The sequence below is a fragment of the Rosa chinensis genome, chromosome 5 (genome assembly GCF_002994745.2).
Source record: "Rosa chinensis cultivar Old Blush chromosome 5, RchiOBHm-V2, whole genome shotgun sequence".
Classification (NCBI taxonomy): Eukaryota; Viridiplantae; Streptophyta; class Magnoliopsida; order Rosales; family Rosaceae; genus Rosa; species Rosa chinensis.
In genome coordinates, this window is record NC_037092.1 from 30,066,935 (window position 1) to 30,139,023 (window position 72,089).

At 38.0% G+C, this 72,089-nt stretch overlaps 4 protein-coding genes and 1 non-coding gene across 6 annotated transcripts in view; 1 reads left to right on the top strand and 4 right to left on the bottom strand.

The window, feature by feature from the left end:
* The window catches only part of LOC112203612, a 1,369-nt gene extending 1,049 nt beyond the window's left edge, over positions 1-320 (bottom strand). Inside the window, exon 1 of the mRNA XM_024344549.1 lies at positions 1-320. This exon is cut by the window's left edge and continues 700 nt beyond it. Within this exon, the coding sequence (XP_024200317.1) occupies positions 1-320 (320 nt within the window).
* A 13,471-nt stretch (positions 321-13,791) lies between these two features.
* On the top strand, positions 13,792-13,928 carry LOC112168548. Its single transcript, XR_002924309.1, has one exon. It is a non-coding gene; the product is annotated as a small nucleolar RNA Z247 (small nucleolar RNA).
* Positions 13,929-28,628: 14,700 nt separating this feature from the next.
* On the bottom strand, positions 28,629-37,584 carry LOC112167861. Of its 2 annotated transcripts, XM_040519523.1 has the most exons (12): positions 37,445-37,584; positions 37,256-37,322; positions 36,347-36,631; positions 31,123-31,358; positions 30,817-30,916; positions 30,020-30,085; positions 29,785-29,850; positions 29,570-29,635; positions 29,377-29,442; positions 29,147-29,219; positions 28,921-28,965; positions 28,629-28,764 (listed from the first exon to the last, which is right to left on the bottom strand). In XM_040519523.1, exons 3-10 carry the CDS (start codon positions 36,350-36,352, stop codon positions 29,172-29,174), a joined length of 654 nt encoding a protein of 217 aa, XP_040375457.1. In that variant the 5' UTR covers positions 36,353-36,631; positions 37,256-37,322; positions 37,445-37,584; the 3' UTR covers positions 28,629-28,764; positions 28,921-28,965; positions 29,147-29,171. The 2 variants fall into 2 exon arrangements, 1 of the variants encoding a protein (XP_040375457.1); XR_002923972.2 differs by lacking the exons at positions 28,629-28,764; positions 28,921-28,965; positions 29,147-29,219; ... (4 more) ...; positions 30,817-30,916; positions 31,123-31,358 and adding exons at positions 32,846-33,321; positions 33,494-33,575 and having other exon boundaries at positions 37,256-37,319.
* A 4,094-nt stretch (positions 37,585-41,678) lies between these two features.
* Positions 41,679-43,380, bottom strand: LOC112166367. The gene is made up of 3 exons (XM_024303206.2): positions 43,248-43,380; positions 43,080-43,134; positions 41,679-42,123 (listed from the first exon to the last, which is right to left on the bottom strand). The coding sequence occupies exons 1-3, from the start codon at positions 43,330-43,332 to the stop codon at positions 41,967-41,969; spliced, it is 297 nt and encodes a 98-aa protein (XP_024158974.1). The 5' UTR covers positions 43,333-43,380; the 3' UTR covers positions 41,679-41,966.
* A 1,412-nt stretch (positions 43,381-44,792) lies between these two features.
* LOC112165847 (cytochrome P450 89A2) lies at positions 44,793-47,474 on the bottom strand. The gene is made up of 2 exons (XM_024302540.2): positions 46,362-47,474; positions 44,793-45,705 (listed from the first exon to the last, which is right to left on the bottom strand). The coding sequence occupies exons 1-2, from the start codon at positions 47,157-47,159 to the stop codon at positions 44,941-44,943; spliced, it is 1,563 nt and encodes a 520-aa protein (XP_024158308.1). The 5' UTR covers positions 47,160-47,474; the 3' UTR covers positions 44,793-44,940.
* Positions 47,475-72,089: the final 24,615 nt, after the last annotated feature.

A 72,089-nucleotide genomic window follows, 5' to 3' on the forward strand; every position in this document is an offset into this window, starting at 1 on the left:
CACTGCTTTGCCTCATCCTGGAGGAGAAATGTAGCTACTATCCACCTCTCAACGTCAGTACAGATAATCATCTTAAAATAGGTCTGCATGTTCTCAATCCAACATTCAGCTAACATGTAGTCTGTACCACCATGAAATGCGACTGCTCCCAATCTAGTAACTTCCCCAGTCAACCATGATAGGCGAGTAGTATTAATGCCCTCAAAAACAGGCAGAACAGGCTGCATCAAAAGCGGTGCTTGCACTTCATCTTTCCGGTAAGACTCCTTCAGAGGGAAAAATCTGCCTCTACCCTTAGCACTGTCTCCCTGAAGATCCATTACCTAAAGAACATAGCGTAACCATAAGGTATTCTCCCAATCACAAGTATAAGTCAACGTTATGACTGAATCAACCGCAACACTACGTCAGAAGATACAATTCTACCCCCTATGTAAACAAGAGTTAAATCTAAAGGCCCTCATTCCTCAAAAGACTATAACTCCTAGAAGCTACCTTAAGCTCCTACACTTCGTTCACTGAACCAACACTACCCTAAAGACTCACATTCCAACGCTCATTGCATACCCAATGACTATATCAATACCGAAGAGCATCAGATGGGGATCCGCTGCAGACGGGCCATCACTCGAGGAGTATTGATTGTCACCAAATATGCACCTTACGCTCTGATACCAAACTGTCACGCCCCTGATTTTACACACATGAAAATCGATATATATAACCCTATAATTATATATGCGTGAACGTCCAGTCATCAATACAAAATACCTGAAATCTTTTTCCCTTAAACATACACACATATTGATGTCCTGAACCCTCAAAGTTAATATACACTCGCATCCAAAGAGTTATATATTACACAAGCTTACGAATTAAATTGCCAACAACAAAATAAAACGTAAAGGCTGCTCAGAGTGACTATATAACGGAAGTCCTTATCAAAGGTAAAGTCACAAAGATGGCTTCCTACCGTAAAGCTGCTAGCTCGCTGCCTCAATCTCGATTTTCCTAACCTGCAGGATTAACCCCTACACCGTTTGAATAGTGTACCGGGTTGCCACACAACAAACCCGGTAAGCTTTTGCAAGCCCGTATGAGTAACTCAAAACACACATGCACAACTCACGCCAAAAAAACGAGGAAAACCTTTCAACTCGTACATAAAGAAAACATACCATGCTTCCAAAATCAATACTCTTTTCCCAAAAGAAACAACGGAAGTCACACCGTGACAAAATCATATAAATCGTTAACCTAACAATTCAAATATGATAAATCGATCCAACCTGGATAAAACAATAATTAGGTCCAACCTAGACAAAACAGCAAATAGGTCCAACCTGGACAAAGCATCAACACAAATAAATCATACCTATTGTTAACCTAACAAGTAGAATATGATAAATCGATCCAACCTGGATAAAACAATAATTAGGTCTAACCTGGACAAAACAGCAAATAGGTCCAACCTGGACAAAATATGTACCCAGGAGTCTTAAGTAACCTACTTAGATCCCTAAAGTACGATGGCAGACAGACTAGAGCTCTAACTGAATCGTAACCTGTCACCCGGCCAAGGTTCAATCTTACGATATAATATTGCCATGAGGATGCAACCTGCAACCCCGGATCCTTAGGCCAACCTGACCCTCAGATCAAAACGTCAAATCAATCAAAAGGAGAAATCACAACCTGTGACTCTCAAATCCTCAGACCACCGATCGTCAGATCAAAACGTTAAATCAATTCAAAAGGAGAAATCACAACCTGTGACTCTCAAATCCTCAAACACTTTTCAAAACAATAGAAATACCATTTCCCACCAATTGTTTTCCAAAAGCCACAACCCAAAACAATAAAAAGCATCGTTTCATGCATATTGTTTCACAAATCCACAACTAATACATGAATACGTATGTATATATATACACACACATAGTCATCTACTCAGAAATGTCACTAATACCATCTATAGTTTGCAGTTAACTAAATAACTCTCAAAACAATAAGGGTATTCCCGTTCGTGAAATGAACTTCGTGAGATTACTCACCTCAGAATCCCGCTGCGTCTTCAATACAGAACCGAACTAACACTATCACCAACAACTCGTCCAATTCACCTTTTAGAAGCACCTATTCACCAATGATCTCAAATCAGTAACAATTCACAAACGATTTAAGTCCGAAACCTTTGTTTTGAACTAAAATCCCCAAAGTGGCGCCAATCGAGGCAAAACCACATCCGAGACCTCCCAAAGTCTCTGGAATACGTCCACGATCGATGTGACCAAACCACAAGTCGATCAGACGCTCAAATCCTCACGGATAGCATAAATTGGTCGGTATGAAACTGCAAAAATCATAACAATTCCAAACGAACTCCAAAACTTGCATATTATATATTGAAACGCTTGCATCAACGAGTAGAACATATATAATAACAGAAACAGTTCCTTAAGTGGCCGGAACACCGCCGGAATGCCACCACAGACGGAGGCGCACCGCCGCCGGCCAAAACTCAATATTTCACAAAACTCCCAACATCAAAGTTCTTCATCTAAGCATGCTTGTGGATACTCATAACTAGCTCGAAGTAAGAAAACAAGCATAAAGGGTCGAAAACTACCTCACAAGCCGTGAACAGTAATCCCAACTGAGTTGAACCGATTTCCACGTCAACCGATCAAAACAAACACCATGGATCGATCAGCGAGCTTGTTCTGAACTCAACTAAGGAAGCCTGAAGCCATGAAGTCGCCGGAGTTGAGTTTTCCGGCCGGGTCCGAAAACACTAGGCTGCACCGCCTTGCAGCGCCGCCGTGGAAGAGAATCGGCGATAGAGGGCACCACAGGGACGACCAGACGGAGGAGGCGATCCTATTTGGAAAGTTTCGTCGCCGGAGACCGCCGCAGTTCGCCCGAAAAGTCGGGTCGGATAGATCGGGTCCGGGTCGGGTCAGTCGAAGATTTTCGTTTCTGAAGGCGCAGACGAGAGAGAAGAGAGAGAGAGTATGGTTTCCGGAAAAGGAAAGTGGAAAATGAATATATTTTTCTGATTTTTCCTATATATACCAAAATGGAAACTTCTTTCCATAGCCATAACTTCCTCATACGAACTCCGATTCTCGTGTTCCACATGTCCACGAACTCGTATCGACGCGCTCTACAACTTTCGTGAAGGAAGTTTTCGGAGAATCCCAACGAATAAAAAGTCAACCTTTGGCAACCCCCTAAAACCATATTCTTCAATTAATTATTCGCCCGAAACACTTCCGCTCCATCCACGAGCCACGAAACCGTCCAACAACCATAAATTAGATTCCGGAAAATCCTCAGAAAATAATTACGAATTTCCGGGGCATCACATTTCTGCTTTCATATATTGCCGCTTTGGCATTTTCTGGAGGTTTCTTTGGACCAAATAATTTCCATTCAATAGGAAAGGCTACTTCATTCCAAGTAACCTTGTGGATCTGTTGTGAATGGTTCTTCTGACTGGTGAGGAATCCAGTAGTAAGAACTGGGATATTAGATATCCTTGTCTTAGGTTCTGCTGTGGTACTCATCAGTTTATAGTATATTCTATATACTATTGCAAGCTCTTGCATATCCTTTTTCATTGATATGCCATATGTCTTGACTCTCAGTCTTAAATAGTGGGCTGCATCTTTCAGGCTGGTTGAGAAGTTTTGGAAGCAATTGAAATATGCTACTTGATTGCATAGGGATGCTTCAAGTGTTCCTAACAGGCTAGCTTGAAAATCTGTTAGTCTATTGTCTTGTAGGACACATAAAACTGAAAAGTTTATGCCTTCTCGGGCAAGAAGTTTTATGCCAACTTGAACTGCTCCAATATGCATAAATTGATAATTCTTTGTTCTTGCTCTGGCAACTTCTTCAGGAGTGATCATCAAGAGATATGTTTCTCCTGTTGTAGAGGGGGTTGTAAATTCCAATAGTTTGAAATGTTGGCTATCCAGCTGTTCAAACTTTCCCCTTTTGTAGATTTGTTTAAAATCTAACTTTGGAATTGCGGGTTTTTTACCTCCTGTTTAATTTCATTGTATTTGAATTATTCAGCATTTAGGAGTTGTACTCTCCTTTCTTTTTCCCGAAGATGCTTATCATTTTGACATCTCTTGCTACTAAGTGCTTTGGTTTCTCATACCTGATACTAGTCAGACTAGTAAAAGGTTCTAGAAAAATCATGCTTGGCGTAGGATTCTTCTCAGACTTCTGTAACGGTTTGAATCCATTAGCTTTCTTTGATTTTACTGGAGACTTTTTCTTATCCTTTAGTATATTTTTCATAGAATCCAGCATTTCTTGCTATTCATTGATTTTTCTACCAACACTTGTTAGCTGCTCTTCTTCCCTTTTAGGAAGTTCTTTGATATAATCTATTTTGTGCTCCAATTTTTCTAATTGGGTGATTATATCTGGTACTTTTTCTAGATGATTTTGACATCTAGATACTTTTTGTATCAGATTCTGATATTTCTCATCAGAAGATTTCAGTAGAGAATTCAACTTCTGTAATATTAATTCAGACATTGTCCCTATTGGGGATTCCCCTTTTGAGCTCTTTGCAAGCTCTGATTACAGTCATTTGTGGATCTAACCAATGCTCAAATAATCAAGAGGTTTTTGTTCCTAGCGGAGAATATATTTGAGATCTCCGATTGATTTTTCAAATTTATAGATTCTTTTCTGGACTATAAAGATAATATCCCAATAATCGGGAGTTTCTCTTTTTAGCCTTGACCTGTAAGCTTTTAACTTTCTCAGCTTCTCTTTTTCTTCAGCTAACTCTTTACTTGTATTTTTGCAAATAGCAATCAATTCTAATCTGTCTATGATCGAAATTATAAATAGTTAAAACTAACTGTTTTCCTTCGAATAGAGGATGAATTTTAACTGCAATTATAGTCCAAAACAAATAAATTCAAAATGGGCTCACCACGTTTCATCAAAAGAAAAAAAAGAGGGAAAAGAATAGTAATCAAATAAAGATCGGAGAGAGAGAGAGGAAAAAGGGGTAGTAAAGGTATAAAAGTAGATAAGATGGGTAGGTGAGAAGAAAAAGAGAAAAAGGTTGTGTGAAAGGGAATAAAAATAAGTTGTTGGGGTGTATGGGAAGTATATTGATGGATTTGGTGTGTATGAGAATTTTCCCTTAGGTTTATGCTATGTGCCCCATATAAGGCACCTCTTCTTAGATTGTAATTTTCATTGAAGTTATCAATAAAAAACCAAATATTAGAGAAGTTTCTCTATGTTTCTTAAGGCTGTGCTAATGGATTCTAGCTCATCTCATATGGCTTTCGACGCTTGACGGAGCCTCTTACTATCGTGTTCATGCTTCCCACATCATTTGGTATCAGCGCAGGTATTGCCCACTTCTTAGCAGACGACGATCCAAGGGAGCAGTTCACTACCACCAACCTCAACAACGCTAGTCGTAGAGTATCTATCAAAGAAAGTTTCGTTGAAGAGGAACATACCAAGGGATTCGCCTTAGGACAACCTCATTAATCCAAAAAAAAAAAAAATCAGAGACAAAAAAAGAAGAAACATGGAATGTTAGATATTCACAACGCCAGATTACGACGACTTCCAAACTACATGTATTGATCATCAAAGACAAGGTATGCTCTATAATAAATGACAGTGGCCTACGAGAGAACTTTGTAGCAAACAAAGTTGTGGATTATTTTCAATTATTGACAGTGAAGCTGAGGGATTCATATTGCACTAGGCCAATAACCTTAACATACAACACTTTTTACACAACGAAAAAAAAAAATTGTTGTGTGATGAGGGAAAGTGAATCATACAACACGTTTACAAAACTTACGTTGTATAAGGCTGTTAAAATTATGAAGTTTTTAGCTAGAAGATCATTGCATAACACTTACAAGAATAATTCGTTGTGTGAATGAAAAAACAAATAGCGGCAGATTTTCCTCCTAGCTTGACTCAAATTTAGCTTTAAATTGATACTACATAGTACAACAGAATAGTTATATCTGTTGTATGAGAGTAGCGTGCAAAATATCATACAACAGTTTTTGACTTTGTGTTGTACGATCAAGAGGGAAAGGTTTGGACGTGCCTATATTTGCCCTAAGATAGCACTCATTCCCCCTCAAGACCTATAAATTTTGATTGAAATATATCTGGTAATTGATGATTCCACAACCAAATGACTTATTTGTGTTGTATGAATGAGTAATGTCTAACTTAGTTGCAAGAAAGAAATATGTCCACCAACATTTCCCCCCAAACTATTCCCCCCCCAACCTCTCCCCCAATTCATTTCCCTCCACCCAGACAACAATAGGCGGCAAAGTGAAAATTTAAAGTGGCATTCAGACAACATTTATGTGGAAAACCATTGTCTGATTGCTTGTTCATGTATCAAGTGATGACTTCTCCATATATCAAAATCAACCCATTTGGACCATAGTATACTTGAGCAAAAAAAAAAAAAAAAAAAAAAAGAGAAAGAGCCTTGGAAGAGACATTCACTCCACTATCACTTGGCCAAGGCATTCGTGCTATGGACCCCTCACAAACGCCCTTTCGTCGACAGACCCCGACGCATTATTTTCTTTGACAAAGCTCTCTATCTTCTTGAAAAACTTCGACAAACCCTTTCTCGACAGACCCCGACCTAGTTTTTCTCTGACAAGCCCCAACAAAAGCTCTCCTTCTTCGACAAACCCTGACCAAAACCATCTCTGCCTCTAGCTAGGTTATTCGATTTGGGAAATAGGGAAGGGAAAAAACTTGATGGGTAGCCTCTAGGAAGTCTCAGAGCACCAAAGAGAGAGAAAGTAGCGATTTTTCGTTTCTAGGGTTTACTCTGCGCGATCAATCCGAGTTCCAAAGATCTAGAAGCTAGGGTTTCCGAGCATGAGGAGCTTGGATCAGTTCAAGTCCCTATCCAAATCGGTCTCAGAAGGGCCTCTGAGGACGTTCGCTTACTCTTCACGTCTGCCGGAGTCGACTTTGTTGGGAAGCTTGGAGAATTTGAAGCTCACCGCAGGTTCTGATTGATTAGAATTTCTCAGTTTTCTAGTTGATTTCATTGGTGATTTTGAATTTCCAAGATGATTTCTTGTTCGTTCTCTTCGTTTGCAGAGAAATTGGTGAAGGAGCAAGCTTCTGTGAAAACAGATCTGGAAATGGCAGTACTCTCTCTCTCTCTCTCTCTCTCTCTCTCTCTCTCTCTCTCTCTCTCTCTCTCTCTCTCTCTCTCTCTCTCTCTCTCTCTCTCTCTCTCTCTCTCTTCTGTATGATGAGCCTGTGATTGTGCGAGTGTGAATTGTTAGGGTTTGGTTCAATTTCATGTCAATGTAGATGTTTGTTGTCTCTTACTTGAAGTTCAAAGGCATGTGAACGAGTAATTTACTGATAAATGCAGAACACTAAGCTGAAAAAATTGATTTAATTAGTTAGATTCATAGTTAAATTTATGGATTAACTCTGATATACTTACTGTTGATTCGACCTGAATTATCCTGTAGGCTTTGATTTGGTTTACTTAACTAAGGATAATGGCTATTGGGATGTGAATTTCTGTCTCAAAGGTAGAAGGTTTGTAGGTTTCTTAAAAAATGGTGGGGGATCATATTTTCTTTGCTACTTATCAGAATTAAAACTAAAAGTCTAGAACATGTGATATGTTCTTTGCTATGAAGCATTTGCTTTCTTTGTTTTCAGTTGTAGAAATTTAGTTCATATGTGATCTTTCTAAGGGCAATATGAGCTTTCAAATGATTTAGCTAGTTGTATTGTTTAATAAAATTGTGTGATATGTATCTTGAAAGCTTCCTCTCAATTTCCCCTGCGTCTTTTTTTATGCTACAGACTAATAGTGGGCCAAATTTTCAAGTGCATTTAGTGTGTTTGCTAATATCTTTTAAGATTATAGTGCTTATGGTTGTCATTGTTAAATTTTGTTAGCTCCGGCTTGGCATCCTTTTCATGAAGAATATTTTGTCAGTGGGAGTTCTGATGGATCCATTTTCCATTAGCTTGTTGGGTAAATTCGATTCCTGATCCATAGTTTCTGTGTGTCAATTTTCTTTAATCAGTGTTATAGAGTAGTTTGATCTATTCATTTCTTAGATCTTTACTTATCATGAATGTCATGGTCTAATTAAATAACAATTAAGCCAGCAATAAATAATTAAATATTGTGACAGCCAAGTGAGCAAACATTGACAAATAGTACTTGCTGCATGATCCTGCATCCTGTTATTTTACATACTGTATGGCTTCTGTAAAAATATATTTGGCACCTAGAATTTATTAAAATTTTTGGAATAGCACCTAAGTTATTTGTGTTCCAAGTTTCTTAAGGTGGGGACTCAGGCAGCCGACCTATAGTTTGCCAAATTTATTGTTCATTTCAGGAGAAATTTGGATTTAGTAGTTTGGTTCTGGTTCTTAAGCTTTTTGCGATGGTTATGGATGGAAGTTGACTATGAGTGTAGTAGGGTATTACTAATGCAAGGTGTGCGGGTTGTGAAGTAGGGTTGCGTCATTTGGAAGCAATACGTTAATAAATTATGATATCTCTAGTGGAAAGCTGAATTACATTCTCCATGGTCTATTTGATGACTGGAGAAAAATGACTGAGGCCTCATACACAACTTATGGTTCCCTTTTGTTCGAGTTATTTTATTCTGCTAGATTGGAAGGCAACTGTATTCCAATCTGATGCACAGGCATGAGACTCCCCAGGTTGAAATTGCTAATGCACACGATGACAGTGTGTGGGATCTCCAATGGCACCCTATTGGCTATATTCTTTGCAGGTATGCATATCTAGTCATTTTGTTTATGATTGTGCTCTGCTTAGTGTGTTCGTTCTTTTATCCAAAATAAAAGTCTATAAATGGGGAAATGCTCTCTCTATATCATTATGAATTTCATTTTCTACTCTATATATAATTATATATTCTTAGTCTGCATCATGTTATACTCCATTTATATAACTAAATGGTGAAATGTTGTCAAAATGGAAGTCTATAAAATCTAAGCAAAATTACCATCCAGGTCAATTTTTATAGCAACTTAGTTTTGCAAAGTTCTGTTGATAACTTATGTGAAGTAGTTTTGCAAAGTTCTATTGTTCCAATATTGAAGAATGAAAAACAATATTGTTCCGTAAACTGATCCACAACTAATGTTGTGCTTGTCTCAGTAAACAAGATAGTTTTCAATCTTCTTTGCAATATTGTTTTTTGTGTTATCATCTGGGTGTAAAAGGTCAAACTGTTAATTTATGTTTAAATCTCTGCATTGTCAACTGTGTGTTTATATTTTGGATATATTGAATGGAAAATGACTGAATTTTGAAATCAATTGATGCATGCACCAAAAGTTGTTACTGTGAGATAAGATTAATCATTGTAGGAATTGTAGAGGAAGGATGAGAACAAGAATCATGAACAATTGCGAGCCATGTAACTCTCGTGTAGGGATGGTGTGGTTTTAGGTATACAAGTGCATCAATTTTGAAAATAACGTAGCTTCATTTTTGTCCCTTCCTGAGCTCTCCTCTCAACTCAGGTTTGAACAACCAACCCCTGCAAACTTCATTATATTGCAGGGGTTTGCTACGGGATTAAGGTCAAGACCAAATATACCTCTAATTAACAATTCAATGGTTAATAGGGCTTGTTTGCATCATGTCAGTTGCTTTTCCATGTTGCTTCAGTGATCAATTCTTGTGTTTTAACTTTGGTACCCAAATAACCTATTATTTCTTATTTTATCATATTTATGAATTATCAATCTTGTGGTTTTTTTATTATATTTGAAACCTTGTTAGCCTGTGCAATAGGAGTTTGGGAATTGGCTTGTTTGTCATTACACGTAGAGAATCTTTCCCTAAAGGGAATTCCATACTGGATGGTTCCAAAGGTAACCGTAAATTTATTTTAAAATCATAACTCTGAGTCTTAGGTGCAGTCTCATGCCCTATCTACTCAAAGTCCATTTATGATATGTCCAACTTATGGAAAAAGCTTGATGAATTGGAACATACTAGATGATCTTTTTTCTTTTCCAATATGATTATGAGTATAACCTGAAAACTTGCTTCATATTCTAATTTTGCTTAATGAAAATTGTAATGCAGGTTGACTTAACTACTGTAAATAATGTCCATTTTACTTTTGGATGGGTACTATGCTGTTTGCTAAACATTGTTAGCTATAGGAGTAAGTGATTTGATTGTTTGTGAACTCTTAAATTTATCTTTGGCGTGATTTTGGCTGATGATTTTGATTTGCAGGTCTCTCTCTCAAAACTGACTAGCCTGGAATTAAGGCCACATGCTGTTGAGAGTTGTTATCTGTCAAAATATCAGGTTGTTTATATCTGCTGATTTCATGTTATGCGTGTTTGTTTGTTTGATCAATTGAAACTTTTAGCTATGATAGAGTAAGTGGGTTGTTTACATCTGCTGATTTCATGTTATATATGCTTATTTGTTTGTTTGATCAAATTGTATTATTTGTTTGTTATGCTTACACATATATTATAGCTCTGCTTCTCTTAGTGTACAAGGCTTGGTAATGTTACCTTGCAATGTTTTCTTCTATTTTAGCTTTAATTAGTTTGAATCATTCCTTCATAACCTTGAATTTTGCTTATTCTGTTTGCAGGTTTGGGAATATCTAGTGAAATGTTGCCTAAAGAGTCATTAAGTGATCAAGCATGGAATACCAAGCTATGAAGCAAAATATATTTTCTTTCATCATGTAAATTCAGCTAGCTAGGAAACTTTATAGCAATGACATGTTACTTGGATTCAATATTTGGTGGATATATTGGAATTTTATTGATGTATCACATTGCTTTTGACGTAAATATTAATCATTGTTCATTGGATAATGATTTCAAGCACTAATATAGTAAACTTCACACAATTAGTCACTGTTCATTAGGTAAAATGAGCATTATTATCAATGCACAAAATCCAGAAAAGATGATTATCACACAACAGAATTTCTAATGTTAATAATGTTGTCTGAAGTAACAATTTGGATGTTCACACAATGAATCCTTATATAACATGCAACGGTTCTAACAAACATACGTTGTCTGATTTACAATCACACAACTGTAATAACTAAAATACGTTATCTAAAACTAACACACAATAATAAAATTTCCAAAAGTGAAGTGTGAGGATAACTCGTACAATAGAGAAAATAAAATGTTGTTGTCTGATTCGCCTTTCATACAACGGCTCGAAAACAACTTTCGTTGTGTGAATGATGCCAATGACATGTGCAGCATGACTACGCGGAAACTGTGGCTGCCATATGCCAAGAGAAGGCACAACAGTTTTAACCAAATAAGTGTTGACTGTTTGTGATTCACACAACGGGTTTCCACCGTTATGCCATTTTTCATCACACAACGGAGATCGTCCAAATCACACAACGAATTTGGTCCGTTGTCTGTTCGCTTTTTTGGCCTAGTGTTGGATTCCATTTGGAGAGGATGAATATGCAAAAGTAATAAAGGTTTGTAAAGTTCCTATCTCTATGGGAAAATTTTATAAAGAAGAGATTACTTGTCATGTGATTGACATGGACGACACTGATGTGCTTTTTGGAAGACCATGGCATGAAAGGGTCAAAGGTGGTTATTGCAAAGACAACACATATTTATTTAGGTGGGAGTCGCACAAAATTAAAATCAAGCCTGGAAGGAAGAACATCAAGAATGACCATCCTGAAGTGTGTGAAAAGGAACATGAAGAAGCCACTTTGAAGATTGAAGAGAAACTCATCGAGGACAAGGAAGTTGATTCATTCATCACATCGATATCCATGTCATGCATACCTAATTGTGTTCAATATCAACCCAAGGAGAAGTCAATGCCCATTCCTTTTCAAGTGGATGAGTTCAAGTTTCAAGATGCTTATTCTAAACTTGTCTACGGTATTGGATTCATGGTGATACCTTTTAATTTCGAGAATATTGAAGTTGATGGCTTATCATGTTTTATTCCTACTAATGATCGAGTTACATACAAGTGGAACTCAAGGTCGAGTTCTTTTCAAGTGGAGGAGACTGATGTAGGATGAGATTTTAGCCAATTTCAACAAAAAAAATCTTGAAAAGAAAGAAACTTCTTCACATTAAGAAAAATAATTTGAATATTAGAAATTGGTATTCAAATAGGCTTCTTAATGATGGAATTAATCATAAATTACTTTTTTGGATATATCAGGATTCTCGAGCAAAATCTTGATTGGGATTCCAAGCGTAATATTCTTTAGTATATAGGATTCTATTTCCGATTTTTATTTAATCAGGTTTAATTAGGTTTCCTAGTTTTATTCTACAATAAATTGTTCTTTATGTTTTCTAGTTGTATTAGGTTTATGATATGTGCCCTATATAAGGCACCTCTTATGGATTGTAATTTTCATTGAAGTTATCAATAAAAAACCAAATATTAGAGAAGTTTCTCTATGTTTATTACGACTGTGCCCGTAATTGCTAGTGGATTCTAGCTCATCTCATATGGCTTTCGATGCATGACGGAGCCTCTTACTATCATGTTAACGCTTCCCGCATTAGCAAGAAATTCAATCGTCCCCAGATGAAAAACATTCGAGGTTTCTCAACACTCGGAAGGAGTCCATAAGAAGGAGAAATCAATAAGCAGCTTAGCTTTAGGTCTTTCCATTTACATGGAATATCGTGTAATTGTAAGATTTTCAATAGTTCTAGGTTGGAACTCTTATTTTCAATCATTCCCTATGACCTACTATCATTCCGCGATTCAAACACTATTTCCCATTGGTCGTTCCGGAATAATAACACTATACTCTAACATCAAGATGATCACCACAGCAGCCTCAGCAATGAGGATGCACATAGGCAATCCTTACCCAAAGGAATTATCTAGAATTCTTCCCCACAAGAGGAGACAACTCGTGCACTGTCTCAATAGTACAAGAAACCAGTTCTTTGTTGTTATATGTTAGCTCCAGACTTCACCCAAACCACACACTTCAATTGTACAACAGATAACTCCTTCAGATAGCATATGTGATCTATTGTCTACTAGTAGCTAGGTCTTCATCAATTGTTGTATAAATAGCATCCTACTGTACATGAACACAGGAAGAAAATACACAAGAGTTATTACCTTTATCTTCTCTGTTTTTCAAAGTCTTTCTCCTGTCAATTTCTTTCTTGGTATCAAAGCTTCAAGCTTAAAAGCCCCAAATCCTCATCATGGTTAATCCTCTCGAAACCAACTCTTCTGTTCCTCCTTCTTCCCCTGGGCCTTCTCTTCTTTCTCCAGAAATTGCTCCCAATCATGTTGCTAGCCTCATCCATCTCAAACTCACCAAAGACAATTACCTTCTTTGGAAGGATATCACCACCTTGGTTTTTCAACACTACGGCATATATAGCCATATGGATGGATCTAAAGCTTCTCCTCCAGTTTTCATTGGCACTCAAGCCAATCCAGCCTACCCTATTTGGTTGAAAAAGGATCGTACCTGCAGACTTTGGCTCACAGCTTCCCTCTCCGAACCCATCCTTCCTTTCATGGTTGGTGCCACCACTGGCCGCTCTCTCTAGCTGATTCTTGAACGCCAGTTTACTGCTATGACGCGCTCTCATGTACTTCAACTCAAGCGCCGGATCCAAACAATTTGCAAGGGCTCTTTATCCATCTCTGAATTTCTTCAACAAATCAAAGCTGTTTCTGACACTCTTGTTGCTGCCGGCGAACCCTTGGAGGATGCTGATCTCATTACTCATATCCTTCATGGACTCACACCTAATTATGAGTCAGTCACAACCTCTATTCGCATCAGATCAGAGCCAGTCACTCCTGATGAGCTTTATGGACTTTTACTAAGTCAAGAAATAGAGCTGGAACACCAGGCGGCCTAACAACCTCTTGTCCAACCCCTACCACAGGCTCAATCTTTTGCTGTCACCACCAATAGACCCAGAAATCAGACTCGTGGTCCTTTTAGCCGTGCTCGCTCAAAAACTCGTCCTCGATTCCCAAATCCATCTCCCTTTTGTCATCCTCTCCCCAACTCCAACCTTCCACTTCTTCCTAACCTACCCCTTCCCCACAATGCCACTCTCCACCACAACCCAAGGCCTTTCTGCCAAATTTGCGGCATGCTCAACCATACTTCTTTGGATTGCTACAACCGCTGGAATCACTCATATCAAGGTCGTGTCCCACCAGCTCGACTAGCTGCCATGGCCACACCATCTCGTCATCCACGACCTACTACACCATCTCACTTCTATCCTACTTTTACTGACTCCCTCCACACTGAAGATCCCACTGAATCCCTTTGTTACATCGACAGTGGTGCTACAAACCATATTACCTCTAATCTTGCAAATCTCAACATTCACAATGAGTACTCAGGTACTGATCAAGTTTCAGTTGCTAATGGCCAAGGTTTGCCGATTCTTCATGCCAGTTCCTCTATTGTCTCTCCTCTTATGTCTACATCTCAATTTCGTCTAAATAATATCTTACATGTTGAAATTACATAATGGATATATGTATTTCTCAACTAAAACCACTAATCAATATGTCAACAACTTTAGAAATAAGTCTTAAGAGTGCAGGCCTGTTCGCATCCTAATACAGGATTGCAGTAGAACTTGAGTCCTAATCGAAGATGCAGATCTCTGATGATATTATGATTTATTCAATTTTCCAAACCATCCAAAGTAAAATCATCATACATAACACAAGATCTGTTAACGCAGTAAAACCCTCTAAAGAGGTAAAAAACTGCGGGCACTATGCCGGTGAACAATCCACTATATGAATATGAAAGTACATAAAGATCTTACACAACTCATCTACTAGAACCAATCTAGTGGGCAGCGGTGTCTCCTCGTCTTTGCTACTTCCAAATCAGCGACCTTGTTCTCCTTTGTCAATCTTGAGATGGCACAACTCTCACCTCAGTTGTCAATCACCTCAAGGCACAAATCATGCATGAACTACCAACACACATGAAGCATAAAACTAGAAAAAATTTTGATAGAAAAAGTTTGAGATTTGATAATCCTTCAAGAGCTAAACAAGGAACGGCTCATGAAGAATTCTTAACAACAATATTAGCTCAATACTTTCTGAGGATGAAAGATCGCTTTTTATAAACGTAGCAGTGATATCTTTTCTGTTCTGGTGTACAACCCCTAACAACGTGAAAAAAAAAAAAAAAAAAAAAACGCACACACACACACACACACAATATATATATATATATATATATATATATATATATATATATATATATAAGATATGAATGAACTAGGGTCTCCTAGGGTTTCTACTACGGAAAGGCTTTTCAAAAGAGGTTTTTATCCATGGATTAAAATCAGACCTTTGAAAGGAAAAGCTCATAAACCAATTTAAGAAAGTTTGAATGCTTTGGATAAAACCTTCTGAAAATTTGCAGATTAGTACATGAGGATAGGGGTCGTCAACGGGCCGGGCCGGGCCTTGCTATATTTTTAAATAATTGCGGGCCGGGCCGGGCTTTATTAAAAATCAAAGGATCCAAGCCAGTCCATATAAAGCGGGCCATGCGGGCTTTTTCGGGCCTGGCCGGGCTTAGCCTTGCGGGCTTTTTTGGGCCGGGCCTTGTGGGCTTTATTTATAAATAAATATTTAAAGACACAAGTTTTTTTCAATCAAGCTTTGGAAATTCAATGGATAATGATCAAATACAACCAAAGATAACAATCTATATAACTATATTGTACCAAAAAAAATCTATATTTATATATAGATACTAATTTGTTGATAAATAAATTTTTAAAGACACTAATTTTTTATAAATCTTTATTTATACATCATACACTCCAAAGAGCTACATATAGCAATTCAAAGAAAATGAGAAACCGACCGTTTGATGAGTTTATTACAATAAATTATGAGTGTGGTAAAAATTTAGCCAATTTCACCATATTTTTGAATCCGATCGGATTGGTCAACCGTAGTCACTTATATGTTTTATTGGTTGACCGATGGCGTGGCAACCGCGAAACGTGCTTATTTTTTCACATCACGTTTGTATATATTCCATCGATGGATGTGCGTGGACATAAAATAAATAAAAAATTAATTTTAATTACAAACACATTGGACTATACCAATTTTATTCCTAAAGTTATATGACTTATACATTGCATTTAAATTGTTTAAGTTCATTCTAAAGCAACCATGAAGTGGAAAATGAATTCGGAGAAACCAACCGCTTGATGGAGAGATTGTAATGTTTTATGGGGGTTGTAGAAAATCCAGCCAATTTGGTTCACGTTTCGAATTCGATCAACTAGGTCAAACGTAGTTACTCATATAAATCTATATTTATATATCATACACTCCAAAGAGCAACCCCTATCAATTCAAAGAAAATGGAAAAACCAACCGTTGGATGAGTTTATTACAATAAATTATGAGTGTGGTAAAAAATTAAGCCAATTTCACCATATTTTCGAATCCGATAGGATTGGTCAACCGTAGTCACTTATATGTTTTATTGGTTGACCGATGCCGTGACAACCGCGAAACGTGCTTATTTTTTCACATCACGTTTGTATATATTTCATCAATGGATGTGCATGGACATAAGATAAAAAAAATTAATTTTAATTACAAACACATTGGTCTATACCAATTTTATTCCTAAAGTTGTATGACTTACACATTGCATTTAAATTGTTTATGTTCATTCTAAAGCAACCATGAAGTAGAAAATCAATTTGGAGAAACCAACCGCTCGATGGAGAGATTGTAATGTTTTATGGTGATTATAGAAAATCCAGCCAATTTGGTTATCGTTTCGAATTCGATCAACTAGATCAAACGTAGTTACCGATATAAATCTATATTTATATATCATACACTCCAAAGAGCAACCCCTATCAATTCAAAGAAAATGGAAAAACCGACCGTTGGATGAGTTTATTACAATAAATTATGAGTGTGGTAAAAATTTAGCCAATTTCACCATATTTTCGAATCCGATCGGATTGGTCAACCGTAGTCACTTATATGTTTTATTGGTTGACCGATGCCGTGACAACTGCGAAACGTGCTTATTTTTTCACATCACGTTTGTATATATTCCATCAATGGATGTGCGTGGATATAAGATAAAAAAAATTAATTTTAATTACAAACACATTGGTTTATACCAATTTTATTCCTATAGTTGTATGACTTATACATTGCATTTAAATTGTTTAGGTTCATTCTAAAGCAACCATGAAGTAGAAAATGAATTCGGAGAAACCAACCGCTCGATGGAGAGATTGTAATGTTTTATGGTGATTGTAGAAAATCCAGCCAATTTGGTTATCGTTTCGAATTCGATCAACTAGGTCAAACGTAGTTACTCATATAAATCTATATTTATATATCATACACTCCAAAGAGCAACTCCTATCAATTCAAAGAAAATGGAAAAACCGACCATTGGATGAGTTTATTACAATAAATTATGAGTATGGTAAAAAATTTAGCCAATTTCACCATATTTTCAAATCAGATCGGATTGGTCAACCGATATGTAGAATATATATATGCACATATTTTATATAGAAGTATAATAGTATAAGAACTTCCACACACACACACACGCACATGTATATATATATATATATATAAAATCTCTCTCTCTCTCTCTATATATATATATATATATATAAACACAAACACACATATATATTAATATATATATATATGTATATATATATATAAACACACACACATATATGATATATTGATATATATATATATATATATATCTATATCTCTCTCTCTCTATATATATATATATATAAACACACACACACACACACACACATATATATATATATATATATATATATCTATATAAACACACACACAAATATATATCTATATGTGTCTATATATATATATATATATATATATATATATGTATGTATGTATTTATAAACACACACACATATAGATATATTTATATATAACACACACACACACACATATATATATATATATAATATTTTGCGGGCTTTTACGGGCCGGGCCTAGCAGGCTTTTGGCGGGCCAGGCCGAGTTTTTGCTGGCTTTTTTGAGGGCCTTCATCGGCCCACCAAGGCGGGCTTTTGCGGGTTTTTTGACGGGTCGGGCCGGGCCAAAAGCCCTGCGGGCCGGCGGGCCTCCATCGGCCCACTTGATCCGCGGGCTTTTTGATGAGGCCTACATGAGGATTGAAAAGATTTTCGCATCGATCCTAAAATAGGATTTAAAGACAAGTTCAGTCCTAACCACTTGACAAGCATGCACATGTATGCAAAACATACCTAATTGATGAGAGTTGTGCATGAAGCTTGAAGCATTCCATTCTTCTAAGGATCCAAGAGTAGAAAGCTATTACATGAAAATATGACTCTTGGTTGTTGCGCTTAGGAAATGCCAATCAAATAAACATTGCACTAACACATGTTCCTCAAATTTTTCACAATCTATTGTCAGCTCATCATTTTCTTTCTGATAATGATTGCAAACTAATGCTAACTCCTACTTCTTGTACTGTCAAGGATCTTCCGTTGAGGAAAGTTCTTTTTCACGGGCCATGTAATGGTAGTCTCTTCCCCATCCACCTCAAGAAGTCTTTACCTCAGTCGTCAACTCCGTCGTCCACTCCATCAGTTTTCTTCACGTTTGCATCCTCCACCACTTGGCACAAACGTCTCAGTCATCCCTCCCCTTAAGCTCTTCGTCATCTCATCTCTCATCATCAGTTAAATGTTTTAGGTTCTAGTAGTCCTCCACTTTTATGTTCAGATTGTCAATTAGGCAGGCGCACCAAACTTCCTTTTGTGAAATCATCTTGTACTACAACTGCACCTTTGCAGATCATCCATTCTGATGTTTGGGGTCCGGCCTCCATTTTATCTGTTAGTGGATTTAAGTATTATGTCATCTTTGTTGACGACTTGTATTACCTTTATCTTCTCTGTTTTCCAAAGTCTTTCCCTTGTCAATTTCTTTCTCGGAAATCCTACCCCATGGGATTCAGCCATTCGGACTGGTTTTTCCATTGGTCGACCAGGGCTCGCAACTATAGTACTAAGTTTTTAAAGGCGTCGCCAAGGCTCAGGCATTCCGATGAGTCGTCTATGAAGCTTGTGGATTCCCGTGGGTCTTTGAAGCTTGTGGATGGCCATGGGTCTCTAGAGCTAGCTTCATAGCACATACTGCTCTTTCGTCTAGAATCAGCCAATTCGAACTCTTCGTCCCATAGGTTTTTGAAGCTTGTATCCTCCCATTTTTCCTTGAAGCTTCAGTATTCCAATGAGTCGCCTCTGTAGTTTGGCCCTTCTGATGAGTCTATCTGGGTGGGTACTTGTGCTTTCAGTATGGTTTCTGTCGTCTTCGAAGCTTGGGCTTTCCCATGAGCTTTCAAAGCTTATGGATTCCCATGGGTATTGCTGGCAATTTTGGAAGCTTGTGGATTCCCAGGGATCTCTGGAGCTTGTGGATGGACCATCGGAAGTCATTGAAAGTTTAGGACATCAGGTGGCCCGGAAGCGTCGAAACTCAGCATAGAAAAATAATTTCAGATGATTTGCTGCAAACTTAATATATAGGAAATTGAATTGACAACATCAAAGCATGGTTCCAATTTCTCTCAATTGATTACAAAATTCGTTTGTTGTTGAAGGATGTCGACATAATGTGTGCCTCCACAAACTAGGGTTCAGAGTTGTAATAGAAAAGTGTTCTAAGTATTCAATTGTATTCGGATTCTATTACCTTTTGGGTACCTTGTAACTCCCTATTTAAAGGGCTCCTATTATTAATAATACACATAATTCCAATTCTCCCACAACACGTTATCAACACGAGTTCTAACCCTAGCCCAAAAGAAAAAGAAAAAACCCTAAAACTACTGCAACCTCTAACCCTAGCCGAAAACACCTAAAACCACCACAGCTTCCTGCCGTAATTTTTCCAACCCTAGCCGCAGCCTGCTACCCCAGCCCACTGCCGCAAATCCCCACAGCCTCCCTGCTGTTCCTGCTGCAAATCTGCAGCCCTTGCTGCTCCTATGGCAAGTCTGCAGCCCTCACAGCCTCCCTACTCCTGCTACAAGCCTGCAGCCCCCGCTGCCTCCATGCTGCTCTTGCCGCAACTTGCTGCCCCCCTTGTTGCAGTTTGCTGCCTCACAAAACCTCCACCACTGCTGTAGTTTGCTACCGCACAAAATCGTTGCCGCTGCCACCTCTAGTTCCTCCCTGCTACTGCCACTTATTGCTGCGGCCCCAAAACACGCCTGCTCCAACACGCGCGTGTCCTCAAGCTAAGAACCATCACGTAAGTTTTTGTGAATTAAACTTGTTGTTTTCATGTATTTTAAATTCTTTTATTTTCTGCAGAATATTGGAATATATGTTGCTAAATGGTTTTGAGTATTTAACAAAGCGGAATTGTGGGGATTCACGCTTAACGAACTAAAAGTGTTCGTATGAACTAAGAGTGTTCGTAATTAAACGAACTAAGAATGTTCATAATTAAACGAACTAAGAGCGTTGATATGAACTAAGAGTGTTCATAATGCTTGGACTAAGAGCGTCCGTAAGCATCAAATTGTGACCATATTAAAAACATCATTGTTTGGTCTAATCCAAAAGAGATTCTTGGAAATTGATTTCTTGGTAGCATAGCTCGGAAATCTTACTATTTTAGCTTTTGTGGAAGTTTAACTCCGAAACTAATATATCTTCTCTTCTTATTTTCAGGATGTCGAATGAACCTAGACTCGACTTTCCCATGCTTGACTCAACAGGCTCGGAATACCATAGCTGGGTAACCGATGTTGAGAACCATCTCACTTCAAAGGGAATATTACCCATAATCCAGGCACCTAACCCGGATCTTGTGTTCGTCTGAACACCTGCAAAGCATGCTCAAGCAGTTATCTTGATGCAACGTCATATGGACAAAGCACTCAGATTGGAGTATATGTCGATCAAGGATGCAAGAGAGCTATGGGTAGTGCTAGAAGAGCGCTTTGGTAATGTCCAAGATTCCCTCCTCCCTAACTTAAAGGTTCAATGGAACAATCTGCGCTTTGCTGACTTCAAGTCTGTTGCTGAATATAATTTAGAAGCACTTCGCATACAATCCATGTTGAGATTTTGTGGACAACCTATCACAGAGCAAGAGCTAATTGAGAAGACTCTCTCCACCTTCCCCGTTTCAGCTATTGTGATATCAAAGCAATATCCTACTGAGGTCAATGCTGGACAGATCACGAGGTTTCATCAGCTTATCAATATCATATCTGTAGCTGAGAAACATGATAACATACTCATGAGGAATTATAATTCAAGGCCCATTGGAACTAAAAGCGTTCATGAGGCAAATTATAATGCACCCAAAGGAAGGCGCAAGGAGCAAAACCCTAGGAATAAGGGACATGAGGGACGTATGGGTCCATATAACCGCCCTAATCAGGAAGGAAACCGCAAGTTTGGAGCGGATACACGTGGTGGCAATGCCACATGTGGGAGAGGGGGTCTTGGAAACCCTAGCCATGGTGGTGGAGCCATAGCTCGTAGTGGTGGAGCCATAGGTCGTGGTGGTGGCGCCATGGGTCGTGGTGGTGGCGCCAACCCCCCTAGGGAACGACCACAACGTGCACCTCAATTGAAGGGAGGCAACCACAATGATATGTGTCATCGATGTGGATCAAGTGAGCATTGGTTCAAGCAATGCAAGGCAAGCGAGCAACTAGCTGCAAGATACAGGCCATACAGGGACCTGAGAGAGCAAGAAGTGTACCTTGCAGAAGAAGAAGAAGACTATGGTGGAGACGTTAATCTCACCATAGAGGACTTCAAAGCTGAAGATGAAGTGCACAAGGATGCTGCAGACTTTGATTAGAATAGTCCTTTTTATTTTCCAAGAATTATGTAATAGTCAATAGATGACAATTGTATTAACTCTTTCTTATGTGGCGCACCCAATAAAATATGATGTCTAGGAAAGTCATTGAGATACTTGGTACTTAAGCGAGCCTCGCTCCACTAACATCTCTCTCTACTTTCCTGGTCATATTTGATTAGAGTTACCAAATGGATAGAGTGACTACAATGTGTCTCAGTTTGATTTTCTTTATTTTGGATTAGACTTTTTGGAACCTTTGATGTAATCATTGGCTATATTTATTAATAAAGCATCGTATTATTATTCAATGTCATGGACATGTTTTTAATTTTGAACTTTATTATTTTTCAGTATGTTTCCTGGAGAGTTGGAATGCCTTGTTGATAGTGGCACCACACATACTATATTGCGACATAGGCAACTGTTTTTATGGATGACGCGTAGTCGATCTTCTGTGACTACGATGGCTAGACCATCACAATTGATTCATGGTCGAGGACCAGCTCAATTTATGTTGCCAAATGGCACAAGTATTAATGTCACCGAAGCATATGATCCTAGGGCTGGAAGAACCCTATTGAGCTTTAAAGATATAAGAGCCAATGGTTTTCATGTGGAAACACATTGTGAGAATGGACAAGAGTTCCTTTGCATCACCTCTAATGACTACGGACATAAACGAGTATTAGAAAAACTTATGTGTCGCTCTAGTGGGTTGTATGCAACCACTATTCGAGTTATTGAATCCAACCATGTCATGAGAGATGACTTATGGGATTCTGACACATATAGGCTTTGGCACAATCATTTGGGACACCCAGGTCGTGATATGATGATCCGTATACTAAAGACTTCACACGGACATCCATTTTTCAAAGCGAAGAGAAGTCAGAACCAAAATTCAGTCCAAGGTAGGGCTAGATTCGCCTACCCCCTGCAGCCCAAAAGTGGTATTGACACCACCAATGCCTCCTTGGTTCCTTTTTCTACTTCTAAAGTCAATTGTGACTTCCTGGTACAACCAAATTCTTCCTTGGTTGCTTCCAAAGCTCATCATTCCTTTTGTAAAGCCTACACTTTAGCAAAGTTAGGATCTAAACCATCCTATGCAAAGGACACTAAAGAAATCATACCATTCTTACAAAGAATCCAAGGTGATATTTTTGGACCTATTCAACCAACTTGCGGACCATTTAGATATTTTATGGTGTTGGTCGACGCATCGACATGCTGGTCACATGTCATGCTCTTGTCCACAAGAAATGCTACATTTGCTAAACTCCTAGCACAAATCATTAAATTAAGGGCTCACCACCCTGATCATCCTATTAAGTCAATTCGTCTTGACAATGCTGGAGAGTTTACATCAAAAACGTTTGATGACTATTGCATGTCCATTGGGATTCAGGTTGAACACCCTGTTCCTCATGTTCACACCCAAAATGGTCTCGCAGAAGTTGCCATTAAAAGACTTCAAATGGTTGCTAGAGCATTGATTATGCGCACCAATCTCCCCGTTTCTGCTTGGGGCTATGCAATATTGCATGCAGCTGTGCTTATTCGTCTGAGGCCTACTGCACTCAACCCTTTTCTGCGTCCCAGTTGGTTACTGGATATGAGCCTGACGTCTCACACTTACGCATATTTGGGTGTGCAGTTTATGTGCCAATTGCACCGCCACTGCGCACCAAAATGGGTCCTCAAAGACGATTAGGCATTTATGTTGGATATGCCTCCAACTATTATCCTCTACTTAGAACCCTTGACAGGCGATCTATTTACCGCTAGATTTGCGGATTATCACTTTGATGAGATAATCTTCCCGTCGTTAGAGGGAGATAAGAACAAAAATGTTCAACAGGAACGACAGGAATTGTCGTGATCTGTCCCCACTTTGTCTCATCTTGATCCCCGAACCACACAATTCGAAATTGAGGTGCGGAAAATTCTCGATCTTCAGAACATAGCAGACTCTATGCCTGATGCATTTTCTGATATCGCTAAAGTGACAAGATCACATATCCTGCTGCAAACGTGCCTGCAAGGATTGATGGCCCTAAAAATAATGGACATAGGCCAACCCTAGGGGTGTTGGGCATGGCACCGCCACCACTAATCGTGATGGCAATGTGGCTCAGGCCGGGCTCCCAGCAAGGAAACGTGGGAGGCCCAAAGGTTCGAAGGATTCTCACCCAAGAAAGAAAGCGAGTTTGGCACAAAAAGATCCATTAATCATCGACATAAATAACCCGTCTCATGAAGATATTCCGGATTATGGTTATGTCCAAGAGACATCATTGGGGAACGCTCCAATGTTAGAACCAATTTCAGGGAATAGAGAGATCTCCATGAATTACACTAGTCTACATGAGACGTTGAGTCGAGATTCTATTATTCTTGATGATGTGTTTGCATATTCTATCGCTCAAGGAATTATAGAACATGATGATATCGAACCTCGCTCCGTTGAAGAATGTCAACGAAGAGCAGACTGGCCTAAATGGAAAAATTCGATCCAGGTTGAATTGTATTCACTAACAAAGAGACAGGTATTCGGGCCTATAACGCTGACACCTCCAAATATAAAACCTGTTGGCCATAAATAGGTCTTTGTTAGAAAGCGTAATGAGAAAAATGAGGTTGTTAGATATAATGCCCGCCTCGTGACGCATGGTTTCTCACAACACCCTGGAAACGACTACGAGGAGACATACTCTCCCGTAATGGACGTTATAACATTCCGCTACCTTGTCAGTTTGGTAGTTTCCAAAAAACTTGACATGCAGCTTATGGATGTGGTTACAGCATATCTCTATGAGGATCTAGATTCAAAGATATATATATATATATATATATATATATATATATATATATATGAAGGTTCCAGATGGACTTCAATTACCCAAGTCAAGTTGCTCTAAACCACGGAGCGCATTTTCAATAAGATTGAGACGCTCACTATATGGATTGAAACAATCCGGATGGATGTGGTATAACCGTCTAAGTGACTACTTGATTGGGAAGGGATATGAGAACAATGAAATATGCCCATGCATGTTTATAAAAAGGACAAGTTTCGGATTTGCAATTGTAGCAGGTTAGGTCGACGACATGAACCTAATTGGAACTCTAGATGAGTTAAAGGAAACTGCTAAGTACTTGAAATCCGAATTTGAGATGAAAGATCTTGGGAAAACACGGTTTTGCCTCGGATTAGAACTCGAGCACCGTAGTGATGGGATTATGATCCACCAGTCAGCATATACTCAAAAATTACTAAGGTGCTTTAATGAAGATAAAGCGAAGCCTCTGAGTACTCCCATGATCGGTCGTAGTCTTGAGCCTGAAAAAGATCCGTTTCGTCCAAGGGATAAGGACGAAGACTTATTAGAGGCTGAAGTGCCCTATCTAAGTGCAATAGGCGCATTATTGTACTTAGCTTAATGCACAAGACCAGACATCTCATTCGCAGTAAACTTGTTAGCTCGACATAGTTCTGCGCCAACACGCAGCCATTGGATTGGTATAAAGACAATCTTTCGATAGTTAAGAGGTACGATCGATATGGGTTTATTCTATCCCTACAGAGAGAAAAAAAATGACGGAACTGTGGGATCAGACCCCACAAGGCAAAATGCCACCTTCCATGCTCCTCCTCCCCTCCATCAAAATGACAACGATGTCTTGATGGGCTTTGCTGATACAAGTTATCTCTCTGACCCTCACAAAGGTCGCTCCCAAATGGGTTATGTCTTTACCATAGGAAGCACTGCGATATCTTGGAGGTCTACAAAGCAGACCCTTGTTGCCACTTCCTCAAATCATGTAGAGATTATGGCTCTACATGAAGCCCTGCGAGAATGCATATGGCTAAGGTCTGTAGTTAGACACATTCAAGGAACTTGTGGTTTGAAGTCTACCACAGATGAACCTACATGCATTTATGAAGATAATGCAGCTTGTATTGAGCAAATGAAATTAGGTTTCATCAAGGGCGACAACACCAAGCATATATCACCTAAGTTCTTTTACAATCAGCAACAACAAACACTTCTAAAATATTAAAGTGAATCAAATCCGTTCAGAGGATAATGTAGCGGACTTGTTTACCAAGTCGTTACCTAAATCCACCTTTGAGAAACATTTGAAGAGCATCAGATTAAGAAAGTTATCCAAACTCCTATGATTGTAGCAATCAGGGGGAGATATTGACATCAGGGGGAGGTATGATGTCTACATGTTCGATCTTGAAGAGTGAAGGACGTGTTGTGCTCTTTTTGTCCTTTGACCAGGGTTATTTTTGTCCCACAGGGTTTTTGTTACCTGGCAAGGTTTTTAGTGAGGCAACGATCAAAGCGTCATCACCAAGTTTGAGCGGCACAAGGGGGAGTGTTGAAGGATGTCGACATAATGTGTGCCTCTACAAACTAGGGTTTAGAGTTGTAATAGGAAAGTGTTCTAGGTATTCAATTGTATTCGGATTATATTACCTTTTGGGTACCTTGTAACTCCCTATTTAAAAGGCTCCTATTATCAATAATACACACAATTCCAATTCTCCTACAACATTTGCTTATTTATCTACAGAAGTAGATAAGACGTAGCTTCCTACATGCTTAATTAATTAACTAAACTAACTTTAGTGCAGAAGCAAGTATGATTGTTATCTATTAAAACAAAAAAAGCAAATATGAATCTCCGGAAAACGTAGACGTGTTTATTCATTTTTGGCATCATGTTGCCGTATGACATAGGAGTTTTCGGGGTCGTCGTACTGGTATGGCCATCCTCGTCTACAATTTTGATGCGGGTTCTGCAATTTCCTAGTGGTCGTCTCCATTCTCCAAGTCTGAATTTAGAATTGGTTCTGGTTTCAAGTCGGGATCCTTGTAATATTCAAAACTTATGTATCTATACTATTATGTTTTTTTAAAGGGGCTGGTGCGGCTGCCCTCAAGCATTGATTAATGAAATTGCATAATACAAGGGGGGGGACGTAGAGCCTGAACCCCAACTTACAATAAGCATAAAGAGAAAATCCTGAAATAATACCAAGACTCTCCACAAAATCTATGTATTCTAACAAGCACCAATTAGCAAATAGTGCATGAATGGCTACTCCATTTGCTTTGACATAGCGGTGACATACCGGAAAGATAACTCTATCACTAAGAAGCATCATTACAAATAGCACAGCTTTCCCACTATGTTGCCGCATGGAAATAAATCCGGCGACACCTAATTTCATCCTGCCACTAGGAGGCTGCGTCCATTTAATCAAGCAAACGGCTCGCCTCCTCGCTAGGCCAGACAAGGCACGTCGATTGTGCAATCCGGGACAGAGCCCACATCGCCCTACCAAAACTAGGTAAAGTTCGTTACCGGCATAAAACCACGTTTAAATAAAGGTAAAAAACAATAAAACATAAAAGTAAATAAGTTTGGGCCCAGAGCCAAAGCCCAAGCCCAAAAGCCACCAAGCCCAAGCCAGAATTGCAATCTGCTTATGTCACTGCACCTCCATCTCACACACGAGATCCTGACCATCCCATCACCGGCAACAGGCTCACCGCCTCCTACTTGGCACCGAGTAACTACTGGTCGTTCCTCCACCCCTTCATCATCCCCATCGCGCCGGTGAGAAGCGCTGCCCCTCTCAACCATCCTCTTACCCCCTGCAACTCCAAATAATCCGAACCAAATCGAAGTACTCTGATCGGATCCGAGTATATCATCGCGCCCGACAACCTCACCTCTCGCCATCCACGCTCCAATCTTGGGTTGATCAGCACCAGCGCCACTCGTCTACCTCCTAATCGACGCCGCCCTTCGCCGGCAGGATCCCCACGCGATCTGGTGGACTAACTAGATCGCCTACCACCGGACACCAGGTCCACTATGGCCAGTCCGACGACAACGCCGCGCCGGACCAGGCATTACTATCGTCAGGGACTACCCAAGCATGTCTAGGTTAGAGAGCGTCGTGTAAGAATTTAATTATGCTGCTTATACTATTATGTTTTATTAGCTAAAATAAAAAAAAATTAACAGATTTAACCCTGAAATATTAAAAAAATTTGAGAATAAATTAAATCATAAAGATAAATATGATAATTACAAAATTGATTTTTATTAAGCAAATTAAAAAATAAATGATCCCACAACCCCTACTTTTCTCTCTCACTATTCTCTCTGCAATAACTGTTTTATTTCATCTATTTTTTTTTCATTTTCTTAAAAAATATATATATATACATGCAGAACATATATGAAGAAAGCTAAGATTTTGTTTTCTTCCCAATTTCTGATTTTGGCATTTAAATTTGTCCAGAGCATATATAAAGAAAGCTAGTTCTATACAAAGGTTTTGTTTTCTTCCCAATTTCTGATTTTGGCATTTTAATTTGTCCGGTCAGTTCGTTTGATGAATGGATGACCTCTGTTCTGTGATGGTCGTTTTGTATCTTCAAAATTTGTTTTAAACCATAATACATTTGAAGTGCGCTTAAAACGCAAATATGGCTGCAATTTATAATTAAAAGTATCTCCTCTATCATTTCAGATTAGTCATAAGATTCTACGGAATCATAGGAAATTTCTCAATTTCCCTTTGGAGCAGAAAGTTTTTTTTTTTTTTTTTTGGCAAGGTGGAGCAGAAAGTTTGAAAAGCCTAATGCAGAGGACGACTTCTGTGACACTCGGATGAGTGGTTTTTGACTGAATTGCATAAAGGACTTCACACATCCAAGGATAGCACAGGGTTCACAGTCCTGGAGGACATGGAAAAGAGAGACGTTTATGAATGGTGAATACTTTTCATTAACACTAGTTATTTATTAAAAACTAAAAAACAAAAACAAAAGCAGTATGACTTGTTCCCAAGTCGAATATGATGAAGGTTCGATACTCAAAACAAGGCTGTTCACCTAGTCTGTTTTCAGACTTGTTTCCATATCGCTCGGAGACTGTTCCTATTAAAAGCAATGGTATCACATATCATAACTCAATAACAGAGCAGTAGCTGTTTTGCTCGGTAAATACTTAAAAATCGAAGCGTAACTTTTTTTTTTTAACGGTAAATCAAAGTATAACTGGAAATTATAGAAAAGTATGTTGTAATGCGGGGAGAATGCTCCAAAAGAAGCTAGTTACCTGGTCTGCTTCCAGATTTATTTCTTCAGGTGTTGGACCTGTTTCCTGTTTCCATATCCCTTTGATATTGTTCCTATTAGAAGCAAAGGCCCACTTATCACAACTCAATTACAGAGTAGCTGCTCACTTGTTTGGTTAAAACTTGGAATCAAAGTGTAACTGGAAATCATAGAAATATATGATTGTAATAAAGGTCGAGTAATAAAAAGAAAAAGAGAGAGAATGTTTACCTGGTCTGTTTTCAGACTTGTTTCTACAGGCGTTGGACCTGTTTCCATATCCTTTGGAGATTGTCCCTATTTGTAGCAATGATATCTCTCATCACAATAGTGACAAACTAATAACTCAGAATCAAATTATAACTGAAACGATAGAAAGATATGATTGTAATGATGGTCAAGTACTCGAAAAGAAGCTATTTACCTGGTCTGATTTCTGACTTGTTTCTACCGGCGTTGGACTTGTCTCCATATCCTTTGGAGGTTGTTCCTATTAGAAGCAATATCTCACATATCACAATCCGATCACAGAGTAGTAGCTCACTTGTTTAGTAAAAGCATAAAATTGAAATATAAATGAAATTATAGAGAAACATATGATTGCTATGAAGGTCAAGTACTCGTAAAGAAGCTACTTACCTGGTCTGTTTTCAGACTTGTATCTACTGGCGTTGGACCTGTTTCAAAGTCCCTTAGAGATTGTTCCTATTAGAAGCAATGATGTCACATATCAAACTCAAGTACAGAGTAGTAGCTCACTTGCTTGGTGAAAACTTGAAATCATAGAAATTTATGACTGTAATGAAGATTGAGTAATAAAAATAAATAAATAAATAAATAAATAAAAAAGAGACAATTTTTTCTTTCTATTTACCTGGTTTGTTTTCTGATTTGTTTCTATAGGCACTGGATTTGTTTCCACATCCATTGGAGGTTGTTCCTATTTGAAGCAATGATATTACATGTCACGAGTCTAGTACAGAATAGTAGCTCACTTGTTTAGTAAAAGCTTAAATTGAAAAATACATGAAAAATATAGAAACATATGATTTGCAATGAAGGTCAAGTAGTCAAAAAGAAGCTATTTAACTGGTCTGCTTTCAGACTTGTATCTACAGGTGTTGGACCTGTTTCAATGTCTTGGATATTGTTCCTATTAGAAGCAATGATGTCACATATCAAACTCAAGTACAGATCGAGAAGTAGCTCACTAGTTTGATAAAAGCTTAGAATAGAGTATATATTGAAATTGTAATAACATATAATTGTAATCAAGTCCTTAAATAGAAGCTATTCTATAGGTGTTGGAGTAATTAACTGAAGGTTGTTACTTTTGAACCAAGGATCAATAAAGTTAATTAACTGAATGGCCAAATTGATTGTTCACCCTCAAAAATGAATTTAACAATTAGCTTAAAAAGAGATATAACTGAGGACTTTTCAGAATCCAGAAAAATGAATACTGACAACGATTATGAAAGTAAAAGCAACTGCAGCACCAACAAATATGGTTGAGAACATTGAAAATCAAACAACTCCCAATGTATGATATCAGCACCTCTTCTCAGAAAAAAAAAATGGAACCATATGACAACAAAACGAAGAGATCATGATCATCTTTATTGTGCCTGTAAAAGTTAAAAGTTTATGTTCTGGACCGCTGGAACTCACCTCTGCATATTTCTTCGGTATCACAAGAAATCCTGTACTGTGATTAGTATCACTTACGGTTGATGACTTCTCAAACAGAGGTATAAGATCAGAGTTTAAGCTTAGATTGGTCAAGGAACACAAACCTCAAAGTATACAGTATATAGAACCAACTTTTGCACTGCAGTAAGCTGAGCTTATTACTAAAACTGAAATGAACTTGGAAAGAAGAATAGGCAAAATATTTTCTAAGATATAACTAATGTTAGAATGTGATTACTTACTTCTTTGAACATCTAAAACCTATGACACAAGATTAATGGATACTTTCCGGAGACTTTTTGGAGCTGCTCAGCACTTGTCATCTTAGGTAGATTGTCAGGGTGTAAATGGCTTCCTGTGGAGACATCCACTTGAGGTGTTTCACTGCCTACTTTGGCTTCACAAGCTGTATCTCCATTACATGCATCCGTATTGGATTCTTCTCCAATCCGAGGACCTGGAGCTTGTAAAGATCCAGGAAAAAGGGACTCGGACAACTTTCTTAGTAGGATCAGATGAAACTGTTGGGTCCGTCTTGCAATAGCAGAGAAATGGCTTTGGTTAGTAGTCAGTCCCTAATTGAGTCATATTACAATATTTTCTTATTACCAGTACAACAGCACAGAAGGTCAAACCATCCGTAGTCAACTAATGCAATATAATGTAAAAAAATAATAATAAAAGCCTCTCTCTCTCCTCGAGAACCCTAAGGCCGGTTTTACAGATCCAAGATTTCGTGCTCTTCCGGCAACGCCCGGACGCCGGGCTGGCCTCTAGCCTCGCCGTTGTCATGGGTCTGCTGCCGGACGGGTATTGATGGCTATGGCTCATGAGGGTTCCCTCAGATGGGGTTTGCTCGGGTTTTGTCGGAGGTTTTGGCTGGGATAGTGTGTGGTGGTGGTCGTTCGAACAGAGGTAGCGATCAAGCTCTGATGACGGGTTTTGCTTAGTCGATGGTGCCACGGGGCTGACTCGATGGCGGTGTGAGGCGGGCAACCTGGATCGGGTTTGGCTTTCTCTGTGGTGGCCTGGGTTGCTACGAAGTGGACTGGGGCGGTGTGGGTTGCAGGCGGCTAGATCGTTGCGGCGCGGATCGAGGAGGTACAGATCGTGGCGGCGTGCGGCGGATGGAGATTCGTCTGGATTGTTGCGAACGACGGAAGCAGCTGGTTTGTGGTGGACTGGACCGGACCTGCCGTATGGGCCTTTAGTGGGACTTTATTTGCTGGCTGCCTAATTGGGCTTTGAGTTTGGGCTAGGGTTTTGGCCCTAGTGCATTATCTAGGATAGTAATTTTATTACTTTCATTAAGTCCCTATTTTTCAGGGACAGTCTAGGTACTTTTGTGCTTTTAGTTTTGGCATTTGGTCTGGTCTTGTCGACTTAATTCTCAGTGGATCTAGGTGTACACCAATTGAGGTCTCTAGGCAGCTAGGTTTATTGGTTAAAGAGTTAGGTTGGAAGGGCCGGATCTTTCTAGCGCCTCCGGCGTAGTACCAAAGGGGGATTCCTGCTATGTCTACGTATAACGTATTGATTGTACAATGAGTGGGTCTATGTTTCTATGTACCGTTGTTGGTACTACCACTATCTTCTTGTCTGTAAATGGCAGCGGAAGGGTATGTAATGGCCTATTCTGGCTTTTGATGAATATAATTCGCCTACTGGCTCCATTATCAAAAAAGAAGGTCAAACCATCCTATGTCTGGTTAAGGAAACAAATATGGAAGATAAACTATTATGTAGAATTTTTTCATTACGTATTTAATTTGTTTTGATTCCAAGTGATAAGACAAAAAATAAAAAAATTCCGACTTGAAGAAGCCAACGGACAGGTTGGGTAAAATCTTCAGAACAAAACAAGCAGTTTGTAACCAATGTTTCTTCATTTCATTTATTGTCTAACTTTCCTTGTCTAATCCCTGAGAGATTTCAACTCAAGCGTATGATCCAAGCACATAAACACTGACTGCTGTATATACATGCAAATGAGGAATCTTCCAAAAATATCTGATAATCTAGAAAGACGTGTTTATATTTTGAGCCACCCAGGGACTGGATGGCCAGAGGATGCTCAAATTTAGTGTAAGATACACATAATTGTATACGTTCTCTCTTGCAGTGAGACTTCCAAATCAAAAGTAGCTCAGTTATTTTATATAGCCGCACATGAGCATCAGCTATGGGCAGATATGAATGTTGGCCCTCAAGCATCCAAGCACACTATTTTCCAACGAAGGAATACCCACAAAAAGCATAGACTGGACAACTACAGCAGGCACCCACACATACAAAATCTCAAAAGGCATATACACTATATAAACAATTCACCATACATCACTGTCCTATTTCTTTCAGCATTCTGGTCATTCGACCTGAAGGAATAGATTGATCAATTTCTAGTAAGCATTTTGAGCAACCTACACCTCCAAAATCCAGTGGTGCATACTTGTGGCGTGACATAATGCACCCACAATGGAGTGGCTGCATAAGGAAACCAATTATTAGTTTCTTTAAAAAAATATTGATGATAAAATGAAAGACAGAGTTTTGTGTTCTTATCTGAATCAACCTAATAGAATTTGTATTGATTAAACAGATGTCCGAAAGAAAATGAAAAAAATAAAATTATACTAAAAACAAAAAGAAGACTTACCTTCCCACAAACAGCACAGTCTCTCTAGCCTTCCACTTCCATGTGAAAAGTTTCACAAAATATACCATTCACATAAGCAAAACTAAATTTGCAAAGGATTAAGTCAGTTACCATTTACCAAAAACTATGAGGAATAAATGGACAATCTATCACATTTGCACTTTCAAACTTCACCGTGTTGAAAATTAAAACCACACTACAGTAATTAAAAGAGTTTACACTCGAGAACTAGCATTTATGTCCCAAGAAGTTCATGCGGGAAAATTGCTATGCATTAGATACTTTCTTAAGTATGACCTCACATAATAAAGAATTGCGTTGGATGGGCAAGAGGTACAGTTTGGGAACTTCTTTACAAATGATCAACCCATGTCCCTTCTAAGGTAAGATATTGCTTTGACACGGTTTCATGCAAGCAATTAATTAGCACCAATGTGAGCTAAGGATTTCTGTTAGAATTAACTTCCTTGTGCGGATTCAAGACTTTAGGTCCCAATTATTGCTAAGATTGCAAGGGCTAAGTATAAGAGAATAAAAACCCAAGGATAAACCAAATTTGAACTTTAATCATCTGTTACTTTTTTTTCAGTGCTCAGAGCTGTCCAACACAATGAGAATGTGGCTGCTATACAGGTCCCGATATGAAAGCTCAGTACTTAAATAAAAACAACCATAAGACTGAAAACCCTATGTCATAGCAGACAGGTGCTTGAGAGCATATCACAATTTTCTTAACAGAACATGCTGAGAATTGGAAAATAAACAGAATGGTAAATCAAATTATTCAAACCAATTTTCTTAACTGTTCAAATGCAACAATTAATACAAATAATAAGTTTCCTATTGTAATCGTACTCCTCCCTTTTTTCCTATGTACATATAACAAATTAAATTGCTTAAAATTCACTGGACCTGTCAACTACCAAATGTTATGAAGTTGGTTCCATGCAAGCAACTGGTAGGCTAGTGTAATTTGGTTGAGGAACTGATTTGAATTAACTTGCTCTTATATTGCAGGACCCTACAAAGAGTACTATCACTCTTGAGGCACATAAATTTAGTCAATACACTCCGGGGTCTTCTTCACCCGGAAAGAGTGTAGAAAATATCCTGGCAAATACATCTTTTATCAACAACTAACATTCCCAAGAATGGATCATGAAGTACGAGGTCATAAACAAAGTGCTATGAGCAAGTTCAAGGGTGTTATCCTGTAAGGAATTCGCCTGTATAGTGTCTCAGAGATTCGTCTCAAAAACCAAATTATACTCTGCACCTGCAAGGTAGACTGAGAATGTGTCTTCAGATTTAATTCATTCTTGTGACCAAGAACCTTGTCCCAATTGCTTAATTTTTTTGGGTTACACAATATTCTAAAAGATGGCGAAAGACCAAAGAGGTATCTCAACAATGTCTCTGTTCCACGAAACAGTAGTTGTGTATTTTAACTCATTAAATCCTTATGAAGAGTGAGCAGTTGCTGCAATTAATTGTGCTTTCCAAATAGTTACCTGAATTCTTTACCATTCTCTTAATCTCTTTTGTATATCATGCAGATTCCAAGTTATACATAAAAGGGGAAGGGGTGGTCCTCAAATCAATTATTTACAGAGGCATTGTTGTTGAAGTATTAGATGGAGAAGATTTTTATACTTACAGAGATCTACCATCAAATTATTTGACCTTTCCCAATGAAAACATCTTACAAAACTTCTAGAGAGGGCATTTACTTTTAAGAGAACTCAAACCATGTGGGTTGGTTTCTCCTTTGGATTAATTTGTGGTTATGATCACAAGACAAAATACAGTTGATTTTAGATAGTAGGTCATGATTTTTGTAACCATGATCTTATTATACCAGTAATCTTGTATTTTGAAAAGGTAAAACTGATCTTCAAATCACCTTACTTGGCTTTACTAGTGTAGATCAGAAAAGAAAAAATTTCTAGGTGGCTCAGTGTTGTTAGTCATTACCAGTGAGTCATGCAACTGACCTTAAATTTGTTTAACACGAACTCAAGGAATGTTGGAGAACTAAGATATACTGTAATTTACCGGATTTATCAAAACAACAAATTAAGAAAAGCACACATTATTTTAAATGTATTGCAGAAAGTCATTCCATAATCTTCTAGCTAACTCAAATATTCACATATAAGATTGTTTAGGTTGCACAGAGAGGAACCAACTCTTTTGTTGAATCACTGGATTGCTTTCGGGGAAAAAGCCCTCTGCTCCATTGAAAATAAGAAAAAGAACTTCTAAGGCACCCTCTATGCCATGGCGCTTTGGATAGAAACAGAAGCCCCCTTGCATGTAGACCGCCTAGTATTTAGCCTTCAGGCTGTGAGCCTGGAAGCTGCAGCCTTTCAACTAACTTGTAAAAGCCTCGAAGCTAATCGCAATTGTAAACTGAGTAGGACTTAAAAGACGAATAGACTTAATCAAGGGCCCTTTCTTAATCTAGAGTTCTACATTTTATACACCAATCTCAACTAGAAATCTTAACGGATTGCTTCCGCTTTCAGTCCCTCCATTAAAACCAATAGCATAAACCATTAAAACCAATTGCTTCCGCTTTCACCAATAGCATAAATTGCCACAAAAATATGCCAATTTAAATCCAAAAGACAATGTGACAAATCAACTGGAGCATCCAATCATTATCAACCCAAAACCACACACAGAAACACACCATCAATTCATTAAAAAAAACAAAACAAAACATTTAAATACAGCAACATAATCCCTCAACGCAAAAACGTAAACAAAAAAACCAACTCATTTCAATCAAAACAGACCAATATCATCACAAAATTAAAAAACACATGAAAAAGGAAAAACTGGGCTGACCCGCATTTCTTGCAGAGCTGGGCGAAAGACCCATCCTTGAGCTCCCAGCCATTAACGAACTGATCACTCTCGGCCTTGCAGAAAAAGCACGAAGCTTTGGCAGCCATTGAAGCCAAGAAACAAAGACAGTGACGGACGCAGAGAGTATAAATGCGTGTGGGTCAAAGTCATTTCGACCTTTCCTAATTTGCGATGGCTCACAAATTGGGAATTAGGGCTTTGGGGGGTTGGTGAATCGAATTGGATTTGAACTGGGTTGACGTGGGGGGAGAATTTTGAACGTTTCTGAGGATCAGGAAGAACCAAAAGTGCGTCAGGTTCGTCGTTTTCAGGTGCTTTAAAAACAGGGAGAACAACCTACCATTTATACTCGAAACTTTCCCTCTTCTTTTTTTCTCCGTCAAATTCAGATTTCAAAAATTAATCATAAAACATGTACAAACTCCCAATATCAGAAAATCAAAAGAAAAATTCACCTAATTAAATTAGAAATTCTTATTGGTTACATGGAAGGTTCTTTGATCCAAATAACAAAGACAATATGACACGTGTGTTAATTATTGATTATGAAATGTGCAATGTACAGATCCAGCTTCAATATGTAAAAGATAAAATCGATTATATTAACTCTCAAAAGCAACACCAATAAGAGGCCAATTACATATCAATCGATACTTCAAGATGTAAAGAAGTTAAATTTAAACAAGAAATGAGTAAGTAAGTTCTAAAGATTTGTCGATCCAATTTTTCAGAGCAACTAGAAATGTTTGACTATTTTATGTCAGAATCCCTGTAAGATAAGATCAATTACGATAAGACTTGCGATTGCCTGATGGAATGCCGACCAAAATTTAAATCGAAACTTATATCTGAAAAGTAGTTTAGTAATAAAAAAAAAAAAGAGCATACCCATCAGGCGAGAGATTTGCTTCAATTTATGGCAGAAATCGAAGGGCAAAACTTTTCAGAATCCCTGCTAGATAAGAACAATTACGATAAGATTTGAGATTGACCTGGTGGGATGCCGTTCAAAATTTATTTCAAACTTAAAATCTAAACTTATATTTAAAAGTAATTTGGTAATAAACAAGAGTATACCCGAAAGGCGAGAGCTTTGCTTCAATTTATTAGAGAAATCGAATGACAAAACTCAATTTATGAGAGAAATCGAATGACAAAACATTTCCACGCTCCCCAACTGCTTCAACGAAGGAAGGTTTGGGTGACTCAACTTTGGTCTTTCGACCTTACCATATTTATATCAGCCAAGGCGATACGTTATCTGTATTTAATTTATATTGAAATATCTTTTACATCCAAGTGCAGGTGGATATTAACGGGTTAAAGTCGTATTCCATAAGAATCTATAAGTGAGATGATATGTGTTAGCATAAAAAAATAATGAAATTACCAATTAGGTCAAATTTTTTCAAAAAATTTACCCATTTATACAAGCCTTTATTGTCAAATAATACATTATAATATGACAATGAGAATTACACACATATAAAGAATTGTTGAAGGTGAAATTCAAGAGAATTTACCCCAAGTTTTCAAATGTCACCTGCTTGAAAGCGCCTTCACGCGCTTGGTGCCCCGTAGTTCTTATGCTTCTCCGTCAGGCTGCACGTCCTAGCGGAGTCGTCGTCAGACTGGACCTCGTGTTCTAGCACTGCTTCTCCAAATTTGGTTGCTTGATTGGTTGGTGGTAGGATCTGTGTCTAGAATCTGGGTCAAGGATGGGGAAAAGAGATTGGGATGGCCGGAAGAGTGCTCGGGTTCGATGGTGGCTGTCAGGGTTGAGAGGGAGGTGTAGGCGACATTCACCGCTATGGAGTGCTAAGGCTCGACAGAGTTGGGGGCCACGCTGTGGAGGGAAGATGGGATCGGTGCTCTTTTTTCCATGGGGAGATCGATCCGATCTGTTTCTATCGGTAGTGCTTTACCCCTTCCAGATCTGGTATCTGGCCAACGGGAGTAGTCATCTCTGGTCTGGCGAGTGGCCGCATATGAATGGTGGTGCTGCGGCTGCAATGAAGGCTCGATCGGCGGATGGTGGTGGACGTGCGATGGTGGGAATGCGGCTGATACTCTTCTGGACCTGGTGGGGCTTTCCCACATTCTTGGTCGAGTCTTGGGCCTGGGTCCTGGTGTTGGGCCCAATCTGGGCTCTACTGCTTTTATTTTTCAGCTTGTTTGGGTTTTTCTATTTTCAATAAGTCCTGACCACGTTTTGGTTTGGAGATGTGGGCTTTGTCCCGGCCTGTGCACCTTGAGTGCCATGTCTGCTCTAGGTAGGAGGCGAGTTCCTTGCTTTGTCAAATTGTCGCAGCCTCCTAGTGGCAGAATGAAACTAAGTGTCACCGGATTATATTTCCGGTGGCAGCATACTAGAAAAGCTGATAGTATTAGTAACTCATGGCTCCGAGTGAGCATTGTCTTTCCAGTTTGTCACCACAATTGTAAAGCGAATAGAGTAGCCTATAGAGCACTCTTAGCTAAAGGGTGCATGTTAGAATGCATATTCTTAGATGAGACGCCTGTTATTATCTCGGGTGGTTCTCTTGAGGCTTATTGTAATTTGGAGTTGAGGCACCCCACCCCCCCCCCCCCCCCCCAATGTATTCTATGGTTTCATTAATGGTTAAAACATGAGGGCAGCTGTACTAGCCCTTTCTTTCAAAAAAAAAAAGTTAAATGTTTTATTTTTCTATCAAAAAGAGATGTCAATCCATTAAAATGTAGTAAGATGTATATTATACACAAAAAGTTAGGCATGTTAAAAAATGAGTTACCACCTAGAGGCCCTAGTAAACTAGAAACCTATGTAAGGATATCTTGAACATCGGTGTTCCTCAAATAACGAAACAACTTGACACTACTAGAGATTAAACCGAACTATATCCAATTCAAAATCCAATCTATTCATAAACTCAAAAGACCTCCCTAAGCAAAGGGGGTTGCTTCCTCCCCTTCAAGAACCGGAGCACGCTTCAATGTATGCTTCTTTCTTGGTTTCTTCAAACCCACCGAGACCGGCTTAACAGCTTCGACCTTGGGTTTGTTCTTGCTACCTACCAGCCCCCCTACTTTGCACTTCTTTGTCGGTGACACCACCAAAGCTCCTTCAAGAGGCAGCTCTAAAATGGGTTCAAAAACCAAATGAATTGGTACAGAAGGAGAACTCCCCAATTGTTTGGAGCACTTGCTGCAAGTGACAAAGGCCAGAGACACCAGCCTTTGTCCCTAAAAATATTAGAGACATCTGGACTAGGTTTAACAACCATTGTCTGAGGGTTTGAGCCACAAGATTTGACCTGAGCTGCAACTGCTTACGCTGACATTCCCATAATGGTGAAGAGAAGGGGCATGGGTGCATAAGTAAATAGATTGGTAGCTCAAACTTGATCTACTAGCTCTCTCAGGCGCTTCCTTTGAAGTTTGAACCTAACAATACCGCCGGTAAATCTAGCATTGCTGAAACATCCGGTGGCTATAGGTTAATACGTGAAGGACTCTCAGTGCTGGTGATGGATTTACTATACATGAGTCCTACAAATCCAGCAAGCTGAAACATCCTTCACAATCTCTTATCCAATAATTTATTTGCCAGTGGCTACGGCGTTGTAGGACTCACGTATAGGATCTCCACGTACAGGTAGGGGTCATCATTTGGCCCGTGGGCCTAAAAGCCCATGGGCGCCTGCCCGGCCCAGTGGGCAAAAGCCCGGCCCGGTCTGCAGAAAAGCCCATCTCGGCCCTGCCCATTGGGCACGAGGCAGGGCTAGGGCAGAGGGTTCAAAGCCCAGGCCCGGCCCGCGGCCCGGCCCATTATATGCCCATTAAAGCCCGCCCGGCCCGGCCTTATAAGCCCGCCCGAAAGCCCATTCAATTTTTGTATTAATATATTTTTATGTAGTTATATTGAACTAATTATTGCATTAGGCCATATATTTTTTTAATTTTGTATTTTATTTTGTTCAATAATTAACATATCATCATTTTTTCATAGGTTTTTATATTTTTTTAACAAAATAATATGACATATAAATTTGGCCCTGCCCACCCAAAAAAGCCCGGCCGGGCCCGGCCCTAAAAAGCTCGTAAGGCCCTGGGCCCATGGGCGGCCCTGGGCCTTGATTTTTAAGAGAAGCCCGGCCCTGCCCGGCCCGAAAAATAAAAAAAAATATGTTTTGGCCCGGCCCGAGCCCATTAATTTTGGGCATGGCCGGCCCTGCCCTGCCCATTGACGACCCCTACGTACAGGGTTTGTTCTACCTCAAACTGGCCAGCAATTAGTTTGCCCAAAAATAAAAAACTGACCAGCAATTCTTCTAGGCCCTGTTTGGTTGACCGTAATGTTATAGTGGGAAAATGAATTGTACTAATTTTCCTTTGAATGATGGAATGGAATTGATTTAGCATTACCATTTGTGGTGTTTGGAAGGATTCAAGACTTGAGATTAGAAAATGGTTTGAGAGAATTAATTTGTTGATGATTTTCCAATAATGCTCAATCGAATTAAATATGGAAGATTAAAAATGAATGAGTGGAGATAAGAATAATTGACCAGATTTTATGAGGGGCTAAACAAGTAAATTTTCAATTCCATTGAGTGAAAGAATTGAAATACCACACCCTAGATAGTATTTCTATTCCGTCTCTTTTATGGAATTGAACTCCAATCAACTCATTTATTTTACTTTCCTTTCCAGACTTATGACTTAACACAATTTAATGGAATGAAAAACTATTTCACATTCCAGATTTGTTTTCCTGGCTAACAAACGGGGTAGAGTGTGTTTGGATGAGGGAAAAAAATTATGGAATTTAATTGAATGAATTCCTAAAAGCCAATTCCCTCGTTTGACATTATCAGATTGAAAATTTTAAATTTCTTTGTGGAAAAAAAAATTAAAGAATTCATTATTTAAATTTCTCACTTCAATTTCCACCAAAATAGATATCATTTACGAATTCCTTTTGCAGTATTCAATTTTTATTTCCAAAATAAGGCTTTTTGCTATTTTACTTTTTTATTTATTTTAAACTTTTTAATTTATTACACATTTCAAATCTTAAGTAGATACAACCAAACAATAGAAATTATTATAGATTGATGGAATTAAAGATTCCATCATTTAATTTTTCTCATCCAAACGCACCTAGAGAGATTGTGAAGGCTACTAAGTGCTAACTTGGGAATTGGGGAAATGTTTTTGTAGTCTGAAAGAAAGCAGCATGCCTCAATATGAACCTGTTGCCAAACTCTGAACTCAAACATATGCACAAAGAAGAATTTAGTAGCAAAAGATTAGCCATTCGGTACTCCAGCAGATATCTGAATCTACTACACTTGTGAGGGAACAAATATTGTTTTAGACTGAGTTCATGAATCTTATGATTCTTCAGGTCTGGAAACCTTTTCCTGAATAGTAATAAAGAAGCTTCTCTATAGTAAAAGCTTAACATTTGCGACTGCACTTTGGTAATTACTAGTGCAGAAAATGCCTGAAACCATGTCATATATTATAACAAAAGAGGAACTGATACAGGCATAACAAAAAGACAGATGAATCTAAATCCTAATATAAGAAACAATATGCTCGATCGGAATCCTTAGTCGTATAGCAGTTTTGCGGATTGAGTTCTCAAGGTTTTGCTTTCATGCTTCAATACTTTCTCAACAGCCTTCTCTCTTTTCGATATAGCTCTTACTACAGCTTTCTTCTTCCGAGCATTCCCGGTTCTCTTCATTTGTCTCCCCTTTATCTTTCTGTCACAGGAAAGTTTCACAATTAGGCGGAAGACAACATAAAACAGATTGATTCAGAAAAACAACTGTAAACGAAACAAGAAACGCAAGTACGAATGGTTAATCACAATGGCATATAGGTCAACTGAACTGACAACACATAGGTCAAGGACCGAGGTAGAATTTCTTAACCCTAAGAGATAAAAGAAAGTGTTCATATGAAACAGCAATATTCATATGGGAGGGGGGGGGAGAAACTACAAAACAACTGAAATTCTATTAACCATATCGTCATGGAAAAACATTAAATGACATGGCAACACATGCAACCTCATTGAACACCAACACCCCCAACCGACTCAACTTTCATTTCTCTCATGCTTACACCTATTCCTGCACTTTTATCTGATCCTTCAGAGAGCAGTATCACCAAGTTCTCCTAATAACAAACTCAAAGCACACTGAAACGCTCCCTCAGACACATAGGAATGCGTCATAACAGTTCTTCTCACCACAAAGCGTGAAAAAAAATGCTCAAAGCGTAGTAGAGGTACCCGTGTTGCAGAACTTAGGAGTGGAAAACTGTTGGTTTCTAAAGTTTCTCATGCCACTCAGTAATACCCCGTTTAACAAAAAAAATCTCTCTGTTATAAGTATGTCAATTTATACATCATAAACATCCAGCCCATTAAACGTGGTATCCAGAACACAAGTACAAAAAAGCCACTTTCTATTGCAATTTTTGGAGACTCTTAATACGTATATATTTCGGCAATCCATCAATAAGCAAAAACGACACACTGAACCATCAGCGAGCAAGAGAAATTGTTTCATGTATAAACATACCCATAATGCACAATTTCACCCATATTCATTTTATCATTTTAGCATTCACACCATGGCTTACAAATTTTGCAGTCTTGATTGAATGTTACTGGATCCAACATAACACCAACTACTAAATAGCTGATACTTACAAATTGGAAGCAGCACCACTTGGGTTTTGAGCCCCAGACTCTGAAGTATCCATTTCTGCACATAAAGAACAAGAATTTATACCCAAAATTGGACATTAGGGGATGGAATTTGAAGAATTAAACTAAAAAAGAAGCATAAAAGTCTAGAAGAACAGAAAGATAAATTACCTTGAGGGACATCTGAAACGGGCAATTCTGTGACGTCCATTGAATCCGTGTCCTTTCTTTTCTTCTTGCTCCTGTTCTTCGCCATCGGTTTTGAAATTTAGGGATTGAGTTTGAGAATGAATTAGGGTTTAAAGAGAAAGACCCGCTTAAAGGCGGGTATGGGCTGAGCAGCAATAGTTTTTTCAATTGGACCATTAATAGATTTTGGGCCTCTTTGCAATTCTATTTTGGGCCTAACTTGACAGACTTTCTTTATTTTGACCGAACCAAACCAAACCAGTCAACAACATTTGATATTTGATCGCAGTATTTTTAAGCAAAGAGAATCCTAATTAGAAAGGGAATCCTACTCAACAACTGATCTTTTGTCTGTTAGTCTTTTCTTTTTTGCAATTTGAGAAGAATTCCCTCTGCAATATTATGTACCTGTACCATTCATTTCTATGCAAGTATATTTGTGAGAAATGCTTGAGAGATGCTTATTTTTGTGGTTGATGTTAGCAATTTGAGTTCGATTATCTCTAAGTTGCATGGTTTGTGGATATATATAGGGAAGTGTAATATCACCCTATTTGTGCATTGAAGCTGAAAAACGGATATTTGTGGTTATTTACATGGTGATGTTCTATAACAACTCTATTTAAAGAGAACTGAAGATATACATTAGCTCGAGTATGTTAACATATAACAACACGCTATAACATAATAACCTTACACCATTTTTAGCAAACTCTCTATTTTGACTCATTAGCTATTTTAGAGAGCATGTTTAGCATTTTTATCTATTTTAACAGCTGCACCAGACTCCTAAGTGGCTTTTTATTATAACTTTTAGCTATCTCGCTCTTAAATAAAGAGAGCGAGATGAAGCTCTCTATAATTTAAAACGTTCGTTTTGAGTTATTTACATATTTGTATATACATTTAAACTGTTTAATTTTCATCGAAAAAACAATATAAATTTTAAAACTAGCTAAAATAGAGAGCACTGATATAGAAATATTCCTAAAGTGGCTAGTCAAAATGACTTTTTAGCTATTTTGGTAAAAATTTAACTCAAAAATAATTAGCATTACTAAAAATGTTATGGCTTTATCATTCATATATGTTGCTCCCTTCTTTTCCTAACGCTCACGTCTTATTCATCTTCTAGCTTTTTATTTGTATTTGTTTTCCCTCCTCATTGACTTCTTCGAAGCCACGTATTGTGCATCCCAACGACCTACCTTATATAATATATATGAACTAGGTCTTTGCATGTAGCAGATAGCTTATGGATTTATATTAATGCATAAATATTTCTTAATTTATATAATAAATAAAATTCTTTCAAGATAGTGCTTTAAATAAGATTTATTCATCAATCATCATTCGGGCTTATTGTCAAACCCTAAAAATCCAAAATAATTACAAACCTATAGCATACATAAGATAGACCATAAATCCTTTCAAAAAAAAAAAAAAAGATAGACCATAAACATTCGAGTTTATATGCACGTTACTGATCATTTACCCGATTAATGAATCAAGCAAGAACCCAGCAGCTAGCAAAAGTACGTAAATTACAACTTGAACATTTTATTGTTTTGTTATACATTCATTATTTATACTGCAGCCCATACGCAGTTGGCAAATAAGTATAATACGATCGAGTACAGATCCACGACTCGTTCGAAGGAGTTCACATGTATTCTCATGTCTTCAACCTTGGAGTGATATGTGCCTGCAATGGATTATTCATCCCCCAACTCGTCTCCTCCTTCTCACTCAAATCAACCCCAACTCCCTCCACAGCTCTCCACTCGAATTTCCAAACCAAATTCGCCACAAAGTACTCCAAAAGCAGCATTGCCAAATTCGAACCAGGACACATCCTCCTCCCTACCCCAAACGGCATCATCTTGATCTCCTTACTACCAGTTAAATCACACAAGTTCTCCTCATCACTCAGAAACCTCTCAGGCTTGAACTCCATCGGCTCCGCCCACACCTTCGGATCCCGCCCCATCTCCGCCACAGAGAAGTTCACAGTGCAGTCCTTTGGCACAACGTAACGCCCGTCCAAAATGACGTCCTCAGTGACGGAGTGCGGAAGCAAAAAGTGCGACGGCGGGTGAAGACGCAGACCTTCTAGCACAACCGCTTTTAAATACTTCATTCTGTGCAGGTTCTCCTCTTCCACCTCTTCAACTTCTCCGTCTCCCACAATTTGTCTAATTTCTGTGACAAGTTTGTCTTGAATGCGTGGGTGTTTCACTATGTTTGCCATCATCCATTGCAGTGTTATGGCAATTGTGTCTACGCCGGAGTTGAGGAAATCCGAGCATTGGTTCACCACTTCTACTTCATCGAATGTTCGTTTCTCGTCAGGGAGTTCTAAATCCATTAAGGTATCAACAAATGCTTGATTGTTGTTGTTATCTTCTTTTCGGTTACTCGAGCATTTTCTTTCCTTTATCTGCCAAACAACAAACAAAAGTTAACTTCAAGCAAGGACTTCGATGCTTTTCTTGTCTTTGCTATTTTGATATATAGCAAATTAGAAAAAACTCCCTACAATTTTTATTTTTTAAGAGACTATCCGATATAATATATATTTTGATGGATTTTTATCTTTTGAACCTGAAGTTAATGAAACTTAATAGGAGAGAACGAGGTCTCAACTGTATATATTTTATATGCCCTCAATAATCAGTCAATCCTATTAATTTAATGCAGCCAACCGTAGACTTTATCAATTTGACAATAATGTTTTCTCTCCATCTAAATAAAGTAGAAGATTATTGGATATAATTCACAATCTTTCAAATACATTCAAAAGAATCAAAACCTTTATTGACCTTTGAACTTGCTGTTGGTGGCGGCATATAACAATAATATGGATGAATTGCTGATAAAATCAAAACTTTGATCTAATTGTAATGTTTGGAATCTCATAAAGAAATGTAAACGGTTGAAAATTACGGATGGGAGAAGTTCAAGTTCTCCAAATTTAGAAATTATTTTCGTTAAACATTTGTATTTTCTTATTTTCTCGACTATCCTATAAACTCGATAGCAGTTATTTATCCTAATTTAATTGACTAAGAAAAACAAAAATAGAAAAGATGTCACCTTCTTCCGTGCTTGTATCAGAGGCAGCAGGAGGTTTATTTGCCGCTGGAGAACCTGGAAGAAGCGACTCCACCGCTTATAAAACAAAATCTTGGTAAACCATGCAGGGCCAAAGTTGAGAATCTGAAACTCTCCGACCAAACCCAACAGAAGCCGACGCTGAACGTCCACAATTTCTCTCACCTTCTCCTCCTCCATCTTCTCACCAAAACACATATACAGAAACAAACCCGTCATGGACATCCGGAAATGATCCAAAACTCCCACCATGTTACGTCCCGATGACGACGACGTTGCAAGACGGCTGGCGAGGCTGTCTAGGGCCCACTTCCTGGAACCGGCCAAGGCCTTGAGCCGAGACGGAACCATGAGCTCAGAGACAAGGTTCCGGCGAAGGAGGCGCCACGTAGAGCCGTAGCCAGCGGTGGCGATGATGCGTTGGTTGCTGGTGATGAACTTGATGGATGGTTGGACCTCAGGGCGGTCGGCAAAAACGGCACCGTTGTTGACAAGGGCTTGGTGGGCGAGGGAGCGGTCGGCGATCATGATGACGGGGTAAGAGAAGGGGACGGGGACAGAGACGATGCCGCCGTACGTGGCATGTAGGTCACGGAGGACGGGCTCGATGCCGCGGGAGGCGAGTTTGAAGAGCCATATGAAGGTGCCGACGACGGGTATGGTGGTGGGACCCGGAGGGAGTGGGGCGTTGAGTTTGTGGGAGGGTTTGTAGGGGAAGAGGATGAACTTTAGGGTGAAAGTGAGGAAGACGGAGAAGGGTATAAGGAGCCAGGCTCCCATGTTTTCTTAATTGGCAACTGTGTTGTATGCTATATATGAAGAATACTGGGGCTATATATTCTCACTGCTCCATATATATGTCTGTAGTCTGTACATGTATGTGTTCTCTCTCTGGGGTTATGGGGGAGCTATTCTCAGTACATATATTGGCAATAGTACTATAGGGCTGTTCTCACTGGACTCAATGCATGAGCGATATGATCGATCAGGCAATAGGTAGCGTATTATATAGGTGTGTTGAGATTTCTTCCAAGGAAAAGGCCAGGTCTTCTTCAAATTGCAATTATTCAAAATAATTTGTTGATAGTCACTTTTTTATTCTTTTTTGTTATATCGGACTAATCGGAGGGAAATGAATCCTAACTAGCATACCCTAACTCAATTCTCCTCCTCTCTCCCTACTACTTGGACTAACCCCAAGAACAACTTTCTGATCAGCTATTATTTTAATTTTCGGCAATTATGCAATCTACAACTTGCAGACGAAGCTAAAATGTTGAATGTAGACTGTAGACTGTGGGGACTTAGATCCATCATATACTTGGACCAACCCCACGAACAACCTGCTGATCAGCTATTATATATTTTCGGCAATTATGCAATCTACAACTTGCAGACGAAGCTAAAATGTTGAATGTAGACAATGGGGACTTAGACCCCACTAGAGGAAAAAATGGTGTGGGAATTATTCTTAGAGATCAGAGTGGGGCTTTGGATCAGATCAAAAAAACACAGGTTCAGTAGTCTCACACTCTCACCTCGATCACTTTTCGCCAGTCTTCTTGTTAAGGTAAGAATAATTAAATATCAACTAAATTGCCCAACAGTAACCCAAATTAGCAGAATAGCAGTTTAACCTTACACTTCTTTGGCAGTTAAGGCTGTATAATATCTTCAGCGATCAAGTGTGGCGCATCACTTAGCCTATCCGAGTCTTAATGTGGAAGAAATTTGAGTTTCGGCGGGAAAGATCTCTTAATTTCATGTGATTTTTTTTTCCTGGAAATAATTGAATTATTGAGATCGCTACTTTGCACCCATACGTAATGTCGATTGTCAATCAACCACAGAAAATAGATCGCCATTATTACAAGAAATATAGATGCATGCATGTAGGAAATTAACTAGATTGATGAAGGACTTTGGGGTTGCGCTGGTGGTGGTGATGACAGCGAATCAATAGGACTGCTCATTAGATAATAGTAGAGGCATGGATATTGTTGTAAATATTATTATCTATGTGGATGTCTATATAAATACTCATTAGTTATGTACTTTGTTGTAAACCCTACATCTATATAAAGGAGGCTAATGAGACTGAATGATACACTTCTACTTCCTCCCAATTATTCTCTCTCCATCTTCTTCCTACTTTATAACACGTTATCAGCACATTTGCTTTATAAGATATATTTTTATACAAACTCCACGATGATCTAAGAGTTTTTGGTGCAATGTTATTGCTTGACCTTAACTTTGATCTATGAGTTTAAATTTTCTTTCGTTTTGATTCTATAATATTTTCAAAAGATTCTATAATATTTTCTATCATTGTGCGATGTGGAAGTTGATCTCTCAATCTTGTTCTTGACATGATAGCATAATTTCTATTGCACATACCATTTGCATCGATTCCTAATTGAATCTATTTTCATATCGGTGAGCACCTTTCAATTCTTTCATGACGGCTTGCATCCATTTTTTTTCCATCAAAACTTCATAATTAAACATGTGGTTCCGCCGCACACATGGTTCCATAAGTTTATCGTTGCATATTTGATTTCCTTAATTGGTTTAATTCATACATATCATGATCTTAGATCATGACCACAACGATCTACTGATAGAGATGAAAGGGTCAAAGGGCTATTACAAGTCGTGATTATTCCTCCACAATTCCAGATGATTCCAAATGTATGATATTCTTCTTTCTTTGTACCTGGACCATTGTACCATGTTTTATACCTTCTGAGGTTTTTTTTTTTAGGTTTGATATATTGGTTTTTGCCAGATTAAAATCGTTATCAGTTTAACAAAGAAATTTGTTTTCTGTCTCTAGTATCCTACATGTTACACTCATCTATATTGATTATACCCAATATATCAAAAGCCAATTTTATAGTCTTATTTTAATTTTGGTCGGCTAAACTCGTGAATTTTCAAGGTAAAGGTATGTTCTTCATTGTTATAATTAAAAATTGCGATATGAAGTTTTTAAAGTTTATACAATTACGAGGGCCAGAAGATCCTCAAAGCTATGTAGGCCTCATCATATGGCCCTTGGGCCCTAAGCCCGCCCGGCCCGGCCCTTCCATTAGGGTGGGCCGGCCCAACCCTTTTTTATTTAGGGTAGGGTATGGGTCACACAAATAAAGCCCGGCCCTACCCTACGGCCCGGCCCGATTGAGCCCGTAAGGGCTAGGCCCGGCCCGGCCCTTAAAGCCCGGCCCTAACCCGGCCCTAAAATTTATATTTTATTTTTGTTATTTTCTATTACATGTGTTATATGTATAAAAGTAATAAAACTATGGAAGTGTAGACAATTATTTCAATCTACCATATTAGGAAATGAGTCTTTTAAATTGAGCCATATTTTGAGAAGAAAAAAATAATTTTTTTGAAGAATTAACCGTTAATTCGGCAAAAACGCCGCCGTTTTAATATAATCTTATGGGTATTTTAATATTTACCAATAATTACTGTTAACTAATTAACTGTAATAATTACAAAGCTATTATTTCAAATTGGACAATATATTCATGTAATACCAATTTTGAAATAAATCAAGTAATCAACATAACTAAAAATAATCAATTGGTCGAGTTGAAACCTTTTTACCAATGTAATGTTAACTTCTTAATGAGCAAAATGGGGGACGAAATGGAATTTTTTAAAATGAACCGCTGGATGTTGTTTGCATATGAATATATGTTAGTGGTAGAAATTTCAACAATTTCCACATTCGGTTGGACCTCGATCTACCCGGTCAACTCAATACCCTAAATAGAACATAAAACAAATATGTTCTTAACCAGTCCTTGGCAATTCACTTTTTTCGATCTTTCAACTCCCACACTCTCATGGGTAGGGGGTCTACTTATGGATGTCAAAATTCCGTAACGTTTGTCCGCGCATGGTGCCGCTCCCCTTAGGGAAGTTTGCTTGTGCAAAGCGTTGACCGCTCCATTAGGTGCCTTATTCACGGCGGATCGGCCTAATTTCTTTACACAATACCTATCACTATTGTATAAACATATAAGAATTTTCAGATTGATCGATTTTCATTTCAAAATTTTTGGATCGCACATAATCCTTATATGTCTTGTAATGTAGTATAACTAGTTTATTAGGCTTGTTATACCCTCCATGAGCAAAATGAGGGACGAAATGGAATTTTTTAAAATGAACCGCTGGATGTTGTTTTCATATGAATATATGTTAGTGGTAGAAATTTCAACAATTTCCGCATTCGGTTGGACCTCGATCTACCCGGTCAACTCAATACCCTAAATAGAACATAAAACAAATATGCTCTTAACCGGTCCTTGGCAATTCACTTTTTTCGATCTTTCAACTCCCACACTCTCATGGGTAGGGGGTCTACTTATGGATGTCAAAATTCGGCAACGTTTGTCCGCGCATGGTGCCGCTCCCCTTAGAGAAATTTGCTTGTGCAAAGCGTTGACCGCTCCGTTAGGTGCCTTATTCACAGCGGATCGGCCTAATTTCTTTACACAATACCTATCACTATTGTATAAACATATAAGAATTTTCCGATTGATCGATTTTCATTTCAAAATTTTTGGATCGCACATAATCCTTATATGTCTTGTAATGTAGTATAACTAGTTTATTAGGCTTGTTACCCTCCATGAGCAAAATGGGGGACGAAATGGAATTTTTTAAAATGAACCGCTGGATGTTGTTTTCATATGAATATATGTTAGTGGTAGAAATTTCAACAATTTCCGCATTCGGTTGGATCTCGATCTACCCGGTCAACTCATTACCCTTAATAGAACATAAAACAAATATGCTCTTAACCGGTCCTTGGCAATTTACTTTTTTCGATCTTTCAGCTCCCACACTCTCATGGGTAGGGGGTCTACTTATGGATGTCAAAATTCGGCAACGTTTGTCCGCGCATGGTGCCGCTCCCCTTAGGAAAGTTTGCTTGTGCAAAGCGTTGACCGCTACGTTGGACACCTTATTCACGGCGGATCGGCCTGATTTCTTTACACAATACCTATCAATGTTGTATAAACATATGAGAATTTTCAGATTGGTCGATTTTCATTTCAAAATTTTTGGATCTCACATAATCCTTATATGCCTTGTAATGTAGTATAACTAGTTTATTAGGCTTGTTACCCTCCATGAGCAAAATGGGGGACGAAATGGAATTTTTTAAAATGAACCGCTGGATGTTGTTTTCATATGAATATATGTTAGTGGTAGAAATTTCAGCAATTTCCGCCTTCGGTTGGACCTCGATCTACCCGGTCAACTCAATACCCTAAATAGAACATAAAACAAATATGCTCTTAATCGGTCCTTGGCAATTCATTTTTTTCGATCTTTCAGCTCCCACACTCTCATGGGTAGGGGGTCTACTTACGGATGTCAAAATTCCGCAACGTTTGTCTGCGCATGGTGCCTCTCTCCTTAGGGAAGTTTGCTTGTGCAAAGCGTTGACCGCTACTTTGGACGCCTTATTCACGGCGGATCGGCCTAATTTCTTTACACAATACCTATCACTATTGTATAAACATATAAGAATTTTCAGATTGGTCGATTTTCATTTCAAAATTTTTGGATCGCACATAATCCTTATATGCCTTGTAATGTAGTATAACTAGTTTATTAGGCTTGTTTCCCTCCATGAGCATTGTCAGATTGGTCAATTTCCATTTCGAAATTTTTGGCCCGCCCGAATAAGCCATATATTTTTTTCTATTTTTTAATTACGTTTCTCTTTTTTCTATAATATGCAATTTATCTCTTTCTTTGTAATTGATTTCATAAGTTTTGTTTTCTTTAATTTCTATTTTCTTTGTTAGACAACAATTAATATTGGGAGATTTATATAGATAGTTAATTGAATATAACCACCTTAAGTAAGATTAATAAATGTTATAAGTTACAAGTATTACATTAATATAAAATATGTTCAATAAAAAACAATGAGTCTTTTATCACCAAAATATACCATTAAGCCATATTTTGAGAAGAAACAAATAATGTTTTTTTTTTTGTTAAACAAAATAAGGCCCTTTTTGGCCCATTTCAGCCCTATTTGGCCCTATTTGAGGGCCGGCCCGACCCAGCCCTTTCGGCCCTAACGGATCGGGCTTTTCAGGCGGGTAAGGGTTAGCATATTTAAGCCCTAGCCCGACCCTACCCGGCCCTAAATTTTGTTGACTTTGACTAGGCCCGGCCCGGCCCGACCCTAAGCCCTAAAATTTAGGGTAGGGCCGGCCCTAGCCCGGCCCATGATGACCCCTAAAGCTATGCAATCAAGTACATGAACTCAAATGCTTCTTAATCCCTAATTATAAGAGGTCCTGAAGTTCCTCCAATTATCTTTTGATGTTAGGGTTCCTTTCTCCTTATGACTATTTTTGAATTTGGAATTCAAACCACCTTTAGAACCTGCAGTTCAAAGTTGGACAATCAATCGAAGCCAGAAGCTTCTGAGTAGCATTTATATCAGAGAACTTGGTTCTCGTATTGTCTTTTGTGAGATGAGATACAAGATTATCGTATTTTGTAAAGTTAACCAGACCAGAAGTTCTGTGTATTATTCATTTATGGAACCATAAGTTTCCATCATTAAAATATTTATTTATTTTTTCTTCACCGCAACATTTCTATTTTATTGTATATCTTCATTATAGTACATATTTTTTTTGTTATTTATATGGGCCAGCAGCCCTATGTCTCAAACATATGAATTTCAAATGTAATATTTTTGCACCAGAAGTTCAAAATTTCATAATAGAACCTGAAGTTCTAACAGTAAAGCTCAAACTCGAAGCTTTGAGTATAAAATATAAATTAGTTAAAAGTGAACTTGAAGATCCACTTTTGTCACCTCGAGCCTGAAGTTTCGAGCACCAAATTTATTTGAACCTGAAGTTCAAATTATGAAATTTTAGAACTTACAGTTCATAGAAAAATATTCGAACCTGAAGCTTCGATTACACATATAATTCATTCATAGTTTATCTGACTTTATGTCAACTCGAACTAGAAGTTTCGAGTAAATTTTCATATGTCGATTGATATATTCTTCTTTATGCCTGGTTAAAGCATAAGGGGATTATTTTGACACCAATTTAAAAGTAAGCAGATATTTAACCGTTGGTCTATGACGAATGAGTATGAGTATACCCCAAATTTGTGATCATGGATTTTCTAATTAAAAGAGATCAGAACCTGTAGTTCCTTGATCCTTAATTACATGAGGACTTGAAGTTCCTCAATAATCAAACTAACTAGATGACCATCTAAAGTCGTTCACTCATAAGTTATGGTCATAAAGTTTAAACTCGATATTTTGAGTATATTATTTTGGCCAGAAGTTCAAAATGCATTTGATATTAATCTACATCAGACAACAATACAATAATTGAACGTCATGTTTTAACTGTATAACACGGACCAGAAGCTTCCGTGTATATCGTATGAGATCTACCGTTCAATTCTTACAAATTTGATTTGTGTCATCTTCAAACTTATGTTTTGAGTGATTTTCAGGCAATGCAATTTTATGCATGGTGTCCAGAAAATATTATTAAAGCTTATACTTATGAGGCTAATATAACAATCATCTCAGATCTTACATATCTGATTGATGGCTCCAGCAGAGCACACATTATTGTCCCCTTGCATGCTGTGCCTCCAATATTACTAGAGATGTATAATTTCCCCGTCTCATAGATCTCATTGTATAGTAAGAAAGCCGATTGACATGGCTATACCATGAAATGCCACCAGAAGTGGATCATGGCAAGAGAAAAATCAGGAGTCAATGTAAATATTGTCCTAACATCCACATATGTGAGGAAATTGTAAATTGGGTGTGTGTCACCTATGGTACACTATATGGTGGATGATTATCAAGCCAATTTCGAAAGGGCACTGGTCAAATTAAATTGCATTGACTAGTAAGAACATTGAGATCATCACACATCCCTGATGTCTTTTGCTTACAATAAGCAACTTGAAAGCACTATTGTGCTACTCCATAGATTTATTGTATCATTTTGAGTTCCCATTGAAACTAAATGTTTCTTAATCCGATTATCTAGGAACCTGATGTTCCTTAAGAGGTTGTTATAAATTGAAAAAAATTGAAACCTCAAGTTTCTTGGATATCCAATTATATGAGGGTCTGAAGTCCCTCCTCTTTATGACTACACATTTGTATGTGACACAGAACTTGAGGTTCTCCACATGATAAAGTTACTTGTTCTTATGGATTGTAGTCTTTAACTCGAAATTTTCGAGTATATCATTTTGGCTAGTAGTTCAAAATAAAGTTTGTCCATTCCAATTATCAGTATTTCACAATTAATGTTTACTGAAGCTAAGGTAACAACCATATCAAGAGTTGTAGATCTTGATCTATGGCTCCAAATGAGCTACTATCATGTTACCGAATTTGAAATATTGTTGCATTAATTGTTTACTATATGGTTGGAGAAGACTTTATGCCATCGGATATATACTGTATCGAATTTTCTGCAGTAAATTAAGGCATATGATGTCATGAACCTGAAGTTCCTTGAACCAAATACACTATTTTGGCATGACCGGTTACGTCATCTTTTGTCTACCATGTTGCATGGAATCACTTACAAGTTTGATGATTGCTAATCTTACTCACAAACAAATTGTTTATTTACATATTTGCGAGTTGTCACTTTAATGAGACAATCCTCCTGCAATGAGGGGGAGAAATATTGTTCATGAAGAACGATATGAATTGGTGTGAAATATTTATCCACCGTCTCATTTTGACTTTGAGAAATATCAAAACTAGTGAATTGATAAAAGAAAGTGACAAAATTATATGCTAAATGCAAAGGCATCTGCTTGGGTTAAAGTCCTTGAGACCGACCGTATTAATACAAACAATGTAGACTCTATTTGATTTGTGGGATGCAAGTGTATCCAATTGACATGGTTCTCCTGAAGAGAATATCATTAAACAATATCACAACTCCTAATATGGCTACACATATAAAGGGTGTAAGTACGCCATTATGAAATGATGTCTTAGTGATGCAATAATAAATCAATATGGTTGGTGCTAATGGACAAAACATTTTTGACCTAAAACTTGGTTTGGGTTCGCCACCAGCCAATGAACACCTTCACTCCAAAGAAAGTGATAGATTTTTGAATGCATCTTTTGAGCATGGTCATAATAAGACAGTCTTCCTGCCGTTAGGGGGAGGAAAGACTACTGTCATTTGAATAACGGCGTGAATTTGTGTGGATTGTATCCACCAGGTCTAAAGTTTTAAACTCCCAAAACAGGGAAGATTATACAAGCCATATAATGCTCTATATGAGATTATAAGTAAAAAGATCCACATTCACTACATAATTCATCTATGAGAGATGATTGTCCTAGAAGCGACAATGTATGCCCCAGAAGTGGCATGGGTACCCAATATCAATTAGCTTATTATAGCTAATGCATGCATATAAGAATGTGTGGGATCTATGATTATTAATCATCGATGATAATTTACATTTGGTAGCTACCAAAAATCTTTAAGGGCTATATGAATGCTATACCACGTTTCACCATGAATGTCGACAAAGTATATTATTGGCCAAAATTGGAAAGAGGCAATTCCAATGAAATTGAATATTTGAAACGTGATGAAATACTTGGACCTTTAACCCTACATGATACAAAAAGGTATTTATCAAAAGTGAAGATAAATCACTATGACACAAATGTCTATTTATAGAGACATGAGATTATGAATATCTTCCCTTATATGAATGACAATTTTCTATAAGTACAGTGTTACATATAGCTGTTATATTGATGAGAGATTTATGGCACTTTGTCATCGTATATTATGAAGACACATTGCTAAAAGCAAAATCTCAAAAGCAAAGTGTCATAATAAGTGTATTTGACAGGACCAGCCCCAGATTTCACCCTGAAATCTGAAGTGACCCTGCGGGGCCCACCTTAGAAGAAATTCTACCAAAAATTTGGCGGAACTTCCCCTAAAATGGGCTACCCAAACCTGTACAAAACATTTACACTTAATCAATTCATCCTTATGCTCCTGGAGCCACCCTGCTCCCCAAATCAACATCAGTCTCCAATTCCCAAAACACACATCTCAACTCGAATAGCATAAATCCCATAGGTAATCAGAGCAATTCTAACAGAAAGGTATAAGAGGAAAACCTAATTCAAAGGCAGATGCGGAAACCATGCTGTTGAATATGCCTCAACCCGTGTACGCCCGACCTCAACCAATTCGTCTGCAAACTGGGCATTTGAAACCGAAGGGCCCAGGGGAAAGTACATAAAATACGTTAGCGTGAGTGGACAAAAATAAACAATTTTTAAACTAAATGGATTTTATATTTTCCCACATTTATTTCCTTAAAAACTCTCAATGCATGCAACGATTTAGAAAACAAATCACGAGAAGCTCCGCTCAAGAAAAACCGACTAGCCCCGCTAGCTAGTCACAAATAACTGAGAGGAAAGATAGAAACTCCGATACTCAACAGGATAAGACCGGCCCCACTGGTTACACGGAAATCAGACTAGGCCCCGCTAGTCGAGAAATGATAGGATATGGGGAAGAGATATCACCATACGGGAAATGGAGCCTCCCAGGCTCTACCTACCCTCAACTGCCACTCACACATAGATTGTGCGAGGAGGAGAACTAATAACCTCAACTTCCACTCACACATAGATTGTGCGAGGAGGAGACCAAATAACCTCGACTGCCACCCACGTGAGGAGGAGAATAAATCACCTCTACTGCCACTCACCAACACAAAGTAGGTGAGGAGGAGAACAAGCTACCTCAACTGCCACTCACCAACACAAAGTAGGTGAGGAGGAGACCTAATAAACATAACCCGCGTATGGTGAGGAAAAATCATCGAAAACCAGTAAATCCATGTAGCTTCCCCACATTTCTCACGAGAAAGAAACCATGTATTCAACGACGTGACCCCGCACGCCAAGATTACTCTCAATCTCAAAATGGATAAGTGAGAAATAGGAATAAATCGATGGCGTGTCCCACACGCCCAGATATTCTCAAATCCGTAACCAAAACCGGAAATTAGTTTAGGTAAATCCCATTTCCAAAAATCTCTCAAAATCTCCAAGAAGCCAACCAAATCCAAAATCCTTAATTAGGCATTCCCGATGCCAAAATTGAAAGTCAATAAACAATTGAGAATATCCAACTCCATTGAAACTCATCTTAAAAATCTTCCATGAGCTTAACTCGGTGATTAGGGATATGCTTAATTCCAGAAATTTACCTCGGAAATAAGGAATTCATCAAATAATATTATAAATCAAAACCAACCTTTGAAACTCATTATTGAAAGCAAATCCATGATATAATTCGAAATCAATTTCCGAAAATTAATTCATTTCCTCAAAAAGTAATATGAATAATCATTAGAGCATTATTTAAGAAAATAAATGCATGCATCGCTATTTAAAACAAAAGTCCACTCACAGTACTATTCCAACGATCACACATTCGTGTTTCGTCATCGAGCAATAACTCGGTACGTCGTCCTGTACACAATTATATTCCGTGAATAATTCTTCAATAATTTAATACAATTCCTAAAATCAATTCCTCATAATTTCACCTCCCAATTCTCCTCGGATTTAGCCCAAATTATACCACTAATACCAATTCGTTAATTTAAAGGTTCCAAGGCAGAACCGTGAGATATCTGACGGTCGGATTCTCGTAATTCGGTAATCGAAACCCTAAACTTCAGAAATTCATAATTAATTCCAAGTTTCTCCAAAAATCACCAAACTTTACATATAAGCTCTACACAATTTATAGGATTTAATGGGCTAAAAACCGGAATTAAAACACTGTCCTATACGCCTCCACGCGCCACCAACAGTGGCAGCGCGTGGGCCCCACACGCCACCGGCAACCACCTCCGATGGCCACCAAAATTTGGCAGTACCATCTACTCAACAAACCCAACCTCTTTCTCAACTACAACAAGTTCCAATTTTACCTGGAAGAGCTCCAATTTGGCCGGTGAAAAATTTCCAGAAATTCCAAGAACCCTAGAAATTGAAATTGTTAATTCGACCTCTACACTGCAAATTGAAATGAAAGACCTTAGGGGAAATGATCTATGTCAAAAACCGAACCTTCGACGCCAATTTGGTGGCCGGAGACTGCCGGAATTGGAAAATATCGGCGTTGACTCAAAACTGCTACAGTGACCGTCCTCTTCTTCTCGTTGCTGCACCTTCCACAGTTCATATCAAGCTACGAAACGAACCCAGAAATGAAGAGAAGGAAGAGAGCTTTCCAACGACATCTTATACGTCAAAATCCGTCGCCGGATGGAGGAGTTATGGCCGGAAGAAGGTGAAGAGGTCGGAGAGGAAGAGAGAATCGGGGAGAGGGCTCGGTGAGTTTCCGAAAATGGAAACTTGCCACAGTAACTCGGCTATTTATAGAAAATTACCATAAACAGAAACTTTAGTATTTTGGCCATAACTTTCGCATATGAACTCCGATTTTTACGTACCACATATGCACGCGCTCGGTTTAACGTCCTCTACAACTTTCATGAAGAACATTTTCTCAAATTTTGACCCGAACAAAAAGTCATATTTTAGGGCCACTAAAAGTATCGAAACGACGGTAAAAGTGAAAGTAGTTGTCGTTTACCGTCCAAATGACTAGTAAACGGGTAAGTGAAGATACGGGATGTTACAGTATTTCTTATCAAATCCTCAAGGGATTCAAATACATGAATGATTCAAATGCAAGTCCATGAAAGGTTGAAAGAGCCTGAAGCTCACTCATGGAATCAAAGAGTCTAAAGCTAGCTCATATGTACTCATTTCGTTCTAGTCAACTAGATCTAAATTGCCTTAATGAGTACTATGACGAGACTACTATCGAATTCGAATTATGATTATAATGTTGCAACATATTCTAACTTTCGTAAAGTTATGAATTATTTAGAGCTCTTGAAGAGCTTATGAGACATATCAATACGCAAAGATATTGATGAGTATGGCTAGGTATGCCATGATGATTTTTCAATGTTTTAAACTATACAAAGTTAAATCTGTCAATTTCTTTATATTGTTTAGCTCTTACTTTGTGTATGAATTTGAGCATATAAAATTGTTTCTAACCTTATCATATGAGGTAAGGCTTATTGAAAATCATCTAGTTTTGTTGGTATTGCTTAACCTTTGCAGGTATGAAATTTTGTGATGAGCCCCTATATGCAAAGCACACATGGTCTCACTTCGGTGATAGACACATCAATCTACTATATATGGTACATGTAGCTTATCACATACATAAATGAGGCTTGCAACAGTCAGGGGGAGATTCTCATCAGGGGGAGCATCCAGAAGCATGCTACCTATGACATATGCGCGTTGTGCTCTTTTTGTCCTTCGACCAGGGTTATTTTTGTCCCACTGGGTTTTTGTTACCTAGCAAGGTTTTTAACGAGGCAACAATAAGCGCGTCCAATACCATCATTCATTGATGGACATCCAAGGGGGAGTGTTGTAAATATTATTATCTATGTGGATGTCCATGTAAATACTCATTTGTTATGTACTTTGTTGTAAACCCTACCTCTATATAAAGGAGGCTAATGAGACTGAATGATACACTTCTGCTTCCTCCCAATTATTCTCTCTCCATCTTCTTCCTACTTTATAACAAATATCAATATATTTGATTATGAATCCTTGGGTGCATTTATATTTTTCTAAAATTATATAAAGAAGAGATCCCCTCCTATCAAAATTAATTACTATCATATACTTGATTAGATTATATGTTTCTACGCCAAGATCATTTTACAAGAGATCAACTAAATTAATAACGGAACCACTGCAAGTGGCCTAATGGTTCTTGCCTAGTTGGGTGTGCTCCCCAACCTAAGTTCGAACCCCGAAGCTGTCAAAGTGGTCAAGCACTGTGCTGAAATGCACAGTTGGAGCATTTCATATGAGCCGAAGGGGTTTATCTTGGGCCTATGAAGGTTTTGGATTTCCCTTGACAAAGTCAAAAAAAAAAAAACTAAATTAATAATGGAATTTTCTTAGTAAATTTCTTTGAAGAAGTCCATATCTGCTATCTATACATACATACATACATACATATATATATATAGGGCCGTGATTATGACTTCAATTTTCAACATATCAGTGAGCAAAATTACTGCAACTTAATCAATTCTTGGTTTACAACCTACAGAAATAGCTCCAAAGGACTGTGCAAGGACACTGTTGAACTCTAATCATAGACATCTTAATCATTAAACGACATTGTTTTCTAATACATGAAGGGGGGTGTATTCAATTAGGAGTCTATAGGATTGTTTAGTATTTTAAGAGTCCTTTAAAATCTTGTGGTATTCAATCAAGATTTTTAAAAGTCCTTTTAAATCTGGTGGTATTCAAAAGCCCAATGATTTTGAAAGATTTTATTAGATGTTTGATTTTGTAGGATTCTAAGGTGCTTAGTATAAATACCAAACCCTATCAGAAATCCACCCTCTAGACATGAGATTTTGACGTCTTTCTTTTTTTACTCTCACTCTCTGAAGATGAAAAGACGTCAAAGAGGGAAGATGAATTGACAAAGAGAGAAGACGACTTGACCTCGAGCTGACCTCAACCTGTGAATCTTGGTAGGAATTATCACTTGTTAAAAAGTTATTTTTGATATGCCTGTTCAATTTTGATTGCAATGGTTTTGGTTATTTTGATCAGGTTTATGCGGACAAATGATTCTTCTTTTTGACATTGAAAGAACATTTTTATTTGATTTGCTTAAGGGGTTTGATATTGGTGGTTGAAATTTTGGGGCCTTTTCTTTTTTAGGCTAAAATTTTTGCTTGGCTTTGTATTGGATTATTGAGCTTTATAGAAAGAGTGATGTCCTTATTAGAAATTAATCAAGTTATCCTTATTCGTACCAATGAGAACAACAAGGGTTAGTTAGCATTCAAAAATATGTTGCTGCTCCTGAAAAGAATACGGATCTTGTTTTTGTGATCGGTGCAATTTGGCTCATGCAAAGTTGAGACGGACTTTACTGATGATTTTGTATCAATTTGTAGTTATCCATTGAGTGCTACATAGGGCTGTCACTCGGTCGGTTCGAATCGGTTATAGGTATTACCAACTTCAAAACCAAAGCTTTCGGTTTCAAAATTGAGCTACCAATTACCAACCAAAAGTTTCGGTTTTTAATCATGTTTGCCAAATTCGGTATTTCGGTTTTCGATATTACCAACTTTAAAACAACTAATTCTTTGTAATATAAATTAGAATAAACAATAATAGGTTTTTCAATTTTATAGTCATAAACTTTGTATTCATCTACTTATTAGAGCTTTATTTTATACATATGACATCAAGTTTGAGCAATTTTCAATAAAACTAGATTATTTAACCATCTTTGACGAGATTACTTAAAGTGTATATATTATTAATGTAGTATATGTAGTAATGTTCATATTATTATGAAAGTTTTTATGTTTATTTCTTAATATACATGTATGTGTATTGAAAATTATAGTGTATAAAGCTAATATTTAGATAATCGGTAAATTCGGTATTTACCAAAACCAAACCAACTTTTTCGGTAATTTTCGATTTCAGTTTTATCGGTCTCGATTACTAAAAAGTCGGTTTACCAAACATAAAACATCGGTTGGTATTCGGTCGGTTTGGTAATTACCAAACCAAGTGACAGCCCTAGTGCTACATACTATATCACAATGATTTGCCAGGCATATAGGCTTTCTCTAAACTTAAATGAAGTGGTCAACTGTTGGTGCATACACTCGGTAGCTTTAGAATTATGCCATTTAAATCCATATATAAATATATGGAGCTCCCAGGCTCAACACATATGCATTCTTGCACTCACTTGTGGGATGACCTCAGATTGTAGATTGCTATATGAAGAAGTCCTAGTCAATTAAGTTGAAACTCGAGTAACAATGAAAGCCTCCCTTGAAGCAGTCATTAGAATTGTATGTTTAAATTTAACATAAACTATCAACTGCTTTTGGAGCTTTGCAACTTGAATTGGTGCTTGCTGATCATTCAGGAAGTTCTCTCAATTGTGAGTTGCCTTCTACTTCTCTTTTCGTGTGGCCATTTTTGGCTTCAGATCCTTGTTCACTACTTATGTACTCTTCCTTCTGAATATATGGGAGATGCACCAGAATCTAACCTTCAAATTTTGTAAAAAGAAATTGTCAAATTTGATGACATTTGAATGAATAAATAAATAAAATGATTTGCCAGGCATTGGCGGGAAAGTGGAACATTTTGTGATCCTTTCTACTGGTTTTAGTCGAAATCAATGAGATTAATGTCTCTGTAATACGTACTTGTACTAAAAAAATATCAAATGGTTAGAATGTTGATACGGACAAAAAAAAGAAGGGAAAAACGATGGTCTTTTTTGCTTGAATTGGAATTCAAGTAATTATAAGGTTATAGCTAGCCTCTTTGTTTGCAAGCCACTGCATTGAGTTTGATTGTTTGAAAGTGATCCTTTCCTCATTACTTAAAGGCTCTAATCTTGGTAACTAGTTCTATTACAAGCTGTATGAGGGGAAAACTTCCATTACAAGATGCATATACATAATACATGTATGATGATTGACCAGGACACTGATACTTCGTAATGGTGGTGGTGATTGGCTCGGGATCAACAAAACTTGGATAAATTGTAGTTTATAGCGGATTCATTATTCGGCAGAATTAAACAAATAAGCAATTAATTTATTGACTGATTTCTGGTTTATTGAGCTGAGTGAATAATTAGTTGGACAACATTGCAAATTAAGAGTCATGGCGGTCGGTTCTATATTATTACGGTTTAATATCTATACTATAATTAAGAGAATAAGATTTGTTAGCCAAAATTGAAATTTTTGACACATTTAACTCTAAAAGATTAAAAAACTTTGAGAATAAATTAAATCACAAGGATAAATATGACAATTATAAAGTAGATTTTTATTAAAAAAATTAAAAAGAAATTATTCCACAATTCCCACTTTTCTCTCCCACTATTTTCTCTCTGCAATAACTAATTTTTTTTTTATTGTCTTAAATAAAAAACTATTACACATGCAGAGCATGTATGAAGAAGACTAGTATCCTTTATATGAAGTGAATCATCCTTAGAATGGTTGACTTTTTAGAAACCGTACCTAATATGTAGGGAAGAAGAAAACCCTATATTTTCCTCATTGCATCTGTGTTGTCAGAATGTGATTTGCTGGAGGTTTAACTACTTACTAAACCCGAACTGCAACCATCCAGATGACCGGAGGGGAAGGCAGTGATCGATACAAAGAGCGAGAAGAGTGCAGGGTCAGTTTGATCGAGGGAGACGACCATTCGGTTGAGGCAGTCTTTGGAGGATGGATGCAACTAAGAGTGCCATGTTTTTTAGACGAAGCTTTAGCAGGCTTGGGTTCCGTTGTTGGAGTTTCGCCGAAAATCTTAACTCAACATTAAAAGTCTTTATAATAAAATATACCCGCCAAATATATGAGGTAGCAATTCATTTACCATGGAGCTAAATGTAGTTTTTCTTGATTTGTGAATCATGTTGTGTAGAACAAGTTTCTCTATATTGTTTATCGGATGGAGTGTTACGTGAGCTGCTCAGCACACTAACTTTGACAAAGAGATCTGCTCTATATCAGCATATCTCCACCATTAACAAAGCTGTCCATACTATATAATACCTTGACTTATTTGTCTATACGTACCTTAATGATGTATCAGTACACTTCCAACTGTAATATTGGTAGGAGAGTTATGGTAGTTGTTCTATAAGAGCAGAATTGTAAACATGTAAGAGCGTGCTTGAATATACAGCAATACATTTCCAGATTTGACACAAAAATTTCTTCATTTCCATTTCATAATTTGACTTGGTATCAGAGCAAAGAACCGAGTGAACTTTGTATCTTTGTTTTTTCTTCATTGTTCTTTCCTCACAATTCGGGGTTAGATCTCTGTTCCTTCCTCAAATTTGGATGTTAGAATTGTTTCTATTTTTCAAAAGGTTTACTGCAGCTTCCTGACAAGTCGATCAATCGATCCCTCTCGACCAGTCGACTCACCTTCTATCTCAATTCCGCTGCATATTATTTTTTGTCGGTATTACAATGGCTGGCCATGATGCTCTACTTTCTAGAAGGAGGGAATATCAGCAATTCCGGTATTTGGAAAGTTGAAGTCTCCGTTCAAAACCCAGATTCTTCCTTGATCAGGTTCATTGGCAGAAGCAATTCTAAATGGACCTAGGAATTACTGGACATGGAAGAAGATGATTTCCGCTCATCTTCCTGGATTAAGATGAGTCATGTCACTGGTACAATTAAGGCGCTGGTGAATTAAGAAAGTGAAGAGTATGTCAAGTGGGAAGATGTTAATGGACTTGTACTGTCAATTCTGTACAAGGCCATGACTGATGAGGTGATCCAATTGACCATTAGGTGTGATACTGCTGCAGAACTTTGGAAGACACTCAATGATCTTTATCTAAATGAATCTAATTTTTCTCAGATCTATGAGTTGTTGTGCAAGGCAACAAGGATGAAGCATGATGGGCAAGTAGTTTCAATGTTCTACACCCAGCTGAAAAATGTTTGGGCCGAGATTGATCAGCGACGACCAAACAAATTGAAAAATGTTGAGGATATTACTTGGTACCAAAAGGAGGAGGAGTTGGAGCGTGTGCACCAGTTTCTAAGTGGATTAGGTAGGGCTGGGCATATAAAACCGAAGTACCGGACCTGACCCGAGCCTGTACCGAAAATAGTTAAAACGGGCCGGTATTAAAAAATCTAAAAGTAACTGTTGAGCCCGGCCCTTACCGTACCGAAGAAACAGGACGGGATCGGTTGTCATTCTTTAAATACCATTTGGGCCAGGCCAGTCCCAATTATATAAAAAATATATATAATATATGTGATATGAGACTTTAGAACTTACTTTTCTTTCTTTTCTCTCTCTCCCCCTCGTCTTCATCCCTCTGGGCTCTGGCTCTCTCTCCCTCACACCCTTTATTCCTCCCATTTTGTTTTCTTTCTTATCTCTCTCTCTCAAGTCTCACCCTCTGTCCTCATCCTTCTCTGGCTCTTCTCCCTCACCCTTTATTGAGTTTATTCAGCCTCTCTTTTTCACAAGCTCAGCACTTTAGCCATCACCACCACACCACTGCACCTCCGGCATCCTCAGCCCACCACCATCTTCAGTCGACCTCGGTGGCACCACAATCGTCGCACCACGGAACCACCCACGAGGAACGCCTCCCAGATCCGTTGCCACTTGCCATCAATTTTAATTATCTTTTTTAAGATCTGGGTTTTGTCAATTTGTGCATGTTCTATGGAAGAAATGGTATCTGCAAAATGAAGAAGCCCAAAACAAAAACCAAGCAAAAAAAAGGTTGGGAACTAACCCAAGACGCAAACTTTTCGAGAACAGAGAAGAGAAAGCATCTGAGTTGAATCGAAATTCAGCACGTACAATTCCGCTCAAACAGACCGATACTCACTCGAATAACCACACCAAATCTCCAAATCTATAATTCAAATTTCGATTGATTACCAAAGGTTAATTTTATTTTCTTCTTTTCTTGAGATCTAGGTTTGTAAAAGTTGAGATCTTGATGTGTAAAATGGTCACAGAAACACTTTTTTTTCCTTAGTTCACTTGGAAGAATATCTCTCAATACTTAATCTACTTAGTTTCTTATGTTTCAATGTCCTCTATACTAGCAACTACTGGCACGCAATATAGATATTTTCATATGTCATCTCTTCAGCTGTATCCTAGAATGATTGAAATCTGAAAATTTTAGATATTGTTAAGTACTTAAGTGTAGGGAAAAAAAAAATTAGGTATCCTGAATTGGGCCCGGGCCAGACCCAATCCCGATCGGTTTCGGTACCTTGAGTACTAACTTTGAAAAAACATAGTCCCGTCCCGAATAATATTTTCAGTACCTGTCCCAGCCCGTGCCCAACCCTAGGATTAGGTGCTAGACATGACAGTGCCAAGGGAGAGCTATTGCGTCGGCAAGAGCCTCCTTCCCTTACTGAGGCTTTTACCTACATCTGCAAGGATGAGTCTCAGAAAGACAACACAAAGACAGTCCATTCTCTAATCTCCAGCCTGACAATCCAAGCTAAGCCCCCACGGGCCCAAGGTCCACCTCCTGGCTTCAATATACCACAATCATGATTACAGCCCATGACTCAGGGTTCTTATCTAAGCAGGTCTGTATGTCAACATTGCAAACTGACTGGACACACCAAGGAGACTTGTTATAAGTTGGGTTGGGTACCTTGCTGGATACTTCAGCAAACCCAAGCCAACTAAACCTGGAGACAAAGGAAAGGCAGTTGTCCATCTTGTTCAGAGTTCATAGTACTTTGGAGTCACTGGGCAAGATTATACCACTAGAGGTGATGGCCTTCCCTCAATCTCAATGGTTGCCAGAGGTACTAGTAAGATCGGTATGGCTTTAAAATTTTCTAACTTTGTAGGTTCAGATATTTGGATAATTGATTCTAGTGCTTCAGATCATATGACCTATGATAGGAAGTATTTCATTTCATTACTTTATCCACCCCTAATGTGTCATATGTTACAAATGCCAATGGTGATCCTTTCCTATCCTAGGTATTGGGTCCATAAGAGTCACACCTACCTTAGTATTGCATGATGTGATGTATGTCCCAGACTTATCTCACTACCTAATCTCAGTTCCCCAAATGAATACTCAATCCTTGTGCTCTGTGACATTTTTTTTCCATGTATGTGGTGTTTCAGGATCTTCTGACCTGGCAAGTTATTGGCAAAGGCTATATGAGGGGAAGACTGTTTCATCTGGATCAAGCTTATGCCGGGGAGAGGCCAAGGAAGAATGTCCCAGTTGCTTTGACTTTGACTTCTAGATAACCTAATGAAGTCTGGTTGTGGCACAGACGCTTAGGGCATCCTTCATTCAGTGTAATGCGTAAAGCTATGCCCTCTTTATTTTTTGGCATTAATGAGTCGTCCTTGCATTGTGAAACTTGTGTTTTGGCGAAAAGTTGTAGAGTCAACTATCCATTAAGTCTTTCTAATAAAAGTTCTATTCCTTTTGAGATTATTCATTCTGATGTGCAGGGATCTTTTATAGAACTCACTATTTCTGGAATGCGTTATTTTGTCTTATTTATTAATGATTGCACTCGATTATCATGGGTAGCACTGCTTAAGTCTAAGGATGCTGTGTTTTCTGCTTTTCAAGCCTTTCAAAAATTGATTCAAACACAGTTCAATGGTCATATCAAAGTTTTTTGTTCTGATAATGAGGGAGAGTTTTTTAATTATGCTTGTCAGGAATATTTCCAAGAAAAATGTATAATCCATCAAACCACTTGTCCTCAAACAACTTAACAAAATGGTGTGTCTGAGTGTAAAAATCGTCATCTCCTAGACATAACACGAGTATTGCTATTTGGTGCTCATATGCCCAAGTTTCTTTGGGGTGAAGCAGTTCATACTGCCTCACATCTTATTAATTGTCTTCCTTCCAATGTTCTTCAGGGGCGCATTCACTTTGAAGTCCTGTCAACCCATGTCTCTATTCCTTCCTTAGATAATTTTCTAGCCCGTGTATTTGGTTGTGTTACCTTTGTCCACATACCCAAAAATCAGAGGTCAAAGTTGGATGCCCGAGCTCTCAAATTCATCTTTGTAGGTTGTGGTTCTCATCAGAAAGGCTATAAGTGCTATCACCCACCTACATGAAAGTTCTATATCACCATGGATGTGTCATTTTATGAAGATATGTGTTATTTCTCCCCCAACAGCACCTCTCTTCATGGAGAGAATAAATTTTTTGAAGAGATATTTGTTAGTGGAGAGTTGAAGAAGAATAAAGACGTAGAAGAAGAGAGTATTGACATCCCAAAATCAACTAGTCGAATTGCCCAAATCGACCAGTCGAGAGGGGGAGTCAACCAGTTGAACGAAAAACAGGCGAAATGGGCAAAAGTGTACTCGACTAATCAAAGGATATTTTTGACCAGTCAATTTTTGAAGCTGAATAAAGACTCTATTCCGGCTTCCCCCTCATCTGATACTTCACCACCTGATGCCGAACTTTCTGGTCAAGAAGCTCCAGCTCAGGTATGTCCAGTATCTTCACTCAGTAACCCTGTAGAGTCAGTCTCTTCTACATATGTGTTACCTAGTAGAACTACCCGTGGTCAACTAGCAAAAAAGCATGAACCTTCCATAACTACTAAAGCCAAATATCCAGTATCTAACTTTGTGTCACACCATAGGTTATCTAAACCTTATGCATCATTTGTAAATCAAATATCCTCTGTATCTGTTCCTAACAAAGTGCAGGAGGCTTTGGGAAACCCAAAGTGGGCCAAGGCAATGGAGGAAGAAATGGAGGCTTTAGAAAAGAATCACACCTGGGAACTTGTACCACTTCCTCATGGTAAAAAGATTGTTGGGTGTAGATAGATTTTTACAGTGAAACATAATGCAGATGGCACAGTAAGTAGGTATAAGGTGAGGTTGGTGGCTAAGGGATTCACTTAAACATATGGGATTGACTATGATGAGACTTTTGCTCCAGTAGCCAAGATCAATACTATTTGGGTGTTGTTTTCACTGACAGCTAATCTGAATTGGTAACTTCATCAATTTGATATAAAAAATGTGTTCCTTCATGGGGAGTTGACTAAAGAAGTATACATGAGTCTTCTTCCTGGGTGTGCATTAGATACACATGGTGATATTGTTTGCAGACTGAAGAAATCCCTTTATGGACTTAAACAATCACCCCGGGCATCGTTTGGCAGATTCACTTAGTTCATGAGATGCTTTTATGAGCAGAGTAATTCAGACCACACCTTATTCTTAAAGCACCAGAAGGAGAAGGTAAATGTGCTTATTATATATATGGATGATATGGTAATAACAAGGGATGACTTGGTAGAAATTGGAAGTCTTTAGAAGAAGTTGGCTTCTGAGTTTGGGATGAAGATTTTGCACTACAAGAAATTTGGGTATATGCAACGGGTTTATATGCAAGGAGTCAAAATTCCTTGCAATTGGTTGACTTATACAAAGAATTTTGTGAATCCTTACATCTGGCTCTTTGAGTTTGCAAGGAATGTAACAATTCCTTGTACTTGGTCTTCTGAAATCTAAAAAATGGTAAATTCCTTGTATATAGATTTAGAATCCTTGCAATTATTGCTGGGCGGGATTTTTTAGTGCTATCCAAAATCACAATTGCAACGATCTGACTCGATTCCTTGTTTTTATTTGTGGACTCCTCTCGGAGCCTTTATCACTCAACTGGCTCTAGTTAGAAAAAGAAGAAACAAAAGTTCTCTGACTTCTCTTTGGTCCATCCAGATCGATGAAGAACACACCCAAAATACCAAAACCCCAAATCCCATTGTGAATGGCGAATCTAGAACTCATGAACACTCGCACTCAATCTCAACCCCAAAAGTCAACAATGCAAGGTTCTCCATGCCATCTCTCATGTCGTCATCGCCACCCATCTCTACTTTCTCGCTCGCTCACACTCACTCAATTAGTTTGGGTCTTCTTTATCACTCGCACTCGCTCACAAGGTTCTCCCTTGATCTTTGGACATAATTTGGTTTATTTTCAATTCAGTTTGCCTAGGGTTTATATGATTGCATTTGGGTTTCAAGACTGGGCTTTTTGTTTAGGCATTGCCCTCTCTCTCGACCTCTCAAGTTTGTTAAAGCTTCAATTTTTTTGGGTTGTATGTTTAACTGCTCTATTGTTTGTTTTGGATTTTTCCTTTCTTGCATTTTTGCTTGGTTGTAGGTTGAATTGGTTGAATTGTTCCTTTATTTGAGGTATTCTAACATTTCTAGATCCCCCCCCCCCATTTAAGATGTTCATAATGTGGATATCGATGTTGGATTTTTTTGGATGAATATTTTCACATTGCTCTTGGAGTCTTGGTACAGTTTCACTATATTTTTCCCCTCATAATGTTGTATTAGCTATTTTGTTGATTGCATTCCTATCACACTTCATTATCTCCATAATTTTGGATTGACTCTCGGAACTTTATTACACTAAGTTCGATGATTAACTTATTTGAAAAGTGGGACTCTGATTGTTGATGCTGTGTGTGAGCATTTGTGTGATTATTTCATATATGAAAGTTATAGGCGATTTGAGTTGCAGGTAGCTTAAATTTATTGTGCAGATAGCCAGATATATAGTAGTAATAAAAACAAAAAATAGAAGAAAGAACACAGAAACATAAACAAATTTGATCACCTCTATAGTTCTAGGGACCTTCAAAGTGAAAGCAGTCACTGAGAAAGTACCTTAAAAGAATAAACTAAAAACATTCTCGAAAAGTATCAAGTATGTAGTGAGTTGAAGCTCCATTGTTATTGTTGTTACTGAAACTTGATACTTCTAGGCCCATTATCTTTTTCATTCATATCCTAATCCCATAAACACGTCTTGTGCTCAATATATGGTGTAGTATGTTAACAGATATTTTACTAATAGTACTTATGCATTTTCAGAATGAAAATGTTGTCTAAATGTATTCACTATCTTTGCAGCGAACGCTCTAGCTACCTAAGTAATGTTATAGATAGATTCCTTCAACTTCTTTGAAGAAATTTACTCAGCTTTCACTTGATTGTTGTCTCTTTGATTTAGAAATGTTCTGAGAGATCACTTGATAATCATGCCTACTACTCTACTAGTGCATTCTTTGTTGGAAATTGTATCTTAAATTCCAATTAAATATGAATGAAAATATAATTCATCATGACCTTTCAAATTGAAAGGGTACATGTCTTTATTTCTAATAGGTGGTTGTAGGAATTAGTTTGTTTCTCAAGGAGATAAGTGAACAAACATGTTGATTCACTTGGGTTTCTATATAAACCCATACTCATATCTCCTTCAGCATAGATCAAGATCATAGATCAAAGAGATCAAGAGTATCAAATTTCTTTCTCATTTCTTCTACAAGTCTTCTTCGTGTCAAGAGAGTACAAAATATAATTTATGGTTTGTCAGAGTCCAAAATTACTGTGCTTTAATTTTGGATCATTGATTGTTGTATTCTACAAGATGGACGCCCACCGAACTACAAGCACAAGTGCAGGGGTGAAATTTGTCTTTAGTTCAGTGCATTTTGCATGCCTCAATCGGAAAATCAAGTCAGTAATCTTCTTTTCTATTTTGCTTTATTACTTGTTTCATCAGTATATCAGTAAGTTTGATTTCACTCGTATAGTAGGACTCAAACACTAATGTACTCGTATACTAGGATTGATACCTCACTTGCAATCCTAGTCGTACATATATATAGTTGTTTATGAATAACTTTTATTTATTGAGAATTAATCTGTATCTTACAATCCTTATTGAGATTTATGTTATGTTTAGAGATCATATATATGATTGTTCCCTAACATTCTTTGCAGTTGGATCATTCTTTTTCCGTGTGGTTCCTGTAAAATCAATCCTCTCAAGTTGGAGCTTGCTATATATTCTAGTATGCAAGTATATTAATTAACCTCAATTTGCAATTGTTA

Coding starts and splice junctions, on each gene's coding strand:
- LOC112167861 (XM_040519523.1), bottom strand. Junction 30,917..31,122: donor CTCCAAAAAGTCTCCGGAAA/GTATCCATTAAT, acceptor GACCAATCTAAG/CTTAAACTCTGATCTTATAC. Junction 29,220..29,376: donor CAAGTCTGAAAACAGACCAG/GTAAACATTCTC, acceptor TGCTTCTAATAG/GAACAATATCAAAGGGATAT.
- LOC112166367 (XM_024303206.2), bottom strand. CDS start 43,332: ATGGCGAAGAACAGGAGCAAGAAGAAAAGAAAGGACACGGATTCAATG. Junction 43,135..43,247: donor CGTTTCAGATGTCCCTCAAG/GTAATTTATCTT, acceptor CTTTATGTGCAG/AAATGGATACTTCAGAGTCT. Junction 42,124..43,079: donor AGTGGTGCTGCTTCCAATTT/GTAAGTATCAGC, acceptor TTCCTGTGACAG/AAAGATAAAGGGGAGACAAA.
- LOC112165847 (XM_024302540.2), bottom strand. CDS start 47,159: ATGGGAGCCTGGCTCCTTATACCCTTCTCCGTCTTCCTCACTTTCACC. Junction 45,706..46,361: donor TGATACAAGCACGGAAGAAG/GTGACATCTTTT, acceptor GTTGTTTGGCAG/ATAAAGGAAAGAAAATGCTC.